Consider the following 72,089-nt stretch of genomic DNA (forward strand, 5'->3'; position numbering starts at 1 on the left):
TTTAAGTGTTGTTTCATAATTTCAAGCTATTTTAGTTTATTATTTATTAATTGGGCCAAAATAAAAATTGGACTATGCTTTGACTAAACATTAGGACTGATCCGTTGACTATTTTATGAACTGAATTTGATCGAATATGAATTTTAAGCACTCCCGGGATGAAATACTCAACCTGACCAATAATAGCGGTAAAAGGTTGTTCATCATCAGGTTTGGTTTCGGGGAGACATTTTTAGGTGTCTACACTTATTATTGACATTTTAATTTTATATCATGAGGCCCAATTGTATTAAATTAGTTGGGACCAAATTCCGTACGAGATCTAATCTAGTGCTCTATCTACATACATAAGTAGCTTGGCAGCAAATACATACATAAGTAGCTAGTATGTGTTGAGTTTCTATATTATTTTGTTGTGTGGTAAATTACTAAGTTGATTCGACTATTTTGGTTACTAGTTTTCTAGCATTTTGTGGCTTTATTTGATTAACTATTATTTGAATGCAATATTACATATTAATTTTTATATATGCGATTATTTTATAATATATATGGGGAAATCAAATCTTTGTTGTTGATTTTTTTTTACTGTGTTATACTAATTCAAAATTATATCTATAGCATTACCAACAAAATCTGATTATTACTATTGTGTATTTTATCAATTTCTTAGTATTGTTTGACTTTTGCACAAAATTAGACTCCTATCGGCTTATGAATTGGGTAATAAAAGGCTTAACTAGACTTGCTGCACTATAAGCCTTCCATTCAGTGATAATTCATTTATCTATTTGAATTCATATTGAGTTGTTTATATTATCCCTTTAATTCATAATCATATAATTAAACCATCTAGTTATAGTGTTTTATTGTTAGCCTTTGATCATTATCCTGATATGAAATTACTGCCCCTTCAGGTTGATTGTGAAATAAACATTCTTATTATGTCAGTATTTGTTTAGGGAAAACTATAATGATATGTGATGATTGAGCAAACCATACTATCACGTTAATCGAAAATAACATTAAAGCTTCATATTTGTACATGTCCCTTCAATGGTATTTTGATTAACTCAGATACATGTTTGTACAACTGTATTTAAACTATAAAATCAACGATAATAAGTTGCAAGCTAATTAATACTCTATAATCGCATACTCCTTTTTCAATCTTGGACTTGAAGTTCCAAATTTTTTTTTTCTTAATATATACTTCGTACTTTATATTATCTCATGTACATACATTATATTATAATTGACATTAACTTTGTACCATGGTCACATAGTTTAGTTACCTTATAAGAGGGTACTATTATGAAACATACTAACACGATGGTATAAGTATTGATTGATGTGTATATTAAATTTAATTTGGTGGTTATTATAGATACCACACTTTGGGTGAATATTAATGATTCATAAATTAATAGATTTTTTTTTATTCCCAAAAATGAATGAGAAATAACTATATGATCATGATGATACACAAATGCATGTTTCCGTGATGAATACAATTCATGCAAAAGTTATATGATTTGCAAGTTAAACTTGAATGCACAATATCTATTTGAGCAAGAGATAGATGACATTGTGGGAAACTTACTTGTAAAAATATATTTATTATGCCTATACTTTTAAGAAATTAATATAATTAGGCAAGAATTACGAGTAAGAGTTTATAAGAATAATTTTATTATGCTTGATACATGCATTGCTAAAAAAATTTAAGCCTTTAAAGGTGAAATAGATTTAAAGGTTGTTGGATTCTTTTCATGCCCCATATGCAAGGATTAGGGGGAGATTTTATTAATTCCATTATTTTATGTAATCCTTAATAAAATATATTGATGGTCAGTTTGGTACATACATTAACTTAAATATCAACGATTTATTTAACAGAAGTGGCCACATGTTGATTAAATATTTTGAAATGATACCATCCTGAAGATGGATATAAATAAATGTCATTGATCATATACTACTTGTAAATGCTCCAAGAAAAATTGATATCCTAGAAGGACAACATCAATTATTGATAAACCTATAGCACACCTGAAACGTGATATATCAATAAGTTTTAATGATAATTAAGTATTTTCGAAAAGGAAAGGAGACACTATTGACAATGACAAATTTGAGGAAGTGATAAATCCCATTATATTTCTACAAGAAATCACTTTTAGTAAATTTCATATGTTTCATGATTATATAAATTACTCCAGAAGAGTATAAAACGTCCAACAAGATTAGCATGTATCAAGACTATATTCAAAGTGTTTCAATCAAGCATGAGTTACTATTATTGGATCAAGTATTAGTTGATAGTCTTGCCAATTGTATAAAGAAACACATGGTTCACTACTAAAAAACAAGTGAATTGCAACTGCCGCAAACGGTCGTAAAAGTAAAGGAAAACGGTCGCAAAGTGTAATTGCGACCATCACCTGTCGCAACAGACCCGTCGTTATTTTATTGGTCGCAAAAAAAAAAATTTACGACTACTTGGCGGTCGCAGATCAAATTGTTACCGTTTTCTGTATTTTCAACGACCGTTTTATTAGCAGATGTAATTTGTTATTTGCGATTGGTATGGCGGTCGCAAATAGCTAAAATTACGACCGCTTATGACGGTCGCAAAAAGTTGCAAAATTGCGACAGGCAGTGACGGTCGCAAAAAAATGCGAAATTGCGACAGGCAGAGACGGTCGCAAAAGGTTGCAAAATTACAACAGGCATAGACGGTCGCAATTTTAGAATATTTGCGACAGGCCAAGACAGTCACAATTTGGTGTATAAATTGCGACAGGTAAGAGGGGTCGCAAATAAGATATGATTGTGACTACCAAGATAGTCGCAGAACTACAAATAGAACGGTCGTAAATATCGTGTAAATGGATGCAATTTTCATAATATTACTATTTGCATTTACGTTGTCATCCTAACCTGAACCTATAACCTGTTATCACATTAAAGAATTTGAAAAATAATAAAAAATAAAAATAAAATGCATAATTCATATTATAATAAGTCCAACAACAATACTTACAATAGCAATGTTCAAGTAAATAATAATAGTAATTAGTTAGTAATAGTTTTATAAGCTAAATTTAAAAACTAAGTTAGGCCTATATGAATTATAGTTAGTAATGGCCTATGTTCTTTAAAAAATTGATAAGGCCAATATATATGCCTATATGAATTATAGTAAATAATGGCCTATGTTCTTTCAAAAATAGATAAGGCCAATATATATGAACAATATAATACCAAGTTAAGGCCTATAACCCCTCAAAAAAGCTAAGGCCTATTTCCCCTAAAAAAAAACTAAGGCCTATATTCCCAAAAAAGCTAAGGCCTATATTCCCCCTAAAAAAAACTAAGGCCTATATGAACCATACTAATCTAAGAGCTATATGAAAAAATAAAGTACGACACCGGAGTGTGGTGACCAACCCCACCACCACTCATGTCCGGGTCATCTTCCCTACGAAACTGAAATGAAGGACCACCTGAACAGTTAGAGAACAAGTTCTGCAACATTGTCTCCATCATTCGCTTACTCTTAATTGCCACCTCCTCCCGCTTCTTCTTCAATGCCTCCTGCAATTGCGTAGCAAATTCTGCCTCCATCTGTGCCTGCATCTACACTTTTGCCTCCTTTATTCGCTCGGCAACCTCGGCTTGCACACGTTCTTCCAACTGTGAAGGTATAGAAGGATTATACGATTGCGAGCCTTTCTTAGAAGAGGGGCTGTAAAACAAACTAGTTCTTCCACCTAGGCCCTTCACTACACCCTTTTTCCTACCACCAACGACCTCCCAATATAGCTGGTTAGGGTCCGATTGTGACCCTTGAGTGGAAGACTCGTCAAGCTTCTTTTTGTAGGCATCTGATATTCAAACAACTCATATTTAGCATATTAAACATGTTTATAGTTTCAAATGGCTTAAGAATAGAAATTTTCATGCATTTACAAGGCTATAGGATCATAACTAGGCTAAAATGGCTTAAATGACCTTCTAACTTACCCATTTTGTTTATTTTTGATATATTCTAAGAGTTTATCATTTTAAAAACACATATTTAGCATATGAAACACGTTTATAGGTTTAAAATGCCTTAATCAGACATTTTCATGCATTTACAAGGCTATAGGAGCATAACTAGGCTAAAATGGCTTAAATGGCCTTCTAACTTACTCATTTTGTTTGTTTTTGATATATTCTAAGAGTTTATCATTCAAACAACACATATTTAGCATATGAAACATGTTTATAGGTTTAAATTACTTAATCATAGACATTTTCAAGCATTTACAAAGCTATAGGGGCATAACTAGGCTAAAATGGCTAAAATGACCTTCTACTAAAATGGCTTAAATGACCTTCTAACTTATCCATTTTCTTTGTTCTCTTTATAAACTAAAATTGAACCTAACATACCAATATTGAAAAGTATTAGGTGCCTAAAGTTTCAAATCACAAGTATAAGTGCGTATGTTTTGCTTTCTTCCTTAAAAAATTATTTTATTAGTTTCCAAAGTTAGATGTGTTACCGAGATTTGTTGTGCCCTCTTGTTAGCCGCAACTTTTCCTTTTTCCACAAACTTCCTTGAAATGGGTCTTTAGGAAGACCTCAGGGGCAGTTGGAAGCACTCCACCGGCTTTCTGAGCCTGGACAAATCAAATAACTCCTTAAATGCTTAGTGTATGTAACTACTAAAATTTATCATTATCATTATATACCATTAAGTATTACCATTTTCTTTGCATGCTTTGATGCAGAGATAGAACCTTGGAAGTGTGACGGCTCAATTGGATTAGAAAGGGAGCTGCCCCTCCTGTTCTTCTTAGCTTAAATTATTTATAACTTACACTAATAAATTATAATTTTCCAATTTCAAAGTAAATTGATGTAACATTAATAAAATCAAAAAAGCATTATGATTTGTATAGTTAACAACGATGGGAGTTTGATAATAAAAATCAAAATATAAAAATATTAAAAAAAAACCACATGTAACCCTTCATGAAAAAATTTAAATGAAAAAACAAAATAATTTACAAAATATATTATAGAACCATAATACAAATTAATGTTCAAAAGATTATCATAACCCCTTAAACATACATTCTAATAAAGCTAAAACAATTCTATAAGAATCATTTTTTTTTAAACTAGAACGAAAATTATCCAACACATGAGTTCATACCAACCAATAGTCTTACATTGGACATAAAGCAAAATAAATTTCTATTCCAATCAAAACACATCCAAGTTCAAGCCTACGCACAATAAAGCGTAAAAAATCCAACAATGAACCAAGCTATTAATAGCAAACCTCTTGCTAATACTAAACTGACCATTTAAGAATCACTAGGAAAACCCGCTTAAATAAGTAGCACATTCACAAAGTAAAGCAATGATAATAAACTGAAATCAAAATGCAACTAATAGAGATGCTTTTTTTTAAAATATAGATCACAACTCCATAAACAACTAACATAAATATGAATCATATTGCACAAGTAAAAGAAGTAGTTAAATAAGAAGGGAAGAAAACACACACTGGAGGAGTTGACCGGAAAAGCAGAGGCGGCGACGAAGGTGGTCCTGGTATACGGTGGTGTTACACTTTTAGGTAGGGTATTTATAAAAATCTTTAAAATTAAAAAAATAAATAACTACACACGACTTACCTGGTGGCAGCGACGGAAAAAGACAGAAAAAGGAGGAGGGACGGGCACAAGAGGAATCCGGCGACGGTGGAGCTGCAAAGGGGGTTAATTTGCGACCCACAATTAGCTATTTCAGACAAAATAACGAAATTAAAAAATAAAAAAATAAAATAAAATAAAAATCAACCAAAAGTTCAAGACTGAGAAAATAGCTTTAATCAAAAGTTCAAGACTGAAATTTTCCCATATTTAACCCAAAATTAGCCAAAAAAGCTATTTCTATTGTTTAAAGAAAAAATTCAACTATGTAGCCTGATATTGAAGTAATTACAATGAGATAAACCCATGTATTAATACACATTTACGATAAGGTAGCTTATTTAGAATGCACATTTACTCAGTTGCCCATGTCTAATTCTTAACTAGTCATTATGAATCTTGCATATTAGACAAAATCATGTACAAATTCAACAGTAAATCTCAAAGCTAACAAAGTATCTGGCTAATTTCTGTTCCATTTGGAGAATCAAATGAATTTTATTTGTTCCTGTCATATTTTCTCTCCTCCGCCTCTTTACTTACCTCTTTGCAAGTAACCTAGCTAGATACCTCACAAGAGAACATTTGATCCACCAAAATCAGAAATGTACTAACATGAGCCATGTTCTTAGGGAGATTTTTATCTATTATGCTGACACTTTCTATTAAAAAACTCAAGAGTCATTGGGTTGCATCATTAGCTTAGGTCTGTACTTGTACTTTTTTAAGAAACTAAGTCAACTCAACGCACAATTAGATCAATGAAACAGATTAAAAAACTCGAAAATATGAAAGACCAAATACTAAACCAGCCATAAAATTTCAAGTTCCAGCAAGATTTGTAAAGCTCAATCTAAAATTAATGATAGTCATTTCTTTGGTTGGTTACTAAGACACAAAACACTATTAAATGCTTATTTAATCTATTCAAGACGGAAAAATTTCATTACATCCAAACTTAATCTCAAAATCACATGCATGATGTAAACTTCACTGAGATTAACATATAGGTGAAGTGTCTTGAAGGACATAGCATATGAAGTCCTAGCATTATATGTATATGGCTATCTATTGGCCAAAATTGGATGATCAGGCTGATTCTCATCTCTTCTTCCTCTCACTCTCCTTTCACTTATCTGAATTTAAGTCATCAGAACCTTTTCTGGCTCAATGTAACTTAGTTCCTCAACACATTCAAGAGGTGAAACTCTCATAGTTTGATTATCTAAGGGCAGATTACCTTTTGTCATTCCTAGGAGAAGAATTATGGTGTAATTCTGTACTACGCCTGACTCAAACGCCACTTGAGATTAATGCATGGATAACTACATAGAGCAGTTGCTCACCAATACGCAAGTATTGAAAATTTCCACAATTAATGCATGGATAACTACATAGAGCAGTTGCTCATCAATACACAAGTACTGAAAATTTCCACAATAAAATTAAGAGTTTCTGTGATCAAACTTATTACCCCTTGATCCTTATCACTCTAATACTACCATACTGTCAAAATATGAAACTTATTACCCATAGAATTTGAATTACTATATTTAAAATTCTTATGTTTCCCAAAAAAAGATTTAGAATTTGAAATTCACATTTTCAATTCCAGAAATTCAATTCAAGTATTTGAAATGAATTCCTTGTTTCCAAACGCAACCTAATTTTGAAAAAAAAAATATTACAGCGACTTACCTGACTTAACTCGACGGAAAAAAGAGTAGTATAATCAAAATTAACTAAATTTAAAGTTTTGGCAGAAATTAACTAAATTTCAAAAAAAAAAAAAAAAAAAAAAATTACAGCCACTTACCTGAGTACAGTCGACGGAAAACGTAGGAGGCTAGGATATAACAGGAAACCGGCAACGGTAGGCCTGCGAAGGGGTTGATTTGAGACCCAAATTTAGGGTTTTCGCCCAAATTAACTAAATTAAAAAAATAAATAATTAAATAAATAAACCCAAATTGCATGAGTTACCTGAGTACACTCGACGGAAGACGGAGGAGGCTAAGATAGAAGGAGGAAACCGGCGACGGTAGGCCTGCGAAGGGTTGATTTGTGACCCAAATTTAGGGTTTTCGCCCAAATTAACAAAAATTCAAAAAAAAAATAACATCGACTCACCTGAGTACCAACGTCGGAAAACAAAGGAGGGACGGCCAGGAGGCGAATCCGGCGACGGTGGTCTGTGTGGGGGGTTGATTTGCGACCCAAAGTTAGGGTGTTCGCACAAAGTAACGAAAAATCAAAAACAAAAAATAAAATAAAATGGCATACCTGTGTGTAGCATCGCCGGCTGGAGACAGGTCGTCGGTGGGAACAACGGCGGAGCACCGACCGCTTCTTTTGCTGTTCTCCCTCTTCCCTCTTCTTCTCTGATTCGTATTTCAATTTCCCCTTCTTTACAAATGAAATTGCAATTTTCTTTCAATTTGGTTTAAAAAATTCTACGACCGGTTCTACGACAGTTAGACCGGTCGTAATTATTTTTTTTTTAAAAAAAATAAATCATATAATTTTAACGGCCACAATATTCTAAAAAACGGTCGCAATTAATTAAAATTACGATAAGCAATGAAACGGTCGTAAATAATACTAATTGCGACCGTTTTTATGACAGTCGCAAACAAACAGTCGTAAAATCACCAAATTTTAGTAGTGGTTGTGTTCTAATATCACATCACTTTCATGGCCATGCATAAAATATGTTTAATAAAGTAATCACTAGCGTTGGAAAATTGACCATAATTTGAATCCAGAAAAGTGATTGGATATGATAATTAAATTAGGCCATCCGGGTATAATAATTATCCGTTTTGGAAACTCAAAGTTTCATTTGACATGAAATATAAAGTGCTGACGCTCTCTCGTGTTAAAGATATGAAATGAATTGAATGGCAAGACAAACATTGAGATAGAGCTATATTTGGATTGGGATTTTAGTAGTTTGTTTTGAAGATATTTCAAGAGATTATATACTAGTTTTGAACAATTTTGAATGTGAATAAGTAATAAGTGACCAGAAGCTCACTAAAAAATAACTTGTGTGTGTAGAGATTTTGACTTACTAGAAACTCATTATGAAAGTATTTGGAGAATTAGTGACTTTAAATACAAGTGATTAATCTCTTGATTGGGGCTATTTTAGATCAGCACATAAAAAATAGAATAAGAAAATAGACAACTGCACAATTTATTACCCCTTATTAATATTGATCTCTAGAAGAGAACAAAATTTCATTATTCTCCAGAAGAGAAAGATATTTGTTGAATATATATGATTATCATACGAGATGAAATTTGTTGCACATGAAATTATATTCTAAGTTGGTGAAAAATTGCCCCAATATTTAAGATATTTTACCAACTTAGGGGGAAGCTAGAATTGAAGTAAGTTGGCAAAACTATAAAATTATAATTAGTTGATCCCTCTAATGGTACTTTGTAAAGTTACATGCCAACTTTTGTATCAACATATGTTGCACATCTATGATTTGATTTGTATACCGTTATGACCCATCTAGAGGCATAGAGAGATATATTTTGATTATAGTGATAATGATATTATGTGCATACATTAAGATAAATCTTGCCAATTTTCTTTAAACCACTACACCTGAAGTGTAGTTGTACGATCGATTCTAATATAAATATGTGATATATGGCAAGATAGTGCAGTTGATACTTTTAAAGTATAATAATAATATATTAATACCATAATGTGAGAAACACCCTTGATAGGTGGTATAGATATCTGAATTATTATAATAGATGGCCTATTATGTAAGAAAAGTTATGATGGTACCAATGAGAAATGCATTTAGATATTATTGTAAAATAGCATGTGAAATATACATTAAAGTAATTTTATGATACCGGTACACAATGGAACCGATGAATAATATGCATATGCATGATAGAATGGAATATTGAATAAGGGATCTAAAACATATGTCTATTATGATGTCGACATAATGATAATCATAAAAAGTTTATCATGGACCAGAAGTCCAATGAAATATGGATTTTTAAATCCACAGTGTACAGTGTCTTGCATTAATTTGAGTCTTATATCCATGTGCCACTACTACAAAAATGGCCAAAGAGACCCGTCCAAATTAGCCAAAAAGACTGCCTTAGAGGCGGTCTCTAGCTAAGCGGTCTCTTTGGCTAAGAGACTACTTGTGTGGAGGCGGGCTTAAGTTGCAATACCAAAGACCTATTATCTAAGAAAAACGATCTCTTTGGGTGGTTGTAATTTTAAAATTGTAGAAGTATAAGAGACCTTTTTAGTTAGAAAAGCGGTCTCTCATATAACAAACTAAGACCGCCTCTTTAACTTAGGCGGTCTCACTATTTGAAAAAATAAGACCACTTTTAAAGTTAGGCGGTCTCTGTATAATTTTTGTTTTAAATTACAACGAATTGAATTGCATTTGTAGAGACCTGCTTGTATGATAACCGGTCTCTCATTGGGTGTTCTTTTTTTTTATCGAATTTTTAAATCCCTGCTATGCATTATATATTTGCGCCAAATATTTCCAGTATATATATATCCTGCTCTTTTTTTTTTACACAGCCTGTATACATGCATCATGCTCAATATTATTAAATTGCACCAAATATCCTTGAACCTGCTAATATATATACATACAAATAACATTAAAAAAATATATATATACATACAAATTAAATAAATTTGCACTCCAAAATAGAAGGCATATATATATATATATATATATATATATATATATATATATATATATATATATATATATATATATATATATATATATATATGTATATATATATATCAAACTATATATATCCAACACAGTACTAATATTTGTACACTAGCTAATTGCCAATGCATCAAAATACAAAATTTAGAGATTTTTCAAGTATCATGACTAACACTAATCTGATTTTGTACTCATCATGCCAAATCACCAATCACGAACGTTCTTCTAGCTCATCATGATCAAGAACATATTGAATTCATAAGTCTCTAATCTCGTCAATATCTTCCAAAGAATATGTGCAAGGATCTTTGGGAAAGATCTACAACATATGCCATTATTAAATGAGTAAATAAAGATAATTACATAATAGTTATGAAATAACATCAAATTAGATTACTAAATGAGTAAAGAAAGAAAATTACATAAAAGTTATGTACGCACATCACTTTTGCTAACTAATAACATAGTATCATGACTAACACTAATCTGATTTGCTAGCTAGGTAGTTGCTTTGCCCTGAAGGTGTATGGTTCGGTCAATTTACAGCAGTGAAACAAAAACTCAAAGTACTGGCTCCCTCCGCATTCTGATTTTGTTAAAATTAATTGTGATCCTAGCCTAAGGGATGAGGGATTGATTGGGCTAGCTGCTATGGGTCGGAATGGTTTAGGTGATGTTCTTTTTGCGGGTGTCAAGCACATGAGAGGCTGCTGTGTTATGGACCGAGCTGATCCATTACAGCAGCCACTCAAGGTTTAGAGAAGGCACAAAAAACAGCAACACAGGGCAGGAACAGTAGCAGCACAGGGCATAATCAGTAGCTGAAAACAACAAGTGTAGACACTCATTTATGTCTCCCCAAAACTAAACCCAGTGATGAATACTTTTCACGTCATTTGATTATCGAATAAGGTGAAAGTGTGAAAGGTCAGGTGTTGCGGTTAGTTTTAAAAATTCTTTCTTTCTGTTTTCGGAAAACAACTCTATTTTATGAAAATAGCCAATCTAGTTTAGTTTGGTCCACGACAAGGGTCCAATAGTAGTGTGGTTGGATGGGGCTTGAAAATAGCTTTCCAACGATATCTTATAAGCCCAATTTCGATGAATAATGAGGAAGTTATGGCCAAAATACTAAACTGGGCTCGATTTGATCTTTACATGCGGCCCGATGATCTAGGGGAGGGCCCAATGTTAATTATTATTCCTAAAGTTATTAGAATTAATTATAGTCTTCTAGAATTCTCTAGAAGGTTCTTTTAAGTCCTAATAAAATTAGAATTAATAATTAGATTTTGATAAGTTTTATTTGGAATAAAATATTATTTTATGAAAATACGATTTCAGTTTTCATACGGACTTATTAATTCAATTTTGATTGATAAGTGGACTCCGTGTTTGAAAGCGCGTAGGAATCTAGGCTGTCGCCAAACGACAGGCCTGTCGCTACGCGACAAGCCTTGTCGCCACGCGACGGACCCTGTCGCCTGGCGACAAAGTCGGTTTTGCAGCGATAGCGTGGAGTTTTATTCCTTATCAAATTCTACCTATTTCCGGACTGTTTTCTTATAAATAAGGTCCTGAATCTCCGTTTTTATTCATTCACAATCATCTACAACAATCATCTTTCTCTCTCTAAAGCTAGAAGCTTTCCTTCTCTCTATTCTTTTTCTAAACCTTCCTTCAAACACAATTCCTCATACATTAGTACTAGACACACCAAGCCAAGTTCGAAGTTGCCTTCGCCCTAGACGTGAAAGGTTATAATTTCTGAGGGTTTAGTCCCAAATCTCTATTTCAATTATTTAATTTAATTGTTTGATTTTGTTATTTTCCTTGAAGTTACTAACACGTGTATTTTTTTATTAGAAAGAGATACAAGGCATCAAAGTATGTAGTCTTATTGCTCTATTCTTGTAGAAAGCATGTTTAAATTTGTTTAATTCCTAGTATCATGTTAGGATGTTATTATTGCTTTCTAGTATCATGTTTAGGGTGCCTTTTACTCTTTTCTAATATCATGTTAGTATCATGCTAGGGTTAAAGCTTTGATCTTTAATGCTTAGTGACATGCTAGGGTTTGTTATTAATCTTGTTGGTATCATGCCTAGGATCTTGCTATTATATTTAAGCTTTATTATTAACATGATTATAATTGTTATGATTATTATGATTATTATGTTGCTGGATGTTTATTTATTGTTATTTCTTGATCACGCCTTTTATGCATGTTTAAAGGGAATTTGTACTTGTAATCACACTTAATAAGATAATTAATAATCTTGTTTAGGGCTAATATGATTATAATTCAAGTGATCGCCAATAATAGTTTTGTTTGTGCATAAATATTCAACCAACATAGATAAACAGGTTTAGGGTTAACCTATTGTTTGCATGCTAGTCAAAAAGCACACATGAATATGAGAAGAATGAAGTAGAGGCCTATTATTAGGGCAGGTTCAATCTCTTTTAGGTTGGATTTGTACCTTCATCCCCGGACCCTATTTGGCTCAAGACCTTTTGGAGTTGACGATCTCCTGGATCGTTAAGGGGTGTAATCTTCACCTTGCTAACGGTTTACAAGTTCCCAAAACTTGTTGGCGACTCTTTTTCTCTCTCTTCTTTCCCTTTGGACGCCACCATGCTTAAGTGCATGATCATAGTGGGGTTCAAGTTTGGGGTAATGCTTGAAATATTCCCTACAACAAGACAAAAAACCTGATCTATTACTATAAGCCACTAATTCCTCTTTCATAATTCAAGTAGCACAAAACCACAAAGAAAAGGGCATGTCCTACAGTCCACAGTCAATCATTGACCCATCTTAGAAAAGGACATGTCTTACATTCCATAGTGCATCCCCAAGGCTCCATCACTTACCAAAGGAAACACAAGAAGAGGGGGCATACATAGGGGTTTACATATAGGCTTAAATAATACCAAGTTAAATGACATGTATTTTGAATATACCTGCTCAGAAATCCATAAAACTCTGTTCTGTATAATGTCCAGCATATAGCGACATACAAAAGTATCCACAGTGCTTTGTGTATGCAGATTGTAGAGGACACTGTCACAAAAAAAATAACCATCAACACAATTTTGGATTTTATGATTGCACTACTAAGTATCAAATATGCTAACAATAATAATAACTTACACGTGGTTGCTTCCACCCAATCTTTGGATTCTTTTTTATTTTCTTGATATCTTTTGGATGCTTAATGCTGAATTTAATTAATCCCCTACAAAATCATTTTTATTAGACAATAAGAAAAACACAAGAAGTTAATCAAATGAATATTTTAGTAATACATACTCATTGATGATTTTTTGTGCAAATGAGTTGATTTCGTTTTCTGCTCCAAGTGGATCTAACCAATACACTAACCCATTCCATGGACTAATCACCGCTAACGTCTAATGTAGACTAGACATATTGTAAAATAAATAATGGGATAAATTAAAATTTGTGGATTTAACATAACTCTATAAAAAAAAAAAAGGAACTACACTTACTTATCATTAAAAGGAACAAAGAATAACTGATTAACATTCTTCCCCTCATTGGTTCCAAAAAGACGAGCTAAGTAGTTAGATCGAACTTGCTCGTCTGTTGTCGGTGTCAATGGTGAAAGAACGTTATAGTCACAAAACCCATACATTCCTAAGATATCTTCTTTTTGCCAACGTTCTTTCAGGTGCCTAGTCCCATGAGAAGTCATATTAATATTAGTTAAAGGGCCAAAAAAATCAACATTAGAATTAGAAACTAAACTATATGGAAACTTACTTCATGAAAACAGTCATTTGCAATTCTCCGACCTGCCTTTGGAAACACCAATCAAGCAAGTCTTCAAAGTCAAGTGAAACATCCAACCCATTTTTGTTAAGAAACATGCTTTTCAGGATAGTTATGAAGATGGTATCACCCGTCTTTTGCATTCCCATAGCTTTTTTTCTCATAACACGCATCCAAGTAGGCGTTACCTTCTCACGATCCTTGTCGGTAACAACATAGCTTCAAGTGGTTGATGCTTGGGAGGATGTTGATTATAGGATGGTGTGGTCATATTCAACTCCTTATCTAGTTGCTTGTCTGCCTTAATAATATGGTTTCACACAAAGATAACACGCATGTAAGCTTTAGCAGAAGAAAACTTGCACATGAATCTAAAAGGGAAGACAAAAACCAAAGTTATGGCTGCTTCCCTTGCTTGCAGGACTGTTGCCCCTGCTAGCACAATCTATGCATTGTTATCTGCTTAGGACAGCTAAAACACAACATCAAGAACAATAACATACTAGCAGAATATGAAAAGCAAAATTAAAACTATAAGAATGCACCATTTGAATAGGACACTTTGTACTAATGTATTCAAGTGCATGATTAAGTTGCTAATTGAATTAGACACTTTTTTTTGGGCTATACTACGTAATTTTAATATATATAGCTACACAAAAAACAGCAACACAAGGCAGAAGCAGTAGCAACAGCATAGTAGCAACAACAGCATAGAAGACAAGCATACTATATATTTGCATATTGTACGATGTTCAAGCTAAAGAATGCAGATTTAAGTCTTTACCTGTGTGGGGAGTATCAAATGATTTGGCCAAGCTATGAAAGCCTTCTTAGCTTGACAAACAAAGATTAATTCATCGTTGGGACAAGGCAAGGGAGCAGAAGGCATTAAATCTTCTATAATGGTTACTCAACGATGACCATGGGGCAACAATATGGTATGATTACCAAGAACTTCCGTGCTATTTGTTATGTAGACTTTTCTGTTAGCAACAATTTGTAGCTCTTTGTCGCTTCCCCCAATTGTCATGCTGCAGTCACTCCAATAACATGAAATCTCGCTTAAATGACCTTAGCATTATATGAGACTTGCAAACACACAGCCCATAATTCAAGCAGGTAATACCTCGAGAAATGTATAGCTGTTGTTGGTATTCACAACTTGACTTTGATGTGGGGGGATTGGAGTATGCTCAACTTGATTCATATGGTTTACCTCAGGCCAAGGAACATGGTATGCCTCTACCTTTGCCTCTGTCTCGAGGTTTTAAAGTTGAGGATGGACCACGATTAGGCTTTTTGTGTACTGAGCTTCTGAGTTTGTCGCAATTCTTTGCTCAGTATAGGATTGTTCGTGAGATTTATCCCCAGGTGAATCGTGTCCAAAGTGATGTCCTTCAACATTATGCCTTTCCATACCTCACATCAAGAGTTGTGTCAGTGGGACACCATTACCAAATGAGCTGTCTAAATGAGCAACATTTAACCCATTTCTAGCTACCCCTTGGCTACTAGAACCACTAATGTCACCAGAACAAAAATGGTTCCTAAAAGCACCAAGGAAATCACCCGAACCTGCTGCCTCCTAACCAAGCAGGCCACCTGAATTTGCAAGGTCGCCGCCAAAAACACCTTGCTGAGCACCACCAGCCATGAATGCTCCTAATTGCTCTTGGGTTAAGCATGACATCATGAAGGAAATTATAAAGTTTTTCTGCGTGCTCATTGTTGCCATCCTTGAGTTCATCGCATTCATTCTAGCATGTAATTCACTAGGTGTAGTTAGTTTGTTGTATCCAAAGTACTCCTTGTTAGTTATGCCTGATCCAACAGCCCTAATAGAACCTCCATGCTCTAGTTTGTTTAAAGCTCTTGACAAAATGTCATCTCGACCTGTAGCAACTATTTCACCTTTTTGTACTTGGGCCTCCAATCTAATCTGTAAAATGAAGCCAAGATCATAAAGGGTTAATACCTTTTTTTAACCGAAAAGGAACTTATATTACATTATGGTGTTAACCAAAACACCCAGAAATTGCATCAGATTGATGCTAACAAAATGGAAATCCGAGACAATTAGAACAGGAAACAAACAATCAAATTGATATTAGGACAGGAAACATGACAATTAAATGTCATGTAACTTACTATTGCATCATGGGTTTCTTTATCAGCAGCATTGTCAACAACCAGAACTCCATTCTTGACGTGAGAATGAGCTTTAATCCAAGTTAAATGTCGAGGCACGTTTGAGACATGTATTCCTTGCTTTTCGAGATCTTTCTCCCACATTGTGAAAATACAATTTCATAAAATAAAACTACTTTGACATCAGTTCAAGAGCATAAAAGGCTTAACTGTAATCCAGCATTTAGTATCATTAGTTCTTATCACTTGTGACAAATATTCCCGAAAAGACCTATAGAAATTTAAAAAAGATCTATGGAAATTTATGAAAAAAAAAAAAACTGAAAATTCATGAACACATGACAAAGAAAAGACCCATATAAATCCCTGAACTTTAATTAGGCATATTGCCACAAGTGAAAGTGTGATGAACCCACCAAGTGATCACCCTACGGCTGTGTACACAAGGAGGAAACGACTAGCAGAAGGCTTAGTGACAGCAGGACAACAACAAGACAGAGGTGAAATACCCTTGGAAGAAGCAGACAAAACTAATTAAAGTGTTATGGAATGGGTCAACAACCCCAGTCAACCACCTATCTTGGTGTATACAAAGTGCAAAAAGAGGGAAGCAGCAGATGGAGGCAACAACAACTAGGAACAGCAGCAGGGGAATACAACAATATGCAATAGGAAAAGTTTAATTAAGAAAGAATTAGGGAAGGAAAGTAATCAGTTTCTTTTATGTCTATTTATGGTCTTTCTATTTTAGCTAAATATCACATGTATTCAATTAAGGTCAGTGACCAGTAGGAGTCCTTAGTATAAGTAAGGTATTTTGTGTATCAAGAAGAGTGTCCTGCACAATATAGGCAAAAAAACACATTGTACATAAAATAGGCACAATATAACTCTCTGCAATTTCATTCTCTGGTTGGTGTGTAGTTCAGTGTTGCACAATATAGGCAAACAAACACATTGTACATAAAATAAATCATTTTATTGCCATCTCTCTATTTTTTTATGCACTAGGAGTGTTATTTTGGTGCTTACTTGGGTTTTTCGAAAAGGTTAGCTCTATGATCTTGCTTGGGAATATTCTTACAGAAAGAATGCAAGTTTCTGGACTTGATTGTATTACTCGAAACAACTTGTCTATTACAAAGAGGAAAACTCCCGCAAATACCATGTAGAAATGCTTGTCACCAGCATGAAACAAGAATAACACAAGAAAGACTACATACAGATGGTGCATATAGAAGAATACATCAAACTTCCTCCTCCTTACTAAGGGAAGTGATGAGATCCAAATAATCAGCAAGATAATGAGAGCAATTCCCCCTGCCAAGTATATTCGGCCTTCTTTCTGCCAACTCCATATCTAAAGTTACATTGTTGATAGATTTCATGTTATAAACATGACCTTTTTATGTTAGTCCTTATTCTCTTTGATTACATAAACCAATTTAAAATCAGTAAAATCAGATTTGATGAATGTTGGTGACTGCATACTGCAAGACACTTGTAAATCATCAAAATTTAGTTCCAAAAAGTAAAATTCAGTTTAATCAATATAATTATATAAATCAAGTGAAGGGAACAAGGCCTTGCAAGTTTAGAGCAGAAAAACAAGTACACACTTTTATTGTACTGATAAATACAAAATCAGACTCTCAGGTTTCTATTAGCTGTAAATTCATGTACTTTCACAAACAGTTTTACCATAGAAATTCAAGACAAATTTCTGTCAATTAATCCTCAAGCCTTGTTTAGAGATTGGCAGCCTAAAGTTGCTAAGGAGATAAATACAAAATCAGACTCTCAGGTTTCTGTTAGCTGTAAATTCATGTACTTTTGTTCTTCCTTCAATGAAACAGTAACTTGGTGCTAATTGTGTTCTATTATTTTGTCTGTCACAGTCAGTTCATACCAGAAAGTTGAATCATTTAACACTAAAGCAACATATACTTACAATTTCTTCTTCAAAATATTGATAGCCAAGTCTCCTACCTCGATATTTTGAGGTCTTCTTTTTTGACCTTTCACAATTACTTTCACTCAATTTCTACACTTAAGTTCACATTCAAAGTTATTTTACACAAAAATTAAATTTATATAGGCACACAAAAAATAAAATAAAAAAGTAATGCCAAAATGATGAACTAGCACCTTGAAGTCATTAGAACTACAAGCTGTGATGAATGGCCCCCAATCATCTAGAGTTATAAAAGGATATTTCAAAGGTGGTGTATTGTTAATTTATCCATCTTTGAGGTACAACCACCTAAGTCTTAGTCTAGTCTTGAAAGCTCTCCATCGAATAAGGCTCGATTTAGTATCCATCATTTGTGACCTTCAAGGACATGAAATCCCCTCTACATCCATATAATGTCATAAGTTGGATATGTATATATATATAAGTAACCCTAAACTTTTTTTTTTATTTAACATATGAACTTAGTTTACTTACCGAGATATTGTCATACAAATGATACTTACTCTTTCACGCACAACTACACCAATATAGGTGGAAAAATGACCTCTATGACTCCCAATAGGGATTCTTTTGGTTGGATGCCATTGTAAAGGGATTTTGGAGCCATCATGGATAGCAATCCCAACCATTCTAAGCACCGTGCGACCTCTTTCTTCCTTGCATTCGGTGTTGTCAGAATTGTCGGTTTCACGCACTCGCTTTCTTTTTCGAGCCATCAACCTATTGAAAAGATAAAAAGAAAAAAATCAATTTGGTTAGTTAAACTAAATAAAATACTATAAAAACCATAACCTAAATTAAATATTAATATATAGATGGTAATGAGAAATGATTTTGACAAGCACACATTTATAAATTAAGTTGCATAAACAAAGTAAGACTTGTAAAAATTAATGTTACCACCTAGTAAGTGAAACACACCTCAAATACATAAGGACTTATTATGTCCACGCTTTTGCTTTTTCCCCTTTTTCTCTTTGTCAACTCACACGCCTTCATTGTGATCATCTCTAACATATATTGAAATATCATATGTAACATCAACCTCAATGTGTCCTTGCTCCTTTCTCCTAACATAACCATCATCCAACACACTATCTTCGCCATAATCATCAAAAACATGTCGGGGCTTTGGTGCTATAACTGCTGACATTCTCTTGTTCGATGGGTCGGTCATATAAAAGACTTGTCTTGCCTGACTTGCTAGGATGAAAGGATCTTCTTTGTGACCAACTTTTTTCATATTAACCAATGTAAGCCCAAACCTATCATGTTCAACCCCATTGTTATTGTCGACCCATTGGCATTTAAAAACAGGTATCGAAAAAGTAGAGTATGCAGCTCGCAAATCTCTTCGATGACCCCATAATAGTTCATCATACCACACACTAGATTCTTGTCTTTAGCACTAGCAAAATGCATAGCTTTAGCCTCTAAAGTAACCCCACTATTCTGCATAGTACTAAGTTCATCTTAAAACCTTGTGTAAAATGTGCAACCGTTAATAACATAAGAAGAATAATAAGTTACACTAAAATTAGGTCCAAATGCCAAACTCTTTAGTTGAGCAGAAAATGGAGTCGAAGAATCCATAAGCTCCTTCAGTAGATAATCCTTCAGCCAACTAATAAATGACCTACTATGTTCAGCAGCTAATGACTTCTCATTTGCTTTCCTATTGCTCTTCCTCAAGTAGCTCATGTGTTTCACAACATACGGCATAACTTCATCCTTATTATGAAGAATGTATAAATGAGCCTTATGACAATCAACATAAGATAGGTCACGTTCTTTTCGACCTATGGTCCCCTCACCATCCATTCTTCCACTATGACGAGATACAGGAAGCCCTATCTATATTGCATTTAACACATAGTCATTGGAATAAGCAAGAACTTTTTCGTAAAATAGTCGTTCGGCAATACAACCTTCAGGATGAAAAGGGTTCTTCACATATCCCTTATAGGTTTTCATTTTCCTTTCAAAACACCATTGATTTCTCATGTGAGCTGGACCACAATATCTTATCTCTCTAACCAAGTAAATCGGTAAATGGATCATGATATCAAAAAATGATGGAGGAAAAAACATCTCTAATTGACACAAAACTGCAACAATTTCATCCTCTAATGTAGGCAACTCTTTTAGATCAATGACTTTGCTATAAATCGCATGAAAGAATCCGCAAAGTCTAATAATAGCACAATGAACATTTTTAGGCAGAATAGAACAAATTGCTACAGGTAACAAATGCTGCATTAAAACATGGCAATCATGAGACTTAAGGCCTACAAGTTTCAAAGTTTCCATGTTCACAAGGCTACGAATATTCGAAGAATAACCTTCCGGCACTTTCACTCCAGCCAACCTTTCACAAAACTCAAATTTTTCTTTTCTGGACAATGTGTAAGCAGTGGGAGGCAAGTATGCTCGACCTTTCTCATTCGTAACAGCATGCAATTCATCTCTAATCCCCATATGCTTCAAATCATCGCTAGCTTTTTTACCATCCTTGATCTTACCAGAGATATTGAGTAATGTACCAAGTAAACTATCACACACATTCTTCTCAATATGCATAACATCAAGTGAATGTCTCACAAAAAAAAATTTCCAATAGGGCAGTTGCCAAAAACATGAACACTTTTTGAAACCCTTCTTAAAAAGAGTGGATATATGTTTCTTTCCAAAAGTAATTTCAATGTCCTTCACCTTTTCGAAGACCTTTTTACCTAACATGACTTTTGGTCGCCCTTTAAATTCTTGTGTCCCATCAAACGCATTCTTTTTCCTTCGATATGGATGATCAAATGGCAAAAATTGACGATGAACTGGATAAACATGCTTTCCAGATTCCTTTAACCATTGTCCCTTGCAATCCTCCATACCAATAGGACAAGCTGTTTCCCCTTTCACAGTATACCCCGAAAGATTTCCATAAGCCGGAAAATCTTGAATGGTGCAAAATAGCATTGCGGCTTTCAGATTAAACTTCTCATTGCGATGTGCATCAAACACTTCCACACCTTCTTCCCAAAGCATAATCAAATCGTCAATAAGAGGTGCCAAGTAAACATCAATGTCGTTTCCCGGCTGTTTTGGCCCTGAAATTAGCAACAAAAGGAACATATACCTTCTCTTCATGCACAACGATGGGGGTAAATTGTAGGTCACCAACATAACGGGCCAAGTACTATACGTACTACTCATGGAACCAAATAGATTGAAACCATCTATAGACAATGCAAGGTGTAAATTACGCTTTTCATGCGCAAACTCGGGGAATTTTGCATCAATAAACCTCCACTACGGAGAGTCAGCCGGGTGTCTAAGCATTCCATCATCTACTCGACCATTGAAATGCCATGTCAACTTCTTTGCATCTTCTGCTTTTGAAAACAACCTCTTAAACCTTGGTACTATTGGAAAATACCATAATGTTTTGGCAGGTACTCCCCGATCCCCTTTCTTATACCGTGAGGCTTTACAAATTGGACAACTCTCTAACAATTCATATTGATTACGATACAATACACAATCATTAGGGCAAGCATGCATTTTTTCATAAGGTAAACCCATAGAGCTTAATGTCTTTTTCTCCTCATATGTACCAATAGGAAGGACATTGTCTTTGGGAAGCATGTCTTTCACCAATTCTAATAACACATTAAAACTTGTGTCTGTCCAACCACGACCAGCCTTCAGGTTGTATAATTTGAGTATGGCTGATAACCTTGTGTACTTGGTGCAACCTTCATAGAATGGTTTTTCAGAGTTGTTTAACAAGCTCTCCAACATGGAAGGGTTGTCATCAAATTGATCCTCAACTGCATGCAACATGTCCTCTAACCGACCACCCTCATTATTATTATGAACTTCGCGCACATTATCCCTTTTCTCAACACTACCACTATCTTGTCTGTCCCTAAACTCTCCATGTCATATCCAACGGGTATATGTTTTATCAAATGCCCATTTACTCAAATGATTGAGAATTTCATCGGGTCTCTTATGCAAAAAATTATGGCACATAAAACAAGGACAACGTAGCTTGGAGCGACCTCCATTATTTTCTACTGCAAATTTAATAAATTCCTTAACCCCTGCTTCATATTCAAGGTCACCTGGCTTTGATGTTGATATCCAATTTCGATCCACTTCTAACCACCAAAAACGAGACCTCAATTCTTATATATATATATATATATATATATATATATATATATATATATATATATATATATATATATATATATATATATATATATATATATATATAAGCTCATATAAAGGCAATTTGGAATATAACCACAAGATTTACAACATTTATAAAACAATGTATAAAACAATAGATAAAACAATACGTATATAAAACAATAATTGCATGAGTATATTAATACATATACAAAAAAATACATATATAAAACAATAATTGCATGAGTATATTGTTTAATACATGTATAAAATAATATATAAAACAACACATATATAAAACAATAATTGCATGAGTATATTGTTTAAAAGTCAAAAAACAAGATTGAGATAAATTAACTTACCTATACAAAAGAATAGCACCTCAAATACTCAATAACGGATCGAATACGCGCTCTAAACAAACATTTACTTGAAATTGTACTCCCTTAAAAAAACAAATACGATATTCATTAATAAATAACAATTTTGGGATCCATTTTTCTATTCTTTTTTTAAGCATAAACAATATACTATACAAAGTAAAGAATAGAAACATGGGACCACTAGTCATTTACTACTTTGTTTTTGAATGTGAGAAGCATGAACATCAATTTTGGGAGCTTCCGTGTTCATGTTCTGTCATTTTTTCTTGCACAGATTTTTTGACATGCAAATATTTTATCCTTACATGTGGAGTTAGCTTATATACTTTATTTAATACTCCTTTTACAAAGGTACAAAACGGAACTTTTGCGGGAAAATCAAATTCCTAACAGGTACTATACGTACTACTAGCAGCTCATAACTTAAACAAAGCTCTACTCTAAGCCAAATCAACTAACTAGTAGTATAAGAAGACGATTGACATACAAATTTTATGCAAACAAATAAAATAGAAATAATGAAAAGAATTTGAAATTAAATAAACCAAACAAAATTTCAAATTTAATCAAACCATTATGCCAATTCTTATGCATTTTTTACAATAGTAGAATTTTTATTTAGCAATCAAACAAACAAGGCAACCTCAATGAAACGGTAGAATATGAACAAAAATAAATTAATTTTGTAAATTATATGTGCTACATACATAGTTACAAAACTAGTAGAGGGAAAACTGAAGAAAAAAAAAAAAACCTTCTCCAAAGTTAGGGTTTTAATCGGAGAATTGCAGAATTCTCAAGCTCCAAAAACTAAATGTAAATCGGCACTGGAGTGGTGGAATTGATGTTGCTATGGTGCGCCGGAAGGTGGAGTGTGAGTGCAGTCATCACGATGGAGTAGAATGCAATGCGGTGGTGTAAGTAAGCGAATGTGGGAAGCCTAGGTTACTAAAGTTGATAGACGACCAGGTTACTGCGTGGATGTTGCGGCGGCAGCCCGCAGGTGGAGGTGGAGGTACACCGGCAAGTCGAGATGGAGGTGGCGTCATTTGAGTGATGTATGAGAGGACGACTTCGAGTAGTAGTAGAGCAACTCAATAAGGAGGCAAAGCCAAAAAAAATCGATCTGAAAAATAGAAAATTTAGGGATTTTTAGCGATTTAGAATGAGGGAAAGTAGAGACCGGTTGTTTCTTTGCACTGGTCTTTGCCAATTTTTAATTTGAAAAAATAAAATAAAAACCACCAAGAGACCTGTTTTCTAAAAGAACTAGTCTCAAGCTATTTTAATTTTAAAAAAATAAAACTCTAAAAAACCGCGAGAGACCCGTTATCTTATAAAAATGGTCTTTTGAATTTTTTTTTGGGATCGGTTATTAGTGATAAACGGTAACTTGAAACAAAGAGACCGCTTATGTAGTAAAAAGGTCTTTTGTATTGGGTCTCAGTTGCCATTTTTGTAGTAGTGCATGCATGCGTGAGTTATAGGTTAATGGATTTCTTATTGCATGTTTAGGAAGTTGTTAGATGCATTACTCATTGTATATTTTGTTCAATATCATATCATGATTCCTATATCTCATATTACATGCACTAGCTAGTTTCTATATAATAATTGTGGTATGTGTGAATGTCTGTCCAATGTATTGTAAGGCGTATATACAACACTGATGGGAACTTACAAAGAAATATTTATATTCCAATGGGCTTAGACTAGCGATGAAATTATTGATGATGTCGTTTTAATAATAGCTTATTATGATTCATGTAAGAAAAGTTCCTAAAGAACTTATATACGATGTATTTAAATACCCAGCCCTTTATATTTTATATCTTGAATATTGCAATTATTATAAAACTTATGAAAAGTCAATATGACTACATCATCGATATCTCAACCTGAAGTTTGAGTATGTGAGATCCAACAAGTCTATGTATTCATTGGCGAACTCTCATATAAAACATGAAATGTCTAATTAAAGAATAGAGTTGAGATACCATTGAGTGAGAATAATATTCTTATGGTCCAGAAGAGCCATGAGCAAAATATGTAATTAGTTTAATTTCTTAATTCATATGATATTGGAAAATGAAATATATATGATGATATGAAGTTTTGCCATGAAATTATGTTTGGATAATGTGATCAATAATTGATCATCATTTTGTAGTATACATGACCTCTAGAAGAAGGCATAATTGTTATGACAATTCGAAACAAATGAAATAGTGGTAAACACTTATATTATTTCCACAAGTATGAAGAAATGATGAAGACGCCTCAATAAGTCAATGTGAAGATTTTGAAGATTCAAGTTCAATTTGAAAGGATCAATTATCAAGAAATGGTATTCTGCTACATGGGAGAAGTTATCTAACGAACCATATCACGTCGGATTTATTGCACTAGAAGATTTCACGTTATGTATTTATCAAGAGGAGAAAATACGTGCTGCACTCTTTTTCCCTTGACCATGTTTTTGTCCCACATTGGGTTTTCCTGGTAAGGTTTTTAATGAGGCAGCATCCGGAGCATATTACAAAGAATGTTGTACTCTTTTTCCTTAATTAGGTTTTTATCCCATAGAGTTTTTCCTATTAAGGTTTTAATGAGCACACTCTTCGATAATGGACATCCAAGGGGGAGTGTTATGAAATATAATGTGGATGCCCATTGTACTACTTGTATTATTCTAGAATATTCTAGATAGGTCTAGGGTTATATTCTTATCTAAGAAAACCCTATCTATATTATATTTATATATACCCCCATCATATGGAATAGAAATACACTGATCGATTCTCTCCCAATTTCTCTCTCATTCTCTTTATTTCACAACATATATATATATATATATATATATATATATATATATATATATATATATATATATATATATATATATATATATTAATTTCTTCGGTTCCAATAATATTGCAACAAGGATAAAATCTAACAAGATCGCACATGTATATTATTTACTTAATGTATAAATCATAATATGTGGTCAAATAGACATGATAAATAGTGCAAAAGTCTAGTTGTTACAATATTACTAGAACGGAAGAAATACAAAATTTGTCAACAATTTTGACATAAAAATACAAAAGGGAGCCAATTAAATTGGTGTTTGAAAATAGTCGAGTAAAAATGGCTAATTAAAGCATATTTTTACCCAAAGTTGGAGATGTACAATTGCTTGTACGTGAAGGTCATCCACAACGGTAAATAATATCAATATAATTTGATTATATTTTGAACATCACCCTTTAAGAATTTAACCAATATATAAGTTAGTTGGTCCTCTACGGAGTGGCCAGCCAAGGGAGTGGTATAAATTAACGGGACAACGGATTTGAACCCTTAATTAAGCCAGAAGAACAAAATATTAAATCGACATTGGTTGACTTGTAATCACGTACACTTATTTTATATCATGGACTATAATTGTACCAGTCCGTAGTTTAGTGCTTAAATTTTTACTTGCATTTAAAGAGATCAGGGTAGTTGAAGCTTTCAACTTGCTAGTTAATGATCTACAAAAGTACTTGAATACTGGAGAAGTATAGGTGTATAGAGCCTATGTGCCAATAAAACAAATAGGATGATATTTTTGTAAATAATGGGAATATGAGAAAAAACGGTGGTATAAAATTTAATGGCAAAAAGTACCACTAATGCATAATGGTACCTTAAATGTACCACTGCACCATTAAGGGATAGAAAAAAATAATAAAAATCCCAAAATGCCCTCCTATGTGCTTGTGAAACACATAGGCCTTATGTGCCTAGATGCACTCCTTGAATACTTACTCTCTAGATTAACGTCCAAGGCTCAACGTCTACTTATTATTATCACATGTCATAATGCATGTTGATTTATTCTACAGTAATTTATTTTATTTGTATGTCATAATGCATGTCGATTTAATTTATTTTATTATTATTATTATTATTATTATTATTATTATTATTATTATTATTATTATTATTATGATATGGGGGGCATAATGCATGTTAATTAGGTCATTGGTGATTGAAGAATTTTGTTGCAAGCTATCTTAATTAAATGGATGATTCATAATCACCAACTCCCATTCATCATACTACGTGTTATAGATTAGATATTTTATTTTCTAATATCTATAATTAGCAATCACCGGAAATTTAGGAATAATGATATTTCATTCAGTTGGTACAAGTTATATACTACGTATATTTTATTTTGTTTTCTTCTTATTTTGGCACAACGCAAAATGTATGAATCATCAACAAATACCTACAATTTACAAGCTTCAAGGTTTAAAAATTAGATAAACACAAAATTAATGAGAACTAGTTGAAGCCCGTTGTTTGTATTTTTTTCAAATATAATTTTTTTTACTAAATATATATTTATCTAATAAACTTTGTGATATTCGCTTGCTTCCTAAATATATATTTTCATATTTTGTTTCCCATATTTAGATAAAATGCATAATATAAAAAAGATAATAATTTATTTCACAAAGTTTCGGCTTGTCACACTGTGTGGTTGGAATTACTTGATCAGGGGTTATTTGGTTGGTAAAGGGTTATTCAATCGATTAGGGGTTGCTCGGTCAATGTTTGGGTGTGTTTCAGGTGGCTACACGATATGGCCAACCACACAGAAAACACGCTGATTTTATTTTTATAATGAATATAAAATTTTAGATCTAAAATAAATTGCAATTCTTAGCTAAAATATAACATTTTCCTATGTGATGCTCTAAAATATCTTGAAAAAACTTTTATTTATGTATTTTTTGTAAAAATTTATTATAAACTTGGTTCCATTAATCACCCAAATAAATCATTTAAATTTATCCATGATAATTTTTTAAAAGTAATAATCTTATGTGTCGCTTTAATAATTTTTTTTTATTTTTTATTATAATAAAATCCTACGTAGAGCTTTTAAAAAGTTAATTTTACGTGACATAATCCTATTGTAGCGTTTTAAAATTATTAATCCTGCATGGCGCTTTTTTTTTTAATTAAGGTCCTACGTAGCGCTTTTAAAAAACTAATCTTACGTGGTATAATCCAATTGTAGCGTTTTAAAAATATTAATACTAAGTGCGCTCTAATAATTTTTTTAAATCATTTAATTTTATTCATGATAATTTTTTAAAAATTAATATTCTTATGTGTCGCTTTGATAATTTTTTTTATTTTTTATTATAATAAAAACCTACATAGCGCTTTTAAAAGTTTAATCTTATGTGGCAAAATCTTATTGTAGCATTTTAAATTATTAATCCTACGTGGTGCTTTTTTTTTTTATTAAAATCTTACGTAGCGCTTTAAAAAAAAAACTAATCTTACGTGGCATAATCTGATTATAGCGTTTTAAAAATATTAATATCAAATGGCGCTCTAATAATTTTTTAAAAAATAAAAGCTTACGCAGCGCTCTAAAAATCCGGGAAAAAAATCCCCTTTATATATATATATATATATATATATATATATATATATATATATATATTAGATTTGCTAACGTAGAATAAACTAAGTTTTATAAGCTTAATGTAATTATATATTTCTATGACGCGACTCAAAAGGCCGCCTTCAAGAGCGCTACAAGTAATAGTAATGAGTAACATATACTCTTATGGATTTAGAGGGAAGAATGCCCACTGTTTAATTGATGGATAGCAGTGTACATGTACGGAGTACACAATAAGCTTTTTTTGTTTTTTCTTTTATTATTATTATTTTTTAACGGGAAGAAGAAGGATTTCATTAATAATAGATAGGCATACCGCAGTTACAAACTATTTCTAAAAAATCTAAAATTCCATCACAAATACATATCATCTTAGAACTAATTACATCGTAGATTCGATTAACGATCACCTTTATAAAAAACTTCATTCGAAGCAATACAATCTGTGAGTTAGCACTAATTCAGCTTGAAATCCATTGATGCGGAGTTGTTTGAGTGATGATACTCATAAGGTCTTCTAGATTTCAGGGATTATGAAACCCTAAATCTTCAATCCTCGCCAGATGAACCAACAAAGAAATTAAACCTAGGAGAATAATCAACATCTTAATGATGGGATCAATTTATTGAAAGCAATTAAAAAGTTTTTGGGGCTTACCACCGCTAAAAACACAAGTAGAAGCCCCTACCAAGATTCACAATTGAGATCAGGAAAAAAAAAAAAAAAAAAAAAAAAAGAGAGAGAAGGAGAGAAAAGGGAAAAGAGTTAAGGAAAACCTTCAAAAAAAACTAAAAAAATCTTAACAAATAGCAATGGAGGCTAGGAAAACCCTTTCAAGAGAAAAACCCTATAGGGAACAAAAAAACTCTCCCCACACAATAAGTTTATCATCACTTCAACATACGTAAAAGTCGACTTTGTAAACATAAAACTTTTGTTTAATTTAGGAAAACTATACAAATGGTAAAGGGACGCATATATAAGAGTGTAAAAAGAAAGGAAAATAATAAAATTAATACGTGATAACAATATCTTTCATCTAGACTTTATGTATGTTCCAGTTTATACACATGAAAAAAAATAACGAGCAACAAAAATAGTACATTGATGAAGGTGAGATCCAATTCAGAGACAAGTAGTGAGAAAAAAATCTTTTATTAAAAAAAGTATACGCAAATAAATTAAAATACCCTAAAGAGATAAATGGTGCAAACAATTTGCATAGTTATATCATTATTTTACTTATAGTAGAAGTTAGAAGTCCTTCAAGAAAAATTGAGAACTTAAACCTCCAAATTTGGATTGTTATGATTATATGTACGGTTGTTATGTAAACAAACTCCAAATTTTGGGTTTGACTTGTAAATATTTTAAACTTTGCGGTTTCTAAAATTGTTCTCTCTCATACGTCGTACAATATTCATTTCCATGTGAGGTTGTTGCAAATGACATTAAATTATTGAGTTAACTAGCCTACTCGTCGCGTATATAAGGAAGCATCCTCTTACATTTTTTTCATCAAATACAACAACATTCTCCTACACATAAATTCTCTTCTTTATTCTTACTATTCTTATTTAGCTCATTTTCTCTAAACTTCTAAGTTTCCTTTTCTATTTTTTTGCTTTTGAAGTGAAAAATGAAATTGAACAAAGCTGCCTTAGCCTTGGCTACTTCTCTTCTAGGATTATGTTTCTTGAATACTAACGTCGATGCCTTTGTGGCTTCTGGATGGCAAAAGGCTCATGCCACTTTCTACGGTGGTAGTGATGCTTCTGGAACTATGGGTATGTTACATACTCCCTCCGTCCCTTAATTAGATTCATACTTCTAACATTTATTTCTCACGTAGGAGAAAGAAGTGGAAATCTAATTAAGGGACGGAGGGAATACATTTTTATAAATTTATAATAACTTTATTGATTTAGTTATCATTTATCACTGCGGCCTATATGGACTGTATATAAAATCGAAGCAACATAGAACTGAATTTTTATTATTGTAATGCAGGGGGAGCTTGTGGGTACGGCAACTTGTACTCTACTGGTTATGGGACTAGTACCGCGGCTTTAAGTACTGCATTGTTCAACAGTGGTGCTGCATGTGGCCAGTGCTATAGGATCATGTGTGACTATAAGACGGATCCAACATGGTGTAGGAAGGGAGCTTCGGTAACTATTACTGCAACTAACTTCTGCCCTCCTAACTACGCATTGCCAAACAATGCCGGAGGTTGGTGTAATCCTCCTCGCCAACACTTTGACATGGCGCAACCTATCTGGGAGAAGATCGGCATTTACAGAGGTGGAATCATTCCTGTCATGTTCCAAAGGTAATTAATTACACTTGCTCTTATTAGTGTTTACTCTTAACATATAATTTGCTACTAGTATATTATACGATATGATGTTCAAATATTGAATTGTTATTTCATTTTGTTACAGGGTTCCTTGCATAAAGCGAGGGGGAGTGAGATTTAGCATCAATGGAAGGGACTACTTTGAGCTTGTATTGATAAGCAATGTTGGAGGAGCAGGATCCATCAAATCTGTTTCGATCAAAGGATCGAAAACCAACTGGATGGCGATGTCTAGAAATTGGGGGGCTAACTGGCAATCATTGGCTTACCTTAATGGACAATCTCTGTCTTTCAGAGTCACTACTACTGATGGGCAAACCCAAACTTTTAACAATGTTGTTCCTGCTAATTGGAGATTTGGTCAGACGTTTTCGAGTCGTGTACAATTCAAGTAAGCTTATGGAGCGCTGTACATGAAGTGTGCTATTAAGAGAGGCAGTGGTGTGCTCATTCTGTTTTTCACATTGAAGCAGCCCGCCAAAAGGATCAGTTTGTAATATATTAAGTGGCTTGATTAAGAAAGAAACTGTTAATTATTATGTTGCTTTCTCCATATACATATACATATCATTGCAATTTATTTTGTTTTGTTTTGTGTGATTAGCGACAGTGAATTCATTTTCTATGAATTCAGTATTCTGTCCACCTTAATGCAATGTTTAATGAAAATATACTATTTGGTCATCCCTCATCCTTCGTTTTACCTTTTCCTTTTGTGCTACTTTTTATGATGTGATTGATGAGTTAGTAAATCAACTTTGTATATTGTTCAATTCATGAAATTGAAACTTCTTTAAGCTTAAAGAAAAGATTGTTAATGAAAAATGAGGAATTGTGTCTTAGTACACGTTTCTTAGCTTTGTTTATAAAAGTGAGTAGTTTAATATTACGTGTGTTTGTGAAAGTAGTAAAAAAAAATTATGGATCAGACCCCACACACAATTACGAGCACTAAAATAAAAAAATGTATGTAACAACTTACGAAGTATAAGATAGAGGAGCTAATACTTATTACTATCACTTATTGATTTTAATATAGAATCTCTTTGAGTTTGTAAGTGCACCTAGCTTGTCTTTTATATTTGATTGCCTAGACCTATATCTTATTCTCTAAGATTTAACAAATGCAAATAATTATGTGTCTAATAATGTACAAAACATACAAGACTATGATGGTTTCATAATAATGCATGTCATTATAGCAAAACATATATTGTTTGAACTCATTTTAACCACTTAGAATTTTGGTGATGGACAGAGGTTGGTAAAAAAAAAAAAAAAAAGTGTACATTTTGGCAATTGACTTAAGATTTATTTTAAACTTGTGTAAAATAGATTAAAGTGGTTGGGTGGATCAATACGATTCAATAGCATAGATTAAGGAACAAAATAATGACAGAAGAATTGGATTCTATCACGATAACAATGTCTAGATACTTGTTTTCCCTAAATAATGATCTGAATCTCCTACAGGATATACAAATTGATTGTTTAGTATTACTTGAATTGTTCTCCCTAAAACATGATTATAACTTCTATTTTTAGTCACAAAATTCAAAACCAACTAAAAAAAATAAAATAAAATAAAATAAAAAATTAGTCCAATATTATTGATTCAGGAAAAACATATACTATAAAGCGAAATACTCCTTTTTTTTTTTTTTTTTTTAATTTGCATTAGTTTGACAACACATTTGACGAGACGCAATTTTGACCATTAATATCTTTAATAGTCTATTAGTAAAATTGTATATTATGAAACTAGACATTATGATTAATCTAATGATATAATAACATTTCTTTATTTTATAGGGGTGAAAAAATTAAGTCAACATGGTATGTGAATAGTGCAAAAATCAAAGTGATGCATTTAAAAAACAAAAAAAACAGAGGAAGTATATAAATGATACAAATAAATTATTAATTTGTTTTGGTGCAAATCAAACACTTTTATGTGCACCAGGTGTATAGTAAATTAGTAATACGAGAATTAGTATACATCGAATAATAAGGGTAATCAACTCAAAGATTTTCAGTAAAAATAATTTCAATTCACTAAAAATAATTTCAATTCAGTATAAATAAGTTTAGTTCAGTAAAATTAATTCAGATCAGTAAAAAGAATTTTAATTCAGTAAAAATCAGTAACTCTATTGAAGAAATATAATAGAATATCAGTAAAAACAATTTCAATTCAGCAAAATTAATTTCAGTTCAGTAAAAATAATTGAAGTTGAACAAAATTAATTTCAGTTCAGTAAAAATAATTGAAGTTGAATAAAATTAATTTCAGTTCATTAAAATTAATTTCAGTTCAGCAAAAATAAGGTAAAGTGATTTTAATGTAAATATATTACTCCGTATGAGATAATTTTTATAAGAATATTATATGATTACCTCCTACATTAAATTTGACTTTTAATCTTTTAAAAGGTAGCAACATACTTTATCACTAAGAGATAAAATAATGATGTGTAACTTTTACTTATATATTGGGGTGACATAGCCTTGTATTTTTAGTGTAAGTTTACAACCAATGTACAATATTGCACATTTGGTTTATTTAAAAGTTTGTTTAACATACATTGTTGAATCTTGCAAGTTGATAATAAAATAATTATGAAATTTTTATTTTGAAAAAATAAGAAATTAATTTCAAAAAAAAAAAAAAAAGAATTAAAAGAGAAAAGAATTAAAACAAAGGTTTGACTAAGCATCTATAAATAAACTAAAATAACAACCGCTGACATCATCACTTTTCAAATTGTACACATGTCAAGTTGTGGTTGAAATTTTTCCCGCCTAAATTAATTGCTGACATCATATTTTTATTTTTATTTTTTACCTTAAATTATTACAATAGTTTATTTTATTTATTTTTAGTTTTTTTTTTTTTTTTTTTTGGAAAACAACTATTGTATTATATTATATTCCATATATTATATTATGATGAATTTGAGTTACTATTTGGCTTCAAAATATAATTACTCCCGGTTAAAGAGCACTTTGTATTGCATAATTTACTTAAATTTATACTCTTCTTCAAAATTAGTTAGATCTAAATAGCATTGCAATTAATTGTTAGGTTTTTATAATTTATCTCATACGAGGGACATATGTAAAATAAATATTTATTCAAAGAAATTTTTTTATGTCGTGCATCGTACGAGGCTGATCTAGTTTAAAATAAAAGGAAAAACCAAACAATAGGATTTAATAACTCCGACTATGTATAAGTAAAATTCTTAAAAAGTTCATATTTGAAAAATTTATCATTAGAAGAATCTAATACGATCAAACTTGTTAATATAATTGTATAAATCATATAATGTAGTCAAAGTTATTTTATTTTGAGTTTTGACCACGTGAATAATTAGTGAATCGGACATTGAGTAACAGTTGTACTATTATAAATTGTTAAGTAGTATAAATATAAAAAATTAGCTAGATATTTTGAATATGTATGGTGATACAAATTCACAGTAGTCGTTTGAAAATGACTAACACATCTAGTGATATATAATATGATTGATTTATTTTTTCACCTTATAAAATGGTCACAATTAGTCTTATTATATCTACAATGCAAATATATTTTTTTTGAAATTTTCAATTCAACATAAAATAATTATTTTACAAGAAACTATAAAATAAGAATAAAAAATTACATAAATGAAACTAAAAAATTGATAAATAAAAAAAAAAGTTGATAATATTATTTTATATTTAAAGTAAAGTAAAAAAATATATCAATTATAAACTATATAATCATGAAAACATTATGGTAATCATATTTCAAATGACTACTATAAAATTTTCAATACTCCACCTAACTTACATGTATTATTTTCTTTATATTTAAACAACCATCAAATATGTAGATAATGTCAAAAATCAATACCAAAAGCGTAAAACAACTAAAATAATATGGGGGAAGTTAGATATAGGTGTTAGTGTGAATGCTGGACGTTGCCGAGGCTCAACATCCACTAATATAATACTTAGTATAATTAAAATTAATTAGCAAATTTAATATCATACCATAAGGCCATGTTCGTTTTGTATTTAAGGGCGGTTTACAATGCATGTTGACTAACCATCTTAAAAAAATTTCATAATCACCAACTCGGCAACGTTGACCAATTATCTTACATTATACAATTATTTTTAATATTAAAAGCTACCAATAACCATAAATTAGGGTTGATAGGGCAATTTGTACAAATTTGATAAGCTTTAATAAATTTTTCTTCTATATTTTGGTACGACGCAGGACGTATCAATAGTAGATTATAATGCATATAATTTGTAATGATAACAAACACGAAGTATAGTTTGGTAACGTAGAATAATGTTTGATAACAATGATATTTATGAGCATGATATGACCCGACTCAATAGCCGGATTTCAAGAGTTCTGCCATAACATGATCACGTACTCATTGGAACCAATTGGCCAATTGTTTTCATTTTTACATGTTTGGCAAATTTTGTATATTCTCTCCAGTGTTACACCTTAATCGATACATAATTTTAGGTATTTTAAGTGTCTTGATTATAAAAAAAAAATGTTTGTGAGGTAGGTATTAAAAAATTACGGGGTATATAAAAGATAGTAAGGTTAATTAATTGAAAAATGAGGGATATAAAAGAAAGAAAAAAAATAGTCAAATAGTAGTGGGTTTGAGTGGAGATAACAAGAAAAGTGAAAACTTAGTAATATTTAAATTGAATAGGTTCCAAAAAAAAGAAGTGTAATAACACATAAAAAAGCTGGTTGAGTAATTTGGGGATATATAAACTGAAAACCACCTCCAAAGTTCAAATGTAAGATGTTACACAAAACAAAACAAAACACAAAACACAAAAAAAAAAAAAAAAAAAAAAAAAAAAAAAAAAAAAAAAAAAAAAAAAATGCTACTCCAAATTTGGGGTTTGACTTAGTGTTTATTGAACATTGCAATTTTATAATTGTTCTGTCTCATACGTACAATATTCGCTCCATGTGAGGTGGTTGCAAATGGCTTGAAATTAGAGAACGATACACCTAATCCGTACGTATATAAGAAAGCATTACTTCTACGTTTATTTCATCAAATACAACAACATTCTCTATCACAAACCCCCTTCATTATTCTAATATTCTTAACTTCTTTTTTCTCTGTTTTTGAACTGAAAAAAAAAAAAAAAAGAGCAAATCAGCCTTAGCCATTTCTACTGTTTTTCTAGGATTATGTATCCTAAACATAAATGTTAATGCTTTTGTGGCTTCTGGATGGCAAAAGGCTCATGCCACTTTCTACGGCGGAAGTGATGCTTCTGGAACTATGGGTATGTTTTCCTCCCTTCGTTTAATCGATTTACAAATCATTCAGTACTTTTGCCAATATGTAGATTGTGACATAAGAAATCGAAGTAACATAGGACTGAATTTTTTTTTATTATTGTTGTGCAGGAGGAGCTTGTGGGTATGGCAACTTGTACTCTACTGGGTATGGTACAAGCACTGCGGCTCTAAGTACTGCATTGTTCAACAATGGTGCGGCATGTGGGCAATGCTACAGGATCATGTGTGACTATAACACGGATCCAACATGGTGTACTTTGACATGGCGCAACCTATCTGGGAGAAGATTGGCATTTACAGAGGTGGGATCATTCCTGTCATCTTCCAAAGGTAATTAGAACTGTTATTATTAACCTATTTGATCTTAGTCTCAACACAATTGCACATATTAATTATACATAGTTCCAAATACTGAATTGTTTTTCATTTTTGTACAGAGTACCTTGTATAAAGCAAGGCGGAGTCAGATTTACTATCAATGGAAGGGACTACTTTGAGCTTGTATTAATCAGCAATGTTGGTGGAGCAGGATCAATCCAATCTGTTTCAATTAAGGGATCGAAAACCAACTGGATGGCGATGTCTAGAAATTGGGGGGCTAACTGGCAGTCATTGGCTTACCTTAATGGACAATCTTTGTCCTTTAGAGTCACTACTACTGATGGCCAAACTCAAACATTTAACAACGTTATTCCTGCTAATTGGAGATTTGGACAGACATTTACGAGTAGTGTACAGTTCAAGTAACAATATGGAGCGCGTTTGCATTATAGTGTTACCGTTTGGGTTTAAGCCAGGACTAAGGTTCGTTGGCAGAGGTGTGCTCAATGCTTGTTTTTTCCCATTGTAGCAACCCGCCAACTCTTATCATTTGGCTAAACCAAGAGAGCAACTAGGAATTATTTAGTTGCTTTCACATGTACATATGTTTTACAATATAGTTTGGTTTTGTTTTGTGTAGTTGTTTGGCAATGAATTCATTTGTTTTTGAATTCAAGATCTTGTGTACTGTACCTTACAGTATTGAATGAAATACATACAAGTACTATTTACTTATATACTAAGACATAGTTTTGTCTTTCCTCATTGTACTTAATTGTACAATATAATTATTCTGGTTGGACTGGTTGACATATATACTCTTTAAATGTTGGTTTACGAACTCAACATAGAAGTAGCTAGGAGTGACTAGTGAGCCTAGGACCATAGCATGCACAAGGTAAGTGGGTTCGAGTTATGGCTTGAGTGATGTTCAAATAATATTGGCTAAACATGACTAGTCTATATAGGATGTCATGGTTGCAACCAAATTTCTTAATGTTATCACTATGATAAAGAGAACTATAACTAAAGTTGAAGGAACTTTAATTTTTTACACGATGAAACTTCATTAAATAATTTAGTTCACATCCCTTCCATTGCTTACCAACCCTTGAACCGTTCTCCTCGTGCAACCAAGCAAATGATCTATGCCAACAAGACACAAGGAAGGTTGGTTAGTAAATGGTGAACTAGTTTTGTACACAATGTGTATACATATTTTATTTTATTATTTAAAGTGTCTCATTTTGGCTTTTTGCAATAATTACATAGCTACTTTAATCAAAGTTCGTTAATGAGCGACGCTAATCCCATCTCTCTACACATATGACCAAAGCAGTATATCAAAACCAAAACACTATCAATATCTTGTATAGCTAATAAATCAACCTCTATCCTCTTATTAAGGTTTACCCTCACAATCAATAAAAAGGCCAAAATATCTACGCTGCAATATCTTATAATTGAAATAGGGTAATGATTAAGTTTAATAGCTGATTAAACAATCAAAAATAATAATTTATATAATAGCCTTGGTGGGAGATCCTTCTCTGTTGCTTTGTGAATATTGTGATTAATCATATCATTATATCATATAACTAATATATAAAACTAAACTTTTAGCCAGGTCACGAAAAAGCAACACTTGGTGTTTTAATTTTTCGCCAAGTGTCGCGATACGTAGGCAACAATTAATATTAGTTTGACATGTAGGATAAAAAATTGGATAGATTTTATAAGATAAAAAAGTTAGTTTAGAGTTCTATTTTCAATAAAAGTTTGGTTAAAAATTTTATTTTCGATAAAATTCCTATATTTCATATGCATAAATTACATAATAAATTTCAATAAGGGCGTGTTTGGCGTTAGCTTTTAAGTAGTTTTTAGGTAGCTTTTACTCGACAAAAAATGTGAGTGTTTGGCAAAGTAGTGATTTAAGTAGCTTTTAGTGGTGGAGGTAGCTTTTATAAAAGTTAGGATTATTAGCTTTAGAAGTTAGAGGTATCTTTTGAGTTAGCTGTTGAAAATTTAATGTATAGTTTTAAAAATAAAATATTGATTCTTATACGTAACACTTAGTCAACCACTACTTTACTGAACACTCATACCTAAATTATTTATTTTCACAGCTAACACTTTGTTGGCAGCTAACTGCTATCTACACAGCTAACCGCTACCTTCACAGCTAACAGCTATCTACACAACTATATTTTGCCGAACACGCCCTAAATATCTTATAAATTCTTTAACTTTTTTTTTTTTTTGAGAAATATATATTCTTTAACTTCTACCATGTCGCACATGATAAATAAGCATTAATGTGACACATTGATATGTATAATAGTCAATGCAATATAATTTTAGACAAAATAAAATCAAAATAAGAAAAAAGGTAGGTTACTAAGGGCCTGTTCACATTTACTTAATTTCAGTTCAGTTCAGCTCTAATTAGTTCAGTTCAGTTCAGTTTAGCTCCTAATTTCCCTCATAAAATATTCATTTCAGCTCAGTTCAGTTTAGTTTAGTTCAGATCAGCTCTAATCAGTTCAATTCAGCTCCAATCATTTCAGTTCAGTTCAGTTTAGCTTAATTCAATAAATGTGAACAGACCCTAAGTTAAAAATGACTAATAATTGACAAAATGGTGAAGAATATTGGAATACTTGGCTAGAAAAGATTTTAGGCAAAAAGGAGATTTCATACTAAGAGGGTTTAAAATTTAAATGTTGAGTTTTTTTTAAGCAAAGGTACGGTGGACATAATTTGTGAGTTGGGAGAAGCTACAAACGTTGCAATGGTACTAATAATATAAAGTTCACAACCGATTGTTACATTGTACTTCATAATTTTTTTTAAAGAAGTTGTGGTTATTATAAATATAAAAGAAATATCATCCAATAACATTAAAAATAGGTGCATCTCCAAACTGATTTTTTTAATTACTCTGCTCATGTTACTTGCGTCATTTTCAAGAGCTACCAGATAACTCAATCTCTTTATCAAAACCACTCACAACTTTACGATGAGCGATAGTTAGTACTACGGAGTATTATTTATTTTACAAGTATGATTGTCAAGTAATTATTATTTCATTAGTAAAAAATTTGAATAATATTGTACGTCAAAATATCCTAAATCTAATACATAACACTGTTTGTATTAATGGTATTTTTTAAATTTTGCATATAAATTTTTTTTTTTTTTTTTTTTTTTTTTAAAAAAAAAAAACCTATCCTAAAATTCAATAGACTACCCGGGCAATGTCCGGGACACAAAACTAGTGTGACAATAAACTAAATCCAGAGTCTCATTATTTTGCACCATCTTTTGTTGCTGAAAATTAACAAGTTAATTAGATAATGGATCTCAAACTATTAAATCAATAAAAATGTCATAGAGAATTAAGAGATAATCATTCAATCAATAAACATTATCATTAAAAAATACAAATAAATTATTTACGTACTTCTGACTACATTATATGGTTGATAAACTTGATACATACTTGTTAATCATTGTTAGTTAAAAGCCAATGATGAAGCATCAACTTGAGTATTGAATTGTACTTTTGTACTATTATACGTATTTGATTGGTTTTCCTTTGACCGATTTAAGTAATAATGCTACGGATGTTGAATTTAAGCACGAAAAATCATGCGTATAATGGGGGAATATAAATGATCAATGTGAGCATATGATTAAACGTGACTAGCTATTGTTTTAGTTAACTGCTGATCATAAATTTTACAATATACACAAGCAAATTAAATTCAAGTTGTCAACTAACTTTGCACTTATAATATTTGTCAACGAAGTCGATATGTCATAGATATCAATGTTTAATTAGTATAATAAAGGATTTTGAATCGAATAAAGATAAAAAAAAAAACCATATGTTGCAAATCCTTGAATTCCAATCTGCTTCTACATAGAGGTAGGGGCCTTTGTGAATCCTGCCTTTAATTTATATGGGCACATTTACAATTTGGAGATGTCTTTACAAAGGATGTGTTATATTCACTAGATTTTTTTTTTTCCTAAATTTATTTTACCTTAACTTACACGAAATTATATGAACTTATTAGACTTTGTTAAGAATTATTATTGCGGACCCGAGGTCAATATACGCGCAATTGACAGTATGCTCATAATGACCATAATTTTAATGTAGTGACTTTTATTAAAACTCGTGTGAAAAAACTGTCAACCTCAAGTTCACACATGTCAACTGACGGTATGTTGAGCATAATGACCCTACTTTTAACAAATATAATAACCTTTATAATTCATATATATAGACCAGTATATTAAAACTTTCATTAAAAAAATTAACTTTAAACAAAACCTTATAATAATACAATGACTTTATTTAACATAATAATAATCTTTAGTTTAACACAACGACCTTTTTGAATCAATAAAACAACCGTAATGTCACCAATATTAGTGGTCCACAATAAATTAATGTGAATCATAACTATTTATTAAGAGTTTGTATTATGAACTTGGGTAGCTCTTATCAAAACCGATTTTAAAATAATCGAGTTAAAGAAAAATAAGGAGAATGATAGACAATGAAAAGTGTGTCACGTTAACATGGATCATTAATGTGAGCAAATGATTAAGCAAATTGGATTATAATTGTACTTCTGTACCTGTCCGTAATGCTTAGTTACTTGCAATTAAAGCGATAAAGTTGAAGCTTGCTAATTTAACTAACTTCCTAGACTCAACATCTATTTAAAATTAGCACATGGCATATTGGTTCGTTAGGTCATTGCTGACTAAATATTATAGACGGCTATCTTAATTATTAGAATCATAATCATCAACATCAATATAGTATTATTGTTCATTTTCTTAACATTATCCCATATTTCAACGGAATAATAGGAATGATAGGGCAGTTATTAGTTGATAAACTCTAGTTTATATAAGTTAAAGGACGTATCAATGTATACAATGATACAAGTAATTGGTAACTTAAAGTACGGAAAGTAGATAGATACGACATTATATTGTGGTTGCTAACGTAGACTTAATTAAGTTTGATATGACTCATTAGAAGGAAGCCTTCAAATGTGCAGCATAACATGAGCACATGTATATTGTCATACTGATTTTAGTCTTGGGATCTAAATGACCTTTCATTTTAGAATCAGGCAATACTTCTAGATAAGGGATAACCTTTAGGCTCGTGATGGTTACGTGATTTTTATGAGATCTACAATATGTTGTTGCATTATAAATTTGCTGTATTTGCATACATGTATAAAAGATTTAATATGAAAATCTATTCTTGAAGCGGATCTTAATCTACAAAAATTGATTAAATGGTAAAAATGTAATGCGGCTTACTCATGAATCAATTTATATTATTATTTCATAAATTTTTATTGTCATAATTAGCTAGGCTTCTTCGTTCATGTCATCTTGCTCTAGATGGTGTCTACAATCTCCTCTCCTCTCCCCTTGTGAAAATTTTGCGACTTAATTAAATGACTAAAATTGTTGCCAATTACCTTAAAATAAATTGAAAGTGACAAAAAAGACTTAAACTTAAACTAAGGGCTTGTTTGATTCACTTTACTTTTGCTTATCTGTTCTGGTTTAATCTGATCTGATCTGATCTGGTCTAACCTGATCTGATTTGATTTGATTTGATTGTCTACTTTGACTAAACTTTGACCTTAAATATATGATAATTTATAAGGAAAAAATATATTAAGTGAGATCTTGTTAGATTCGTTATAATGTGAATTTATTAATATGTAATTTTCATAATTTTATTAATAACGAAATTAAAGATATTTAGCGATAAAAAAAATTTGCACATAAAACGATGATCTGATCTGAATTTATTTTTTCTGATCTGGACTTATTTTTTCTGAAATAAGTAAAAATAAGGTGAATTAAACAAGGCCTAAGTCGTCAATTAGAGAGCACATACTCAAAAGTAAGTGGTGAAATTTTTGTATTAATCTAAGTAACATGTGATTTACTCATGTTGAAACAATTTAGGTCAATATTGGGCTAGGATGATTTTGAGCTTGGTGTTCTTCGTATCAACCAGGTGTATGTGTCATTGTGTCTTATACGAAGTATAGATCAATATAATCAGGCAAGTTTGGTTTTGGAATTTCAGCTTCAATAAAACCAGGTTGGATCGATTATCAATTTCAAACTTCAAAAATACGAGTGAGTTTATATTAGAAGGATTAACGAGGAAGATCGGGTTGAAACTGACAGCACTAATGAAGCTTATGATGAAACAACTTAAAAGTCACCTTACACCACTTAAAACTTGTGATATTTACAAATATAAACAACATGCAAGACTATCAAGAAAAGAAAAGGCAAATTTGGAAATAATACTAAACAATTTTTTTACACTTTCTAGTTTTCATTAAAAAATAAATAAAAATAGAAACTCCATTAATTTTAGCTCTCTCTCCTACATGCCTGTATACACTTCCCATGTGAGGTTGTTGCAAACTTTCAAAGTGATAAAAACAATAGAGTAACACGCTTACTCCTTACTTATAAATAGGAAGCATTGCTCCAACATTAGTTCAGCAAATTCAACATCCTCTTTTCCAAAATATACTTCCTCTTCATACCTCTGCTTATTTTTAGTGAGAAACAAAACATGAACAAATCCATCTTAGCTATACTTTTCCTACTAGGATTATATTTCCTAAACGTTAATGTTAATGCATTTGTGGCTTCTGGATGGCAAAAGGCTTCTGCCACTTTCTACGGCGGTAGTGATGCTTCAGGAACTATGGGTATGTTTTTAAATCTATGTTTCTAATCCCTCAATGTAGATATCATTCACTTTGGTTTATGTTATTATGTTTACTATGACATAATAAATCGAAGTAACATAGGACTGAATCATTATTATTATTTTTTTTTATGTAGGAGGAGCTTGTGGGTACGGAAACTTGTACTCCACTGGTTATGGGACTAGCACCGCGGCCTTAAGTACTGTATTGTTCAACGATGGTGCTGCATGTGGGCAATGCTACAGGATCATTTGTGACTATAAGACGGATCCCACGTGGTGCCGGAAGGGAGTTTCAGTTACTATTACCGCGACTAACTTCTGCCCTCCAAACTATGCATTGCCAAGTGATGCAGGAGGTTGGTGTAACCCTCCTCGCCAACACTTTGACATGTCGCAACCTATCTGGGAGAAGATTGGCATTTATAGAGGCGGAATCATTCCTGTCATCTTCCAAAGGTTTTTAAGAACATTTGCTCATAAACTTAATACATAATTACATGTATTTATGGTATGTCTGAGGTTATAAATAAATGTTCTAATATTGAATACTATCCCATTTTATTCAGGGTGCCCTGCATAAAGCAAGGAGGAGTGAGGTTTACTATTAACGGAAGGGACTACTTTGAGCTTGTATTGATCACCAATGTAGGTGGAGCGGGATCAATCAAATCAGTTTCGATTAAGGGATCGAAAACAAACTGGATGGCGATGTCTAGAAACTGGGGGGCTAATTGGCAGTCATTGGCTTATCTTAATGGACAATCACTTTCCTTCAGAGTAACTAGTACTGATGGTCAAATCCAAACATTTAACAACATTGTTCCTGCTAATTGGAGATTTGGACAGTCATTTATGAGTAGTATACAATTCAAGTAACATTACGGAATATGTGGTTACAGTACATTTAGTGAATAGTTATAGATTTATAAGGGAGAGGTATGCTCATTGGTTTTTATCCCACTGAAGCAACCCGCCAAAAATCCATAACATATCACTTTGTAATATAAAGTGGGTTAATCAAGCAATTAAAGTGACGACTAATTACTATGTTGCTTTCTTTGTATACACATTGTGTGTAATTAGTTACCAAAAATTTAAATGATCCTTAATTCTAGTTTATGCATGTCTACCTTAATGCAGTATATATTGGAGTAATACACCCTTTACATAAATAGAGCAAAAACTAGTCTTGGTCATTTTATTTTGTTCTTTGCTTATTTATGGCGGATTTATAAATGATTTTACCACTATAATTCAAGTATCATTACTAAAACTGTCTACCAACAAGACATTTGAGTAGAAATTTACTGTCCATAATTTGTTGTATTCCTTATTAGGACGGACTTGATCGTTGGGAAAACCCCAAACTAAGGAAATTACGATCTCACAATGCTTGTGAATGATGATGTTGGAAAATAACGAAGTGAGGAACGGATGCGACAAAGCAATGGGCGTTACATAGCCTACTAGTGATTTAGGAGATGGAGAAATTGTTGGTGACAGCAGCCACAGTACATAACATAATAGTCGCCTGATGTGGTCATATTAAATTACCTCATGACTTCATGAGCCCACATTTGGACGAAGAAGTACACATGATATATTACGCACAACGAGCCCACCAAGTTACGTCATTGTGGAAGTCCTTGTGTAGCCTCGAACAAGGTAAGCACACTGAAATTGAGATATAGTTAGAGTGGGAACTTAAGCAAGGATTTTATAATACTACCTCCGCATCTTATTAATTAATTGCAATAAAAGTTGATCCTATACAAGAGGTTTTAATTGAGCAAAAAAATCAAGACACTATGAATTGGAACCAGAAGAACTTATTAGGAACCGCAGGTAGGGGTGTTCAAAAATCAGTCTGAACCAAAAAAATGGACCGAACCGACCTCGAACCAGACCGAAGTAATTTGTCCGGCCTCCGAGTTAAGAAATTTACTTTTTCGGTCTTCGGTTTGGTCCGGTCCAAAACCCTACAAAACCGATCTTAAACTGAACCGATTTTTTGCTAAAAATTATCCATTAAACTTTAATAATGATTAAGATTATTCTTAATATGTTTAAAAAATTAATTGTTTGAGCATTTTTATACTAATCATACATAAAAAGACGATACTATATTGTTTTTCTTTTACTTTTTTGAGTTTTCCATAAAACCATTAACAACTTAGATTTTTCTTTTTGAAAATTCTAAAATCGGTCCAAAGCAATACAGTCTGGGTTTTGGACCAATTTTTTCGCTTTGGTCCGGTTTCGATCCGTGATTAATTGATCCGATCTTTGATTCTTGAAACTTTATTTTTCTGTTTTCGGTTTGGTCCGGTTCAGTCTTGGACTGATGAATAGCCTAATCGCAGGTTCTAGAACCAAAATTTATACAAGTGGTTTCAGTTTTGGGTACTAAAATGGAAATTCCGTTGCAACAGGTTCCAGTTCAGATACTCAATATAAGTGCCATTTAAGTCAAAATCATACATCAATTCAAGCCCAATTTTTAATAAATAAAAACAAAAATAATAGTTATAAATATATTTATTAAATTTTCCAAACGACTATTTTGGTTTGTTAAAAGTTGTAAATATATAACCCTTCAATTTCTTTTGAAATAATTTTGCAAAAAAAATACGAAATATATTAAAAGACACAGTACCTGCATTAGTGTTTTGGCTGACTTATCGCTTAACACAAGTGAGAATATTAAAAGTAAGGAAGATTAGATAATCAATATGTACACCAAAGTTCTCTAGACTTGACTTATATAGTAGAGTACTAGAGATATACTATCTCCGTCTTTAAATACTTGCTCCACTTTTTATTTCTGGTCGTTTTTAAATACTTACTTCATTTTTCTATTTGAAAAGTTTTTACAATATTTAATTCATTTCTTTTAACTAGTGGGACCCAATAGATTATACTTTCCCCGGTTTTTTTTTTTTACTAAACCTGTTTCTTTTATCACGTTTACCAATGCAAAACTTTAACGATCAACGACTTTAATTCTCCGTAAGTAAAAATTATAAAAGTTACATATTATGATAGTACTTATTGAGACGAATTCAAAAAGATTTCACATGAATATGTTTTTCATTACATATTATTCACAAATGATATCCAAAGGAGAGGTCGTGAATAGTGTAAAAATCAAAGCGGATCAAGTAAAAAAGAACAGAGGAAGTATATTATTAACCTTAGATTTTCTCTTCACCAATTTACCTTCCACTAATTCCACTCCTTCATATTTTATTACTTTTTCAATTTCTCTTAAAACTCCACGAATGGAGAAATGGAGCAAGTAATAAAAAACGGAGGGATTATATATCTAATACTCCCTCTAGTTTTAAATACTTGCTTCACTTTCGATTTGCGGCCGTTTTTAAATAATTGCTCCATTTCCTTATTATTTGAACACTTTTACAATATTTAATTCATTTCTCTCAACTAGTGGAACCAACATAAATCATATTTTATTAATTTTATATTCTCTTTTCTCCAATTCTCTCAATTAGTTTTACTTTTTACAATTTTTTTATTATTCTACCTACACCACTAACTCCATATTTTATTATTTTCTCCAATTTTCCTTAAACTCCGCACATGAAGAAATGGAGCAAGTATTTAAAAATAGAGGGAGTAAATTAAAAAAAAATAAAAAAAAATAAAAAAAAAAAGCCATCAGACCTTATGGGCCTCCAAAAATCCAATTTTGAATGTTAAGCCTCATATACTTTATTATTTATGGTTGTGTTGCTAGCCCACTGCTATATATGCCTATTAGCCTATATGGGTGTTGGCGTGTTGCGTTGTTGACACTTCTATTTTACATTTTTACTTTCCACCTTGTTTTTAGATGAGAAGCAAGAATGAATGAGATGTACGGATATGCTAACAATTAATAAGGTCAACCTTCATGAAAGGCCAAAATACATTATTGTTAGTTGTTAAGAAGAAGGGAAGAAAAAGTTGGCGATTCACTCGATCAATAAACAAGTTGGATATATAAATAGATCTTAAGCTATTAACAAATGAATGAATAGTCAAAGGGAAGAGGTAATCATTCACCCAATTAACATTATTATGTACAAATACATTATTATCATACGTTTGACCTTACTTAATTATAACGAAGTATTTGTTAGTTAAAAGCCAATGATAAAGCACCAACTAGTACTTTTATACGTACTTTATGGTGTTAACCAACATACGGATGTTGAATTTTAGGGCAAAAAATCGTGCGTATAATGGGCAATATAGTTGATCAATGTTAGATTACTCTTATTTGGTGTGACTTGCATTTTTTTTTTAATTCCGTTGATTATAAACTTGGCAATTTACACAAGGTCATGTTGCCAACTAACCTAAGCTACTAGATAATACTTATATTAGTATGGTCCAATAATGGTTTTTGAAAACAAAATATTTAAAACCGTAAGAATTTGACCAAACTTTTCTAAAAAAGTTTTTAAAAAGTAGGCTAGGAGTTGATAAACAATTTTCAATTACAACCAATTATACATTGTGCATGGTACAATCAAAACTATTTATCTCGATATACCTTTTAATACAAAGTATATATGGGGTATATGGTGAATATTTTCATTTTATTGATATGAAAAAAGTTTTGAATAGTTATACAAATTAGATCATATTTATACTTGTGTCCGTAAACTATAAAGCTTATTACTTGCATTGTAAAGAGAGATAGTTAAAGCTTGTCAATTTAATTAACTTCCAAGGCTCAAAATCCGCATATAATTAGCACATGCTAATATGCCATGATGCATATTGATTAGATTATTGGTGACTGAATTTTCTAGCAAGCTATCTTAATTAGCTTCATAATTATTAATACCAATCCATTATATAATTACAGAGTTATAATTTGTTTTCTTATTATCAATTATTGCACCTTAGAACTCACCGGAATTTTAGGAATGATAAGGGAAGTTGGTACAAGTAAGTTAGATAAACTTGTTGAAATTATTTGATACGATATGATGCAAGACGTATCAATGCATAAACTATTCGCTAGTTAACAAGTTTGATAATGGAATATAAGAGCAATCAATGCATAAACTAAATATTCTAGTTAACAAGTTTGATAATGGCATTTAAGAGCATGAGAAGCTGCCTTCAAAACCGCTACATTAACATACCCAAACATGACCACATGAATATTGATCCAAAAACCTTTTTTCTAAAGTGTATTGCTTTCATTTCACAGGTGCATCACATACATTTTAGAAATACACATCCCACCCTTATTAAGTAAGACAATACGCCATACTCTCTCTTATTTCTCTGTTCCCCTCCTTACACACCCCACCCTTATTAAGTAAGACAATACGCCATACTCGTAAATAAAAAATCATTTATAAGTAGTTATATTTTGTTGGTCTAAATAAATTGTTTTAGACATTAGAAAATCTTATACTTTGTAGAAAAGATACCTATGACTCATTTACCCAAAAAAAAAAAAAAAAAAAAAAAAAAAAAAAAAAAAAAAAAGGATACCTATAACTCAGTTGAAATGATAACATGAAACACGAGATTAAACTACCTTTGGAAGATACATACCCTAAATAGGGGGTTTACTTCTTCCCAAATTTTCAAACTCTCCAAGTTTAATTATCTTATTTTTCGTATAACTAAAAAACATTATTTTATAAAGAAGATAAAATATAATATTTGTGTTGTCACCTCTCCTACGTACCTCAGTAATATACTTTCCATGTGAGGTGGTTGCTAACTTGTAAAGGACTAATCCCTTGCTTATAAAAGGGAGCATTACTCCCAACATTTACTTCAGCAAATACAACATCCTCTTTTCCATAAATTATTCATTCTAAAATTAGCTAAATCCTCTTCATTCCTCTGTTTTTGAGTGAGAAACATGAAAATGAACAAATCCGCCTTAGCCTTTTCTACTGTTTTTCTAGGATTATGTATCCTAAATATTAATGTTGATGCTTTTGTGGCTTCTGGATGGCAAAAGGCTCATGCCACTTTCTACGGCGGTAATGATGCTTCTGGAACTATGGGTATGTCAAGTTTTTTTTTTCATTTAAATTTATTAATCATTCAATTCAAGCAATAATAAGTTTATATGTTTACCCTGACATAACGAATCGAAGAAGCATAGGACTGAATCTTAACAAATTATCATTGATTTGCAGGAGGTGCATGTGGGTACGGCAACTTGTACTCCACTGGCTATGGGACAAGCACCGCGGCTCTAAGTACTGCATTGTTCAACAATGGTGCGGCATGTGGGCAATGCTACAGAATCATGTGTGACTATAAGACGGATCCAACATGGTGTAGGAAGGGAGCTTCGGTAACTATTACCGCGACTAACTTCTGCCCTCCAAACTATGCATTGCCAAGTGATGATGGAGGTTGGTGTAACCCTCCTCGCCAACACTTTGACATGGCGCAACCTATCTGGGAGATGATTGGTATTTACAGAGGCGGAATCATTCCTGTCATCTTCCAAAGGTAATTAAAAACATATGGCCTTAGACAACTTGAAATATAATTCTACATTGAAAAGTCTGATCTTTTATAATTATATGTTCAATTGTAGTAAATGTACATATGTTAAATTATTTTTCATTTTGTTACAGGGTTCCATGTATGAAGCAAGGAGGAGTCAGATTTACTATCAATGGAAGGGACTACTTTGAGCTTGTATTGATCAGCAACGTAGGTGGAGCAGGATCAACCCAATCTGTTTCGATCAAGGGAACGAAAACTAACTGGATGGCGATGTCTAGAAATTGGGGGGCTAATTGGCAGTCATTGGCATACCTTAATGGACAATCTTTGTCCTTCAGAGTCACTACTACTGATGGCCAAACACAAACTTTTAACAATGTGATTCCTGCTAATTGGAGATTTGGTCAGACATTTTCGAGTCTTGTACAGTTCAAGTAATACAAGTACTGGATTCATGGATGCGCGCTTGCAGTGCGTGTGTGGGTGTAAGCCATGGAATCCTTGATAGGCAGAGGCATGCTCATAGCATTTTATTTCAATGAAGCAGCCCGCTAAATTTATCATTTGTTTTATATTATGTGGCTTTACTAATCAAGCAACTAAATTTTTTTGTGTTGCTTTCATTGTATACTACATATGTGTCACCTGTAATTTCTAAATAGGTTTGTTTTGAGTGATTGTCTTAGAAATTTGAAAAAATACACTTTAATAATCCCAACTACAGCCGATTTACCTATAATAATCCCTATGTAGGGTAAAAATACCCTAGACACGTGGACCAATCAGAAAGGGACATGTGTCAATCTTGGGTGGGTCTAACGTGGACTATTCCTCAACTGACACGTGTCAGGCTCAGATAACAAATAGAATGGCGGCCTTCAGGGCCCAACTCCTAAGAACGTCGCAAAACGGAGCAGCCCATTAGGTCGTCATCCTGACCTAATGAAGGGCACATTTTCCAACAACCCTATAAATAGGGGGATTTCCCCTATTTTGGGGACGCCTTAATTTATTACAACAACCCTATATTCTCTCACATCAGAGAAAACACCTGATCTCGGAATCCGAGAAGATCTCACCTTTACCTTTTCCACACCTTTTTATCTTCTACGACCAATACTAACTTGATCGTCGGAGGCGGAGCTCCTACCAACTGGAGTCTCCGTATTTTGTAGGTACAGACTGCGCCGGATCAGTCTTGGTGACATAACACTCCCGAGAAACCAATATACACCCAAAACATTTGGCGTCGTTGTAAAGAATATTTCAAGCATCCCACAATTGAGCCCCACTGTAATCATACTCTTAGGTATAGTGGAGTCCAAAAAGAAGGAAGCTAGAGCAAGAGAGTCGCCAACAAGTTTTAGGAACTTGTAACCGTTCACGGGGTGAAGGTTACACCCTTTCACGATCCATAAGATCGCTAACTCCATAGTGGTCCTGAACCATGACTGGATATTCGGGGATGAAGGTACAAATCCAACCTAAAAGAAATTGAACCTACCCTAAATAGGCCTCTACTTTATTCTTCTCATATTCATGTACGCTTTCTGACTAACATACAATGACTAACATACAATCAATTTATTAATCCTAAACTTATATAATCTATGTAGGTTGAATATTAATGCACAAATAAAATTATTATTGGCGATCACTTGAATTAAAATAATATTCGCCTAAATAAAATTATTAATTATCTTATTAAGCGTGATTTCAAGTACAAATTCCCTATAAACCTGCAAGAGAGGGCATAATCAAGCAATAACAATAATATCAAGTAACATAATAAATTATTGATACAATAAATCATCATCATCATAATAATATTCCCATCAAAGTATAATAATATTATTAGCAAGATCCTAGGCATGATACTAAAAAGATTAATAACAACTCCTAACATATCACTAAACAATAAAGATCAAAGGTTTAGCCCTAACGTGATACTAATATGATAAAAGAAAATAGAAAGCAACTTAAAAATGATGCTAGAAACATACATGATATTAGATATATTAGTTAACACCCTAAACATGATACTAGGAATCATAAAGACATCCTAACATGATACTAGGAATTAAAATAATCTAAGCATGCTTTCTAAATAAATAAAGCAATTGAAACTACTCACTTTGTTGCCTCGTATTTCTTTCTATCAAAATAATATACATGTTAGTAATTTCAATGAAAATATTAAATCAAACAATTAATTTAAATAACTGAAATAGATTTGGGACCAATCCCTCATAAATTATCAACTTTTCACGTCTAGGGCGAAGGCAACTTCGAGCTTGGTTATGTTTGTCTAAGTCTCGTGATGGATAAATGTTGTTTGAAAAGGAAAGGTTTAAAAAGAGAGAGAAAGAATAAGTGTCTAACTTTAAGAGAGAGAAAAGAATAGAATAAATGATTATTGATTATTTGAAAACGAGGAAATATGACTCTATTTATAGAGAAAAACGACCGAAAACGATTAGAAAAGAGTTAGAATTCGAATCGGAATCAAATTCATTTCAACGCGGCAAGATAAAAAGCATCGCGGCGCGATGAAAATAGTGTTTTTGCGAATTTTGTTTTATCATAACTTTTGATCCAGAAGTCGAAATAAGTCATATAATATGTCGTTGTAAAGATCTTGAAGTCTACTTTCTAACCCAATTAAAATCAGATTAAAATATTTTGTAGAATAAAATATATAGCCGAAATAGTGGAAGGGTGTCAGATTTGGATAGAGTTTCGTATTTCTTTCATATCTTTTTCGTTATAGCTCGAAATTAATATTATAATATATCATTGGAAATATAATTTCAAGATCTATCCAACCATCTAAGATTTGGATAAAAATTATGAGGCACGAAAATAATATCTTATCATCTTTGAACGTCTTTCATTTCGAATAGAATTAGGACTTTCAAAAAGAGGAGTTTTATTCAATTTCAAATTCTTTAATCTTATCTTTTCAAAAAGGATAATTAAGATTTTTAGAAACTCATAGAAACTTCTAATTAATCCTAATTTTTTTAGGAATATAATTAAGATTAATGGACCCTCCACATGATCATTGGGTCGCACATCAAACTCGTTTAGACCCAATTTAGTATTTTGACCATAACGTCCTCGTTATAACTCGAAATTGGGCTTATAATATATCGTTGGAAAGGTCCTTTCAAGATCCATCCAACTACACAATTATTGGACCCTGATTATGGACTATACTAAACTGGATTGGACGTTTTTCATAAATAAGATACGAAATGAATGATTTACAAAAACAGAATTGAATTTTTTTATTAAAACATTTTAGAAAACAGAAGAATTCACGAGACTCTTCAACATTTCACCTTACTCGATATTCAATTACGTTAAAAGTACTCATCACTGGGCTTGGTTTTTTGGGAAGACACAATTTGGTGTCTACAACCGTTTGTGGGGAGAGTACCTCTAAGATGGTTCAAGATTCTATACCGCCACCTGAACCTAACCGGCCTACAGTGGATGGGGAGGTCCACACGGACCATGATACATATAACGACTGTGAAGTCGAAACTTATGTGGCCCCGATGGGTCACTCATCTCTAAGCGCATCCGTCCCAGAGATAGATTGAAACGGAGCAACAATGAAGCTAGTCCCAGGAAGTCTATTGGACCACCGCCTGGGGACACCCAAACGGCAAGGGGTCAGGCTCTAGTCACCCGAGACAAACTCATGAAATTCATGACAAGTTTCAAGGGTGAAATCAAGGACCTGATCAACAAGAGGACGGCTGGCTCTAGGAAGGGTCAGTCGGCCAAGAAGACTCCATAAGCTGAGAGGAGAAAGCCAATTAGAGACAGGCAGCCCACTCCACATCCAAAGGAGAAGGCTACACCTTCCATTAACTGGTCCAAGATGCTTCTGCCTCAAACGGGCAAAAGGAAAGTCATCCAGGCAGTTCAGCCGGATGGCAGCAAGAAAACGTTCTCCGATGCTCGACATATCATCGAGCATAACAAGAGCCTGCAGCTGTTTGAGTCAGCCTCTACATCGAGCTTCATTCGCGGACAGCTTCAAAAACACTTCCGCAAGGAATTCTCAATCCTTGCATGAGACTCATACAGGCGGCAAGTCCGTCTATACCGGCCCTCAGATGATTGGGTCAGTCCCGTATGTGCCTCAAATGCCATACTGGTAATATGTCCCACAATTCATGCAGCCGGCCCTCTTTGGAGGACAGGCGGCACAAAACGTTCAGCCCCTGGACTGGCAGCTCCGACTGCTCAGACTTGGTGAACAAACCTCTACATTCACCAGGGAAATAACCGAGGCGGAACACCCGACCAAGGTTAAGAATGTCTTGGTTGGTGCCTATGATGGTACCACTAACCCTGAGGATCACCTCATGGCCTACACCAATCTCATGCACATTCAGGGGTTGGAAGACGCCATGTGGTGCCGATGCTTCCTAGCTACTTTGAAGGGCATAGCTCAACAATGGTTTGGAAACTTGGCAGCTAGATGCATTGATAGCTTCAAGAGGTTTTCCAACTTGTTTACTTCCTACTTCTCGATGAATATCCCTGCCAAGAAACCAAGTCTCGATTTGAGCACTATACGGCAGGGAGAGAGAGAAGAACTCCGCTCCTACGTCAGACGGTTCAATCTGGTAAGAATCCAGATTCAAGGGCTGACTGACGAGGTATCCTACACAGACTTCTTCAAGGGTCTGAAGGACAGGTCAACCTTTAAGTTTGACCTCGTTAAAAAGTGGGTCTTTACTCTCCAAGAGGCATTAATGGAGGCGGAGAGCTTTATTCAAGCCACCGACCTCTACTCGTCTAGCCATCAGTCGGACACTAAAAAGTCTAACAAGCAAAAAGAGAGCCGGTCAGCTCAGCCGGCTTAGAAAGCTGAAGAGAGCAAAAAGGAAGTCTGGGCGGTTGATGAATCTGATCAGCCAACCCAGAAGAAAAAGAAAGAATTCAAACTGTACGTCCCAAGGTAAGAGTTTAATAAAGATTGTTACTCCATCCTCATGGAGATAAGGGACCGACTGGCCATTGAGAAGCCGAATCCGATGAAGAGTTCCATCCAGTCACGAAACAACAATAAATACTGCTACTTCCATGAGGAAGTCGGCCATCACACCAAGGACGTTGGACTGTCTGGCTGACAAGGGGGTGCTGAAATCATACATCTTGAAATCCAAAGCGACTGTCAAGACGAATCCTGGACAGTTGTCCAAGACTATCCAGCCAGCTAGTAGCTCGGACACTGATAAAAAGCCGGTCTACACCATAGCAGACCGGTTCGCTGGAGGTGGCCCGACCATTTGGGACACCAAAGATCATCTAAAAAAAGATGGTCAATTCTATTGATGAGGGGCAAGCGTCAGTCGGCAGCACCTTCCTAGAGGTCGTCATTACTGAGCGGGATCGAGGCAAAGTCCGCCGGCCGCATGACGACCTGCTTGTGATTGAATGTAAGGTCGCTAACCAACTAGTTGGTCAGATCCTTCTAGACACGGGTAGCTCCTCTGACCTCATCAACTACAAATGTCTGTCCAAGCTGAAGTACAAGTTGGACAGCCTGCGCGACGTCTCTCACCCTTTTGTTGGTTTTGGGGGAGGGTCGTGCACCCAGTCGGACAAATTGACTTACCTATCCGGTTCGGGGAGAAGGGAAAAGGGTGGCATATGGTCGTTCGGTTTTTGGTGGTTGAAGAGATGACCGCCTACAACATTATTCTGGGCCGTCCCACTCTGAATGAGTGCAAGGTCGTCATCATCCCAGCTCTCATGCTGCTAAAACATATAAGGGATGATGGCTTTGTTGGCTCTCTAAATAAGGATCAGAAGACGGCTAGGGAGTACTATCTCTCAGACGTCAAACCCACGGCTGCAACAATCGGGCAGGGAAAGGAGCCAATAGACCTTGACGATGTCAAGGACTCTAATCCAGCCCCACCAGCCGCAAAGAATAGAAAGCCTGATCAGCTAGTGGAGGTGAAGAAAGAGAAGAAATAGCAATCACTTACCGGGGAACAGTCAAATGAACTCCGTCCCCAGCTGGTTGGTGATCACATTGATATTCCTCTGCATGACAGCCGTCCAGAGCGAACTGTTAAGGTGAGGACGGTTGCTTTTGAAAAGTTGGGTGCAGACTTGCACCTTCTACTGAATAGATTTAAAGACATTTTGCCTTTGAAGTAGAAGATATGCCAAGCATCAGCCCGAATCTCGCTGTCCACAAACTCGTCGTTGATCCTAAAATAAAACCTATCCGGCAAAAGAAACGAAATCACGGCGAGGAAAGAAGTCAAGCGACAGCTGCTGAAGTTAAAAAGCTGTTAGAAGCAAGGTTCATTCAGCCATGTAACTTCCCCGATTGGGTTGCAAACGTTGTGCTTGTAAAGAAGTCGAATGGTACCTTGCGCATGTGTGTAGACTGCACTGACTTGAACAAAGCATGTCCAAAGGACAGTTACCCGCTTCCAAAGATCGACAGTCTGGTCGACTCTATAGTCGGGCATGCTTTGATGAGTTTTATGGATGCCTACTCAGGCTTTCATCAGATACCCCTGTGGAAGAAAGATCAAGAGAAGACGACCTTCGTCACTGATCGGGGGTTATTCTGCTATACTGTAATGCCGTTTGGCTTGAAGAATGCGCCTGCTACTTTCCAACGAATGATTAGTACTGTCTTCATTAATCGGATTGGGAGAAATTTAGAGGCGTACATTGATGACATGATAGTCAAATCTAAGCTACAGACGTATCATCTTGTTGATCTTCGAGAAACCTTCACCACACTCAAGCGGCATAAGGCCATGTTAAATCCCAATAAATGTGTTTTTGGTGTTGAGTCTGGGAAGTTTCTCGGATTCCTGATTGATCAAAGGGGGATAGAGGCTAACCCCGAGAAGATACAGGCGGTAATTGACATGAAGTCACCCCGCACTGTCAAGGAAGTTTAAAAACTCATCGGTTGCCTGGCAGCATTGGGGAGATTCCTTAGTCGGTCAGGTGAAAAATGCCTTTATTTCTTCTAAGCAATCAGGAAGAAGATTAGATTTGAATGGGGGGATGACGTTGAGGCGGCCTTTTAGAAATTGAAAGAAGACTTAAACTCTTTGCCAAGGCTTGTTAGCCCTCTGCTCAAAGAGACTCTTTAAATGTACTTAGCCGTCTCAGATCATGCCCTCAGTGTCGTTCTCCATTCTGAGAGAGACGACATTCAAATCCCGATCTATTTCATTAGCCATGTACTAAGAAATGCTGAACTGCGGTACCCCATGGTTGAAAATTTTGGCCTTGCTCTTTACATGGCTGTCAAGAAGTTGAAACCTTACTTCTTGGCACATCCGATTGTGGTCTACACAAACCAACCTCTCAAGCGGCCAATGAAAACCTTGGAGTCATCTGGAAGAATTCTCAAATGGGCTATTGAAATACAACGTCTTGAAATCATTTTCGAACCGAGAAAGGCAGTGAAGGGTCAGACGTTTGCCGACTTCATTGTCGAAATGACAAGGTCGATTGCACCGGACAACACTGATCAGGTTTGGAAAGTGTATGTAGACGGGAGCTCTACTATGAACGGTTATGGTGCAGGCGTAATCTGTCAGTCATCTGAAGGGAACAAATATGAGTATGCACTACAATTCAAGTTCCAGACCTCAAATAATGAGGCAGAGTATGAAGCCCTACTAGCCGGCATTCACATGTGTAAGGTGGCAGGGGTAACGAAAATTGACGCCTACTCTGATTCACAATTGGTCGTAAGCTAATACCATGGTGACTATGAAGCCACCCATCTCGCTATGATCAAATACCTTCAGGGGGTCAAAGTTGAAGCTGGGACACTTGAAGAATTCCATCTGAGTCAAGTGCCCGAGTCTAAGAACAATCAGGCGGATGCACTGTCAAAATTGGCATTAAGTGCCTCTTGTGATACGCCTCGGTCAGTCTTTTGGGAAGTCATGAAAAAAGAAATATTACCGAGGAACAACCCATTGGAGTACTTAACCAAAGCTCTACTTGGATGGATGGCATCCGGGCATACCTGCAGGACAGTACGCTACCTGATTCACCATAGGAAGCGGCTATCATGAGAAAGCGGGCTACAAACTTTGAGATGAGAAATAGAGAACTCTTTACAGCAGGTTTCTTAAAGCCTCTGTTGAAGTGTGTTACCCCAAAAAAGGGCAGGAAGTTCGCGAAGAATTGCATGTGGGATACTGCGCCTCTCACATAGGCGGCAGATTCTTGGCTATCAAGGCTAGGCGGCAGGGTTATTTTTGGCCCACTCTTGAGTCAGACGCCATGGAGATGGTAAAAAAATGTGACAAGTACCAAAGGTTTGGCAAGCTCATCCATCAACCAGCCACTGACCTGATGGCAATCCATAGCCCAGTCTCGTTTGCTAAATGGGGCATGGACATCTTAGGTCCGTATACGCCTGCGCCAGGCGGAAAACGGTACATTCTGGTGGCTGTGGATTATTTCACCAAGTGGGTTAAGGCAGAGGCGGTAAAAAATATCAAGACTAAGGATGTCATCTCTTTTATTTGGAAGAACATCATCACCCGGTTCGGGGTACCTATGTCTATGGTTTTTGACAATGGCCCTTAATTCGAGACGCCTCATCTCGAAAATTTGCTGGGAGATCAAGGGATCTCCAAAGGGCCGGTGGTTTATGGGGTGAAGAATTAATTCATGTCCTATGGCCCATCCACACAACTGAAAAAGGGGTAAACGGTGAAACCCCATTTCTCATGGTTTACGGTGCTAAAGCCATCTTGTCCATTGAGCATTATGAACCGACTCTTCGAGTCATGCTATACGATGAATAGGCAAACTAGGAGAGCATGCGGCTAGCATAGTACTACTTCTAAGAGTTGTAAATTTTTGTAAATGAAGAGCCTATCAATGAAAAGTTGCTTTTTATTTCCAATTCCTTCATTTGTTGCTTAATATCTATTCGGGATGTTTGAAATGCCGCATGTACAATGTACAGACGGCGTGCTTTTAATACCTAGAAATAATAAACTAATTACAAAAACTTAGCTAAATGAATGTCTGGCGAAGACGTGAGGCCAATGGCCGGATAATATTTGAATTTATAAATCCGTCTGCTCCAATATGTGTAAGGCGTTCGGCGACGCCCATCTGGGTGGAATCTTCGCAGAGAGCATCCCCCATTTGGGTGACACATTGCTCTACAAACATATGCAGACGGCCGAAATTGAACGGCCTAATTGGCCAATTCATAGTCGTCTGACCAAAGTAATCTAAAAAGAACAACTAAGTCCATGAATACTGGATGTTTAAAGACATCAGCCGGTGACCGGCCGAAGTTCTAACTTAGATTTTTTTTTCGAAATTGTACAACCTCCCAATGAGGCAAACGGACATATAGTACAATTGGATTGCAGGTACCCTAGACGGTGGCGAGTAGTTCAATAAAACTACTCAAACCGCTTGGGAAAACGCCCGATCCGCTTGTTGTGTTGGACGGCTGTGTACTTGGTTTGGGGCAATCACTACTGTTATTTATTGACTTAGGAACATCTCATACTCTTTAAAGTATCAAAAGTTCCCAAGTCAATCAATCAATCAAGCTTTGAAACCAACCACACAACCGCTTAGGAGCAAGTACAGCCGATTCATCAGTTGTCGCATGCTATTAAAGAGTTCGGAAAAAATTCAAGTATATATATGTATGCAAAGATTCAAATGCAAAAATTGAAAAATTGAGCACAAATTGAACAAAACCGACTCAGTCGGCATATTTCATAAATCAAACCCGACCAAATAGCCGGGAGATAATGTTAACTGGATATGCATCCGGGAAAGACAAAAAACGAGAGATTGTTGAATTACCTGACTCCTTAGTCGATAAAATACAAAGATACACGGCACACACGCCGGAGGAAATACTTGGCATACTGCCGCAGAAAACCTAAGACTGCTGGGGCGGAGGCACCTCCTGGGTCTGGCTGGGCGAGAGGTCTTCTACAATTTTCTCAGGTTGAGCCTGGTTAGGGTCAACCGGAGCTTCGTTGTTCGGCTTATCCTCCTCGGCCGAGGCAATCTCAATGCCTTGGGCTAGGACCCATTCCTTGAAGGGAGGCGGAGCCGTCTCCTTTAGCTGCTCGGCATCGTACACCTCAGTGACATACTAGTACCGCAGGTTGAAAAACTCCCAGTCGCCATTAGAGTGGATCAGATCCCAAGCCAGCTTCAGGCGAGCCTCAGTATCCCTCTCGTTCTCCGCCACCAGCCAGTTCTATTCCTTGGAGATTTCTTCTTGATGAGCGTTCCTCATTTGAACGATGTCAAGCTTGAGCCGGCTGTTTTTGTCCCTAAGCTGGGTGTTCTCCTAGTCTGCCTCTTCCAAAGCCTTTAGGTCAGATTGAACATTTTTAAGCGCTAACTCTAAGTTGGTGGCTCTAGTGTTGGCCTCCTCCATTGCAGCCGTCAAAGTCTTTATCAGCTCCTCCTGTTGGGGTTTGGTGAGTCCGACTCACCGCGGAAACAAACCCAAAACCAAGACCGCACTCGCAATAAATAAAACCATAAACATAATTAAATTAATCACAAGATTAAGATAAGCTAATCACCTTTGACGCGTGCTTCGCTCCAAATGAGCTCTTACTTGAAAACTTCAAGTCCCGCTCGCACGGAGACCTCCAACGAAGTCCACCCGCACCAACAAAACCGACTAGGTCCAATGTCTTGGGGTTAGCAAGACCCGACCAACAAAACCCGAGTAATTATATTGAGTTCAAAGGTTTTCACTAATTGTGATGCCTTTTCCAACTCTTACTCAAGCATCTTTCCCAATGCCCATACTTGGGTATTTATAGGAAATGATGGGAGTATCATTTACTCTCCCATCAATGTGGGATAGTATGATTTTTCCATTTTATTTTAAAGCTAAAATAAAATCAATAATCAAGTTAGTAATAAATCAACAAGTGGCAAGCTCATGTGAGTGGTTAGGTGAGGACCACTTGGAGAAGGGGGGGACCAAACTTGCTCCCCACTCCCTCTCCCATAACCGGCCACCTCACTCCCCACACACTGAAGGACCACAAGCCACATGACACCCACCCTTGGGCACCAAGGCAGCCAAGGTGGGCTGCCATGTGCTGCTGTCCGTGGCAGCCACGCCCAGCAAGCCCAGCAAGCCCAGCACTCGCATGCAGGCTGCCAGCCGCTGCTGGCCAGCACGCCCAGCATGCTTGTGCGGGCTGCTGCTGCTGGCCTTGTGCCTTGGCCAGCGCTGCTAGGCAGCAAGCAATGGCCTAGCCATGCTGCTGCTAGCTGTTGCGAGCTGGCGCGCCTAGCGTGCTAGCTCCAGCAGCTTGTTGCGGCATGGCTTGCTAGCCATTGCGCGCACAAGGCTGTGCCTAGCATGCTAGCACGCACTAGGCAGCGCCTAGCCTTGCGATGCTAGCATGAGTGCGCTAGCACGCACCAGCCAGCCTAGGCTCGGCTTGGTGCGCATGCTAGCCACCATGCTAGGCTATACGCCCTTAGCACTCGGTTTGCTTGGGCATTCCGATGCTAGGGGTATTTTGGTCTTTTGTTGATTTATTACTATTTCTCGTCTCGTCTTTCACTATTTTTCGACTCGACTTCCGACGCTCGGTTTCGACGCTCTAAGCTCGAATTTCCGATGTCTAAATAAATATTACTCGGTCGACTCATTAATTCCTTCCGAATTAATTCGTCGTTTCGGTTTGTTGAATGCTTGGGTGTGACCCGAAGGGTTCAGTCAAGATTAAGCTGTAACATTAATTATCCATTAATATTACTGATCGGAAGCGACCTCCACCCAGGCATTCCGATCACTTGACCTTACTGAATTAGCTTTCTAATAATTCTGAACCCGCTAACGGAATAGTACACTTGTTCGAAGGACATCATTCCTTTCAATCTCCCACTTGTCCTTCCGGACAAGTGCTCATTTTGTGTACAGCCTTTTCCTATGTCGCTTAATGTCTCTTCATGAACTATAAGGTAAGATTTATTTTGTCATCCTTATTACGTCCAGAAGTGTTTCCCGATTCCGAGTCCGACTGTCAATAAACAGATGATTTCTAAAATCCATCCGAGCACGGCCATGCATTTTACAGTCTCGCTCTACGAGAGGCCTTGTATACAACAAAGACATCTTCCCTATTTTACTAGGGGGACATTCCCAGTCTTGTAATGTAGCTCCTCTTACTGAGAGGACCTAGCCGCCCGAGTGTTGCCGTTATAATCCCCTATTACGGTAGACGTTTGACAACATCAAAGCGAACTAGTACTCAAACAAGAGAACTCACACTACTCATGGTCGAGGAAATAGGTTCCGATAGCCATAATGAGAAGTATACTTATGACAAATTTTTAATTTCTTAAAGTATTCTCATAGGTCGATCCAGTATGGTTCTAAACCAATACCTGTGCAAATGATTTATGACAATCATGTCCTCGTAGCACATGAAACGGTGCTATAAATCAGACTACACACTAATCTCAATTGGTCATTAATCGTCCATCGTTTAAATGACCTTGATTAGGGATAATTTTCGATTATAATATTCAATGTTCACTTAATAGGTGTTTCCTTACCAAGACTGGTCTTGATACCCTATTTTGAATATTCTCAGAATCGAATGGACTCATTATTTAATCCTAAACCACAACTAAATAGCATAACGGAGTAATAAAATGTTGCATGAAATTTTATATTACTCCAAAACATGAATGGTTTTCCTTAGTGTCTTACATTAACTTTTCTCGAAATTAACTAAAACACTAAACAAGGAAATCAAAGCCAGTCTCCTACATGCTTGATTCCCATTACCTCAACATGCTTGTTGTGCTTCACTTGAGGCAAAGGTTTAGTAAGTGGATCGGCTACATTGTCATCCGTTCCAACTTTGCAAATTCTGATTTCACCCTCTGATTTCCATTCTCGAATCATGTGAAATCGCCGCTTGACATGTTTGACCTTCTGATGTTCCCTAGGCTCTCTGGCCTGAGCAATAGCTCCATTGTTGTCACAATAGAGGGCTATTGGACCCTTTATAGAGGGTACAACATCAAGTTCGCCAACGAACTTACGAATCCAAACAGCCTCCTTAGCTGCTTCAGCAGCTGCCAAGTATTCGGCTTCAGTTGTAGAATCTGCAGTTGTACTCTGCTTTGCGCTCTTCCAACTAAACGCCCCTCCATTCAGACAGAACACATATCCAGATTGCGATTTGAAATCGTCTCTGTCTGTCTGGAAGCTTGCGTCGGTATAACCTTCCACAACTAAATCCTTTGTACCACCATACACCAGGAATTTATCCTTGTTCCTTTTCAGGTACTTTAGGATATTTTTGGCCGCAGTCCAATGCGCCTCTCCTGGGTCTAATTGGTAACGGCTCGTAGCACTCAAGGCATACGACACATCTGGCCTAGTACATATCATGGCATACATGATAGATCCAATAAGCGAAGCATATGGAATCTGATTCATTCTTACCCGCTCATCAGGTGTCTGTGGACACTGCTTCTTGCTTAGGGTTATGCCATGTGACATTGGCAGGTGACCTCTTTTGGCCTCCTCCATGCCAAATCGAGCTAGTACCTTATCAATATAAGTACTTTGACTCAATCCAATCATCCTTTTCGATCTATCCCTATAGATCTTGATGCCTAGTATGTACTGAGCCTCTCCCAAGTCTTTCATTGAGAAGCACTTTCCAAGCCAGGCCTTTACAGACTCTAACAACGGAATGATGTTTCCAATGAGCAATATGTCATCGACATATAAGACTAGGAAGGCGATGTCACTCCCACTGACCTTCTTGTAAACACAAGATTCATCTGGATTCTTGATAAAACCAAACTTACTGATGGCTTCATCGAAACGCAGATTCCAACTTCTGCTTGCTTGCTTTAATCCATAAATGGACTTCTTAAGCTTACAAACTTTCCTAGCATTGTTTTGGTCGACAAAACCTTCAGGCTGTGTCATATACACAGTTTCTTCCAAATAACCATTAAGGAAGGCGGTTTTGACGTCCATCTGCCATATTTCACAGTCGTAATATGCAGCAATCGCTAGGAGGATCCGAACGGATTTAAGCATTGCGACTGGTGAAAAGGTTTCATCGTAATCAATACCATGAACTTGTCTGTAACCTTTTGCCACCAATCTAGCTTTGTAAATGAATACATTTCCATCTTTGTCGGTTTTCAACTTGAAAATCCACTTACATCCGATCGGTGTATAACCTTCGGGTAAGTCAACCAAGTCCCAGACTTGATTTTCAAACATGGAATCCATTTCAGATCTCATGGCCTCTTGCCATTTAGCAGAGTCGGTGCTTGCCATCGCTTGCTTGTGGGTTGCTGGTTCATCTCCATCCATAATCAGGATGTCCTGATTCTCGGTTAATACTAAACCAAGATATCTATCAGGTTGAGATCTCGGCCTCAGAGACCTACGTAGGGTAATGGATTGAACATTTGCATTGTCGGTTCGACTTTGCACATTTTGATCATTTTGACCTGCGTCAACAGATGCTGTTTGAGCACTTTGACTGTCATTATGATTTTGTTGCTCATCCTTACGAACTTCGTCGAGTTCGATTTTCCTCCCACTTGTCATTTTGGAAAGGTGCTCCTTCTCCAAAAAGACACCATCGCGAGCAACAAACACTTTGTTCTCCGATTTGTTGTAGAAGTAATACCCTTTGGTTTCTTTTGGGTAGCCCACAAAGTAAACCTTGTCAGATTTGGGATGAAGTTTGTCAGAGATCAATTTCTTGACATATGCTTCGCATCCCCATATCTTTAGAAAAGATAACCTAGGAGGTTTCTTCGTCCATAATTCATATGGAGTCTTTTCTACAGCTTTTGATGGAGCACGGTTCAGTGTTAGTGCCGCAGTTAGAAGTGCGTGTCCCCAGAAAGAGATAGGAAGATCACTAAGACCCATTGTTGATCGTACCATGTCTAACAAGGTCCGATTTCTCCTTTCGGATACTCCGTTCCATTGTGGAGTTCCTGGAGGTGTCAATTCTGAAAGTATACCCTTTTCTTTCAGATGGTCATCGAATTCTTGGCTCAAGTATTCACCACCTCGATCCGATCGAAGGGCTTTGATTTTCTTGCCAAGCTGATTTTCAACTTCACTCTGAAATTCTTTGAACTTTTCAAATGATTCAGATTTGTGCGACATGAGGTAGACATAGCCATATCTACTATAGTCGTCTGTGAAAGTGATGAAATATCGATGTCCATTTCTTGTGGTTGAGCTCATTGGTCCACATACATCGGTATGTATAAGACCCAATAAGTCACTTGCCCTTTCTCCCAACTTGGAGAATGGCTGTTTAATCATCTTGCCTAATAGACATCCTTCGCAATTCTCAAACGATTCTAAATCGAAAGAGTCAAGAACACCTTCTTGTAGAAGTTTCTTGATGCGTTTGATGTTAATGTGGCCAAGACGACAATGCCACAAGTAAGTCTGATTTGACTCCATGGTCTTAGCTCTTTTGGTATCATTATTCACATTATAAACTTGTTTTTCTAATGAAAGCACATAAAGACCATTTTCAGAATGTGCAATACCATATAAAACATTATCGAGATAAAATGAACATTCTTTGTTCTTTACTCGAAATTCAAAACCTTTGGCGTCCAACGCCGAAATTGAAATAATGTTTTTGGTAATGTTAGGAACATAATAAACATTATCGAGTTCCAAAACTAGCCCGGTGGGCAAAGACAAACTGAGAGTTCCTACGGATACGGCACCAATTCTGGCTCCATTGCCGACCCGGAGTTCAATCTCTCCCTTCTCTAGCTTTCTAGCGTTCCTTAGTCCCTGAGAATTGGAACAAAGGTGTGAGCCACATCCGGTATCTAATACCCATGATGTTAAGCTAGTGAAGTTAAAGTCTATAACGAATATACCTGATTCAGAAGCAACGGTTCCGTTCTTCTTATCTTCCTTGAACTTGAGGCAATCTCTCTTCCAATGTCCCTTCTTCTTACAGTAGAAACATTCGGAATCAGATTTAGAAGACGCTACCCTCTTATCCTTGGTAGCTTTAGACTTAGGCGGAAAAGTTTTCTTCTTACCTTTCCCCTTAAAGCCTTTCTTCTTCTTGCCCGAAAATTTGAACGGCTTGCCCTTTTTAATCATGAGCATATCATGCTTTCCCTAATCCTTGAGCGTTTGCTCAGCTTGCTTCAACATACCATGAAGCTCGGTGAGGGTTTTCTCCATGCTATGCATATTATAGTTCATCTTGAACTGATCATAGCCTTTGTGCAGCGAGTGGAGAATAATGTCAATTGCCATCTCGGTTGAATACCCCGCATCAAGCCTTCCCATGTTTTCAAACAATCCAATCATTTTGAGTACATGTGGGCTGACTGGCTCTCCTTTCTTGAGCTTGCTCTCAAGGATCTGCCTGTGGGTTTCAAATCTTTCAGTTCGGGCCTGCTCTTGGAACATATTCTGCAATTCAGAAATGATCTCAAAAGCCGTCTCCTTTTCAAAGAAAGTCTTTTGAAGCTCAGGAGACATTGTGGCCAACATGATACATTTGACATCTCGATTGGCACTTTGCCATCGATTTAGGGCAGCTTGAGTTACCTCCTCATTGGGAGTCTCGGGCATTTCCTCATCAAGGACATATTCCTTTTGCTCTTGCATGAGAACAATTCGCAAATTCCTTTGCCAATCAAGAAAATTTGGCCCACTCAGTTTCTCCTTGTCGAGAATTGAGCGTAACGAGAATTAGTTGTTTGAGTTATTTGAAGACATGATTCTACAATTGAAAGAATTTGAAATAAAAAACCATTCATTATACTTAAATAAGATTGAAATCATGCATTTTAATCAAACTTATTCAAAACGTCTTATTCACACATTAAAGATTGTCCCCAATTTTGGTGAGAATAAGTCGATTCCAAGATCCAAAGAAACAAAGAGTGGTTGAGCATGCTTTGCTTGTCTTAACACTCAATCTCCTAAGGTAAGCAACGCTTTGCTAATGGCTCCAAGCCATTCTTGGTTGAATAAATCGTCGCATCCAATGCTCTCTAAACAATTTATTCACTTTGCCACGACATGTTAGGACTCCATCACTCATATCGTTGAGTATAACCAAAACCACTTGCATACCCAGTATGCCTTACGTTCCTTGGAGAAGTAGTGATGCCTCGCTTTGGCGTAGCCCACCACTACCCTCGTTCGGTTGGTAAGTGTGTTTTGGAATGGCAAGTTTTACTCAATTTTAAGGGACCTAGGGTTTCTATGTTGGTTGATTTAAGTGAACTTAATTAATCATCTCAACATTCGAAATCCTAACCATGCATCTAACATATAATTCAAATATATAAACTTAAATATATATTGAAAACATAAATAGAGATGCATTTGGCAACTAGCATGACCCCTTGAGATCTTCAAGTCTTCAAAAGGTCTTCATTTGCAACTTCATGGCTTCGTCTTCTAAGAACCCCGTCTTCAAGACTTGACCAAATAATATAATTGCTAATATCTACGATTAGGACTAATCTAAATATTAAGGTACAAAAATACTCAACGGTTCGCAGACCGTATTTAGATTTACAAAAATACATCACAGATCATAGTCCGTATTTTCTATCCTAATCGGGCCCCACTAGTTGCCATTTCATAAAACCTGTGAGAGAATTTTACATTCCATTCATCCATTCACTATCTGTGAATGGCCCATGCATTTTACAACAATCAAACAAGTAACAATGCATAAAACCGCGCGAGAACTAGTAATTAATCTAGGTGGTTAATCCAATTAACACGCCTAATTAAACTAGTCAAAGTTGTTTTAACCGGTTATGGTAATAACTAAGAGACGCTCCCACTAAATTCCGCATCCAATCTTAACTAATCCAATTAATTAAGTCGGTGAACCCAAATATTTGTCAAAATTAATTTTGCAAATGTCGCTCAAAAACCCGAGGCCTAGCCTCCAAAATTTTAATTAAATAAACAAAATAATTAAAATAATTAAAACGACAATCTAAGCAAAATTACGTATTCCATAATGTCTAAGTGCCTAGCACTAAGACTTGGAACCCAAAATTACCCTTATTTACATATTAAGCAACGCTAAAATTAACTTTAAAATAGCATCGCCTTAATAACCCGGGGTTATTGTGCCAATTATGGGATCGTACGTACCGTACAACAAGCTCGTAACATACCCATTCGCACCCCCGCAACACCAAGCATGCCCATGGGCTGCTTGTGCTCGCACACGCCACGCCCAGCCAAGCCAAGCGTAGCAGCACGCACAGCGCGCACAGCACTATGCTGCTGCTGCGCCATGCTGCTGCTTGCTGCTGGCTGGTGCGTTATGTTGCTGGCAGCGAGCAGCACCCCACGCCCTTCCTCGCACACACAGACGCACAGCACCACGCACCTAAGAACGAAGCACCCAGTAGCCTCGGCAGCCACATATGGGTTGCGTGAGCAGCCCAGCTGGCCGAGAGCTAGCTCGGGGCTCTTAGGCCTCGTGTTGCGGGCTAATGCTTCGAAAATTATCGAATTTTGTGTGTGACATTATAAATCAATTCTAAATTAATTTTAGAATCAATTTTGAGGAAAAATGAAAAATAACAAGTCCAACTTAAATAATTCATCCAAAGCAATTAACCAAATTTATTACCAAGAATCATTCTTTAATAAAATTGGTTTAACTTGGTGTAACAAAATAAATTAGGGCAATTCTCACTATTAATTTAATCACTTTAAATTAATCTTGAGATTTTGACAAAATAAAAGGGAGTTGGAAAAATGAACATAAGTTCAATAAAGACTCCAACTTTAATACTTGTGACTCCATGAAAAATTATATCTTCTAATATGAAGATAAACCAATTTCTATCACAAGTTTTAAACTTTATGATTCCAATCAACTAAAAAATGATTAAATCAACAAAGTTTAACCAAAATTCATGGAATTTAGTAACTCAAAGTTTCAATCACTTATCATAAGTAAAGATTGAATCTTTAATACTTGGAAGCAACAAAGAACAACTATTTCACACTTAATGCAATTAATTTGCAATTATGTGAAAAATAAAACCAAACTTTCAAGCACCAATTACTACCAAGTAAGCATGCTTAAAGTGGTCTAAAATTGCATATAAAATAAGGAAAGAACCATTTACATAACCACCATAAATATGCAATCAATTTTCAAGGTTAGAAAGACTTAAAATTTTTCGTCAAAACAAAAAATCCCTTGAAAATGCATTTCTGGTCGTTTTCTGGCTAAAAACCGAGCCCTAAAAGGGTAAAACCATTTCCAGAACACCTTTTCCACCCAAAATTCACTATTTTTGGGTCGAAATCTGGGTTCGGGAGCTGAAGATAGCTCTAATACGAGGTAAAATTTGAAAAACGAGTTACTAATCTAATTAGCAACTTAAAACCAGAAAAAAAAATAAGCCATAAAGACACCTTGAAAATATTATGATTTTAAAAATAAACGAGCGAGGCTCCGATACCGCTGTTGGGGTTTGGTGAGTCCGACTCACCGCGGAAACAAACCCAAAACCAAGACCGCACTCGCAATAAATAAAACCATAAACATAATTAAATTAATCACAAGATTAAGATAAGCTAATCACCTTTGACGCGTGCTTCGCTCCAAATGAGCTCTTACTTGAAAACTTCAAGTCCCGCTCGCACGGAGACCTCCAACGAAGTCCACCCGCACCAACAAAACCGACTAGGTCCAATGTCTTGGGGTTAGCAAGACCCGACCAACAAAACCCGAGTAAATATATTGAGTTCAAAGGTTTTCACTAATTGTGATGCCTTTTCCAACTCTTACTCAAGCATCTTTCCCAATGCCCATACTTGGGTATTTATAGGAAATGATGGGAGTATCACTTACTCTCCCATCAATGTGGGATAGTATGATTTTTCCATTTTATTTTAAAGCTAAAATAAAATCAATAATCAAGCTAGTAATAAATCAACAAGTGGCAAGCTCATGTGAGTGGTTAGGTGAGGACCACTTGGAGAAGGGGGGGACCAAACTTGCTCCCCACTCCCTCTCCCATAACCGGCCACCTCACTCCCCACACACTCAAGGACCACAAGCCACATGGCACCCACCCTTGGGCTGCCATGTGCTGCTGTCCGTGGCAGCCACGCCCAGCAAGCCCAGCAAGCCCAGCACTCGCATGCGGGCTGCCAGCCGCTGCTGGCCAGCACGCCCAGCATGCTTGTGCGGGCTGCTGCTGCTGGCCTTGTGCCTTGGCCAGCGCTGCTAGGCAGCAAGCAATGGCCTAGCCATGCTGCTGCTAGCTGTTGCGAGCTCGCACTAGGCAGCGCCTAGCCTTGCGATGCTAGCATGAGTGCGCTAGCACGCACCAGCCAGCCTAGGCTCGGCTTGGTGCGCATGCTAGCCACCATGCTAGGCTATACGCCCTTAGCACTCGGTTTGCTTGGGCATTCCGATGCTAGGGGTATTTTGGTCTTTTGTTGATTTATTACTATTTCTCGTCTCGTCTTTCACTATTTTTCGACTCGACTTCCGACGCTCGGTTTCGACGCTCTAAGCTCGAATTTCCGACGTCTAAATAAATATTACTCGGTCGACTCATTAATTCCTTCCGAATTAATTCGTCGTTTCGGTTTGTTGAATGCTTGGGTGTGACCCGAAGGGTTCAGTCAAGATTAAGCTGTAACATTAATTATCCATTAATATTACTGATCGGAAGCGGCCTCCACCCAGGCATTCCGATCACTTGACCTTACTGAATATATTAGCTTTCTAATAATTCTGAACCCGCTAACGGAATAGTACACTTGTTCGAAGGACACCATTCCTTTCACCTCCTGTTTCAACTCTGCAGCTTTAATCTCAATTTCACTCATGGTATTCTGGTATTGAGCAGAGTTGAGAGCATTTGTGGCCCTCTGTTTAGCATCAATTACCTCCCCCTGTTTTCTCCTAAACGGAGTCTTCAGCCTGTCTACCCTCACCATCGCCTGTAGAATATAGACGGTAAAAACGGGGGTTAGAAGATAAGTCTAAAGATTAAAATATACTTGAGTTAAGCTCAGTTACCTCAGCCAGCAGGGCTAGGATTTGGTCAAAATTGACCGATTGCACTCCTGGCACACGGTCTTTCTCAGACCTAGTAATTATCCTCAGCATCCGCTTGGCGAATTGCTGAACATCAAGTCGGCTGGAGGAGACATCTGCACCATGAGAAGGATGTGGTGAGAAAGCAGCATGGGCGGCACCCATATTATGCCGGCTGCTGACCGGTTCTCCTGATTAGCTCGCTTAGGTTTTGACTCGCATAAAGTCAAGCGGCTATGAGAGTTTAAAGTAATCTTCCTTAACTTGGTCTCTTGGTTGCGAGGTCCCACTCTCTCCAACCGCTGCAATGTCGTCTGCAGTATTGGGTGGCATGCCACCCTTCGACGCCGTATAGACGTCCAGCATTTTGCTTTCCCTCTCTGAGCTTTCGCTCAGAGCCTTCAGTACAGCCGGGCTCTTCCCTACAGTTATAGGCCTCGGTTGGTCAGGCGTAGCAGCCGAGATAGACTGGGAGGGATTTTTCCTCCCTAACTTGGCCGGGGACTTTCCCGACTCACCCCTAGGCAGGGGCCGTTTGAACATTTTGGAAAGAGAGCAGGGGATAGCCTTGCTCCCACTCTGCAAATGAGGCAAAGGGGTTACAACCAGCACAACGTAAAAAAGAAAGACAAGCTAGCCTCCAAATGGCAGGCGGACTTACCCCATCATCCTTGACATCCAAGGCTTTTTTCTTCTTCTCCAGTTGCAACTTTCTGAGAAAAGCAGCTGACTTAGCCGATGTCTTATCCGGATTCACCATTTTTAAAGCATCCTCTACAATAGAAAACCGGATGGTTAATAAAAAAAATTGCAAGTATTGAGACATTTGCAAAACACGGTTGCATACATTTTAAAAACATAGTGCTCAGGCCCCAGGCGGTAAGAAACGCCTCATCTTTCAAGAATTCTGGATGGGGCAACCAATTCTTTAGCACTATTATTTGGGTCCCATAGTCTAAGAGCTCAGTGGTGGTTTTGAAGAACTCCGGCTCCATTATTTGTTCCCAAGTCTTGGGAGGAATGTGGGGGAGGGCGCACTTCTTTTCGAGCAATGCCGGATCTTTCCAATTGGTCCACTTAGACGGCTTATCCAGAGTCATCATGTACTCTAGATGGGTGGTTAAAGTGTACCAAGTTCCCTAGCCGCTTGGAGCCCGACTCATGTAATGCATATGAGTGAAGGCCTCGAAGC

General features: G+C 35.2%; 3 protein-coding genes and 1 pseudogene across 3 annotated transcripts; all 4 read left to right on the forward strand.

The window, feature by feature from the left end:
- Positions 1-30,051: 30,051 nt before the first annotated feature.
- LOC145590949 (expansin-A11-like) lies at positions 30,052-31,342 on the forward strand. Its single transcript, XM_081647333.1, has 3 exons — positions 30,052-30,229; positions 30,453-30,774; positions 30,887-31,342. The coding sequence occupies exons 1-3, from the start codon at positions 30,082-30,084 to the stop codon at positions 31,194-31,196; spliced, it is 780 nt and encodes a 259-aa protein (XP_081503459.1). The 5' UTR covers positions 30,052-30,081; the 3' UTR covers positions 31,197-31,342.
- A 3,386-nt stretch (positions 31,343-34,728) lies between these two features.
- LOC145592228 (expansin-A1-like) lies at positions 34,729-36,939 on the forward strand (annotated as a pseudogene).
- A 6,179-nt stretch (positions 36,940-43,118) lies between these two features.
- Positions 43,119-44,135, forward strand: LOC145590951 (expansin-A1-like). Its single transcript, XM_081647334.1, has 3 exons — positions 43,119-43,257; positions 43,394-43,715; positions 43,826-44,135. Exons 1-3 carry the CDS (start codon positions 43,119-43,121, stop codon positions 44,133-44,135), a joined length of 771 nt encoding a protein of 256 aa, XP_081503460.1.
- Positions 44,136-49,090: 4,955 nt separating this feature from the next.
- On the forward strand, positions 49,091-50,269 carry LOC145590952 (expansin-A11-like). Its single transcript, XM_081647335.1, has 3 exons — positions 49,091-49,303; positions 49,439-49,760; positions 49,889-50,269. Exons 1-3 carry the CDS (start codon positions 49,156-49,158, stop codon positions 50,196-50,198), a joined length of 780 nt encoding a protein of 259 aa, XP_081503461.1. The 5' UTR covers positions 49,091-49,155; the 3' UTR covers positions 50,199-50,269.
- Positions 50,270-72,089: the final 21,820 nt, after the last annotated feature.

This window comes from Chenopodium album, chromosome 18, assembly GCF_948465745.1.
Source record: "Chenopodium album chromosome 18, dcCheAlbu1.1, whole genome shotgun sequence".
NCBI classification, from domain to species: Eukaryota; Viridiplantae; Streptophyta; class Magnoliopsida; order Caryophyllales; family Amaranthaceae; genus Chenopodium; species Chenopodium album.

What these genes read in the sequence shown, in the direction of transcription:
- LOC145590949 (XM_081647333.1), top strand. Translation starts at nt 30,082, where the DNA reads ATGAAATTGAACAAAGCTGCCTTAGCCTTGGCTACTTCTCTTCTAGGA. An exon ending in TGATGCTTCTGGAACTATGG is followed by an intron (nt 30,230 to 30,452) that starts GTATGTTACATA and finishes ATTGTAATGCAG; the next exon opens with GGGGAGCTTGTGGGTACGGC. An exon ending in ATTCCTGTCATGTTCCAAAG is followed by an intron (nt 30,775 to 30,886) that starts GTAATTAATTAC and finishes ATTTTGTTACAG; the next exon opens with GGTTCCTTGCATAAAGCGAG.
- LOC145590951 (XM_081647334.1), top strand. Translation starts at nt 43,119, where the DNA reads ATGAACAAATCCATCTTAGCTATACTTTTCCTACTAGGATTATATTTC. An exon ending in TGATGCTTCAGGAACTATGG is followed by an intron (nt 43,258 to 43,393) that starts GTATGTTTTTAA and finishes TTTTTTATGTAG; the next exon opens with GAGGAGCTTGTGGGTACGGA. An exon ending in ATTCCTGTCATCTTCCAAAG is followed by an intron (nt 43,716 to 43,825) that starts GTTTTTAAGAAC and finishes CATTTTATTCAG; the next exon opens with GGTGCCCTGCATAAAGCAAG.
- LOC145590952 (XM_081647335.1), top strand. Translation starts at nt 49,156, where the DNA reads ATGAAAATGAACAAATCCGCCTTAGCCTTTTCTACTGTTTTTCTAGGA. An exon ending in TGATGCTTCTGGAACTATGG is followed by an intron (nt 49,304 to 49,438) that starts GTATGTCAAGTT and finishes ATTGATTTGCAG; the next exon opens with GAGGTGCATGTGGGTACGGC. An exon ending in ATTCCTGTCATCTTCCAAAG is followed by an intron (nt 49,761 to 49,888) that starts GTAATTAAAAAC and finishes ATTTTGTTACAG; the next exon opens with GGTTCCATGTATGAAGCAAG.